At 37.1% G+C, this 72,089-nt stretch overlaps 1 protein-coding gene across 6 annotated transcripts; it reads left to right on the top strand.

Annotated features, from left to right (window-relative positions):
• The first annotated feature begins 33,199 nt into the window (after positions 1-33,199).
• RRAGB (Ras related GTP binding B) lies at positions 33,200-66,069 on the top strand. Of its 6 annotated transcripts, none has more exons than XM_032848962.1 (11): positions 33,200-33,265; positions 34,746-34,779; positions 37,103-37,202; positions 41,528-41,611; positions 43,524-43,590; positions 45,781-46,003; positions 53,712-53,807; positions 55,997-56,119; positions 63,100-63,191; positions 64,231-64,346; positions 65,550-66,069. In XM_032848962.1, exons 2-11 carry the CDS (start codon positions 34,768-34,770, stop codon positions 65,645-65,647), a joined length of 1,011 nt encoding a protein of 336 aa, XP_032704853.1. In that variant the 5' UTR covers positions 33,200-33,265; positions 34,746-34,767; the 3' UTR covers positions 65,648-66,069. The 6 variants fall into 6 exon arrangements, with proteins under 6 accessions (XP_032704853.1, XP_032704852.1, XP_032704849.1 ...); XM_032848961.1 differs by having other exon boundaries at positions 33,202-33,260; XM_032848958.1 differs by lacking the exon at positions 33,200-33,265 and adding an exon at positions 33,286-33,879 and having other exon boundaries at positions 65,768-66,069.
• Positions 66,070-72,089: the final 6,020 nt, after the last annotated feature.

Genomic DNA, 72,089 nt, shown 5'->3' with positions numbered 1-72,089 from the left:
CACTCATCAGCAGGAAATACAAATCAAAAGTACAATGAGATATTACCTTACACCTGTCAGAATGGCTAAAATCAGCAACACAAGAAATAACACGTTTTGGCAAAGATATGGAGTAAGAGGGACACTCTTACACTGTTTTGGGGAATGAAAATTGATACAGCCACCATGGAAAACAACATGGAGTTTCCTTAAAATGTTAAAAAAGTACTGCCTTATGATCAACAATTGCATTGCTAGGTATTTACCTAAATGATACAAATATAGTAATCAAAAGGGATATAACCCTAATGTTTATGGCAACATTATCAATCACTGAATTATGGAAAGAACCAAAATGTAAGTCAATTGATGAATGGTAAAGAAGAAATGGTATATATAATGGGATATTAGCCATAAAAAAACCCTGAAATCTTGCCATTTACAATGATGTAGATGGAGCTAGCGAGTATGATGCTAAGTGAAATGTCACTCAGAGAAAGACAATTACCATATGATTTCACTCATACTTGGGATTTAAGAAACAAAACAAATGAATATTGCCCGGGGTGAAAAAGAGAGGGAAACCAAGAAACAGACTTGTAACTCTAGAGAACAAACTAATGTCATATCTGATAAAGGGTTAGTATTCAAAATATAAAAAGAACTTATGTAATTAAAGAGGCAAAAATAAAATAATCTAGCGTGAAAATGTGCAGACAAAATGAATAAACATTTCTTATTATATGTAATATATATTTAGTCTATATATATTGTTATATATGTTTATCACATGTAATATACAAAAACATTATATATATATCACTTATTCTTTATTCATTCATCAGTTGAAGGAAATTTGGGCTCTATCCATATTTAGACTATTGTGGAACTCTTGTTATAAATATTGGGTTGACTATCCACTTTTAATCACTATTTTTGTATCCTTTGAATAAATACCTAGTAATGCAATTGCTAGGTCATAAGGTAATTCTATTTTTAACTTTTTGAGGAACTTCCATATTGTTTCCAGAGTTGTTGCATTTGTTTGCATACCCACCAACAATATAAGATGGTTCCCCTTTCTCCAGATCTTCACCAACATCTTGTTTCCTGAGTTGTTAATTTTACCCATTCTGACCAGTGTGAAGTACTATTTCATTATGGTTTTGATTTGTATTTCCCTGATGATAAGTGATGCTGAGAATTTTTTCATGTGCCTGTTACCTATTTCTATGTCTTCTTTTGAGAAATGTCTGTTCATGTCTTCTGCCATTTCTTAACTGGATTTTTTTTAATTAAGGGAGTATTGAGTTTGATACATTCTTTATAGATGTTGCATACTAGACCTTTATCCATACATCATTTGCAAATATCTTCTCCTAGTCCCTTGGCTGCCTTTTAGTTTTGTTGGTCATTTCCTTTGCTGTGCAAAAGCTTTTTATCTTCATGAAGTCTGAATAGTTCATTTTTGCTTTTATTTCTCTTGCCTCTGGAGACAGGGCTAGTAAGAAGTTGTTGTGGCTGAGGTCAAAGATTTTGCTGCCTGTCTTCTCCTCTGGGATTTTGATGGATTCCTGCCTCACATTGAGGTCTTTCATCTATTTTAAATTTACTTTTCTGTACAATCTAGGAAAGTGGTTCAGCTTCACTCTTTTGCATGTGGCTGTCCAATTTTCCCCGCATCATTTGTTGAAGAGACTGCCTTTTTTTTTCCATTGGATATTCTTCCCTGCTTAGTCAGATTAGTTGACCATAGATTTGAGGGTCCATTACTTGGTTCTCTATTCTGTTCCATTGACACTTAATGCCTGAGCCACCCAGGCACTTCTGAGGTCTGAAATTTTGAGGCATCCTGCTTTGGTTTTCATTTACAACGTTCCCCTGGCAACTTGGGGTCTTTTCTGGTTCCATACAAATTTTAACATTGTTTGTTCTAGCTCTGTGAAAAATGTTCGTGATACTTTGATAGGGATTGCACTGAATGTGTAGACGCTTTGGGTAGTATAGACGTTTTAACAATATATGTTCTAACATTCCATGAGCATGGAATGTTTTTCCATTTATTTGTGTCTTCCTCAATTTATTTAATAACTGTTTCATAGATCTGTTACCTCTTTGGTTAGGTTTATTCCTAGGTATATTATGATTGTTGGTGTAATTGTAAGTGGGATCAATTCCTTGATTTCCCTTTTTGCTATTTCCTTATTGATGTATAGCAATGTAACAGAGTTATGTGCATTCATTTTATATCCTGCAACTTCCCTGAATTCATTTATCAGTTCTAGTAATTTTTTGGTGGAGTCCTTAGTGTTTTCTATGTAGAATATCATGTGGCCTGCAAAGAGTAAATGTTTGATATCTTCCTGCTAAACTGGATGTCTTTTATTTCTCTTTGTTTTCTGATTGCTGAGGTTAGGACTTCCAGTATTATGTTGAATAGTGCCAACAGTGGATATCCCTGTCATGTTCCTGACCTTAAGGGAAAAGCTCTCAATTTTTCCCCATTGGTGATAATATTAACTGGGAGTCTTTTGTATATGGTCTTTATGATGTTGAGGTATATTCCTTCTATCCATACTTTTTAAGGGTTTTTATTAAGAAAGGGTGTTATATTTTGTCAATAGCTTTTTCTGCATCTATTGATAAGATCATATAGTCATTATCCTTTCATTTTATTAATGTGCTGCATCATGTTGAATGATTTGATGATATTGAACAACCCCTGCAGCCCAGGAATAAATCCCATTTGGTCATGGTGAATAATACTTTTAATGTATTGTTGGAATTCCATTAGGTAGTATCTTGGTGAGAATTTTTGCGTCCATGTTCATCAGGGATATTCGTCTGAAATTTTCCTTTTAGAGGAGTCCATGCTTGGTTTACAATCAAGGTAGTAATGTCCTCATAGAAAGAGCTGGGAACTTTACTTTCCATTTCTATTTTTTTGGAACAGTTTCAGAGAAATAAATATTAGGTTAAGCCCAAGACCTGGACTCTTGTTTGTTCAGAGATATTTTATTACTGATTCAATTTCCTTGCTGGTCATGGGTCTGCTCAGATTTTCTATCTCTTCTTTATTCAGCTTGGGTAGTTTATATGATTCTAGGAATTTAAACATTTCTTCCAGTTTACCTAATTTGTTGGCATATTATTGCTTATAATATTCTCTTACATTTGTTTTTATTTATATGGTGTTGGTTGTGATCTCTCCTCTTCCATTCATGATTTCATTTAAGCCCTTTCTATTTTCTTTTTGATAAGTCTGGCTAGGGGGTTTATCAGTTTTGTTAATTCTTTCAAACAATCAGCTCCTAGTTTTGTAGATCTGTTCTAGTGTTTCTTTAATTTCTACATCATTGACTTCTGCTCTAATCTTCATTATTTATTTTCTCCTGCTCAATTTAGTCGTTATTTGCTGTTCTTTTTCCAGCTCCTTTAGGTGTATGGTTAGGTTGTATATTTAAGACTTTTCTTGCATCTTGAGGAATACCTGTATTGCTATGTACTTCCCTGTTAGGACTGCCTTTGCTGCATCCCAAAAGTTTTGGACCATCATGATTTCATTTTCATTTTCTGTGTATTTTTTTTTCTTAATTTAATTTCTTTTCAGTGTAACAGAATTCATTGTTTATGCACCGCATAATACATGCCCTCCAGAATACCCACCACCAGGCTTCCCCAACCTCCCACCTCCCACCCCTTCAAAAACCTCAGATTGTTTTTCAGAGTCCAAAGTCACTCATGGTTCATCTCCCCCTCCAATTTCCCTCAACTCCCTTCTCCTCTGCATCTCCCCATGTCCTCCGTGTTATTTCTTATGCTCCACAAATAAGTGAAACCATATGATAATTGACTCTCTCTGCTTGAATTATTTCACTGAGAATAATCTCTTCCAGTCCCATCCATGTTGCTACAAAAGTTGGGTATTCATCCTTTCTGATGGAGGCATAATACTCCATAGTGTATATGGACCACATCTTCCTTATCCATTCATGCGTTGAAGGGCATCTTGGTTCTTTCCACAGTTTGGCGACTCTGGCCATTGCTGCTATGAACACTGGGGTACAGATGGCCCTTCTTTTCACTACATCTGTATCTTTGGGGTAAATACCCAGTAGTGCAATTGCAGGGTCATAGGGAAGCTCTATTTGTAATTTCTTAAGGAATCTCCACACTGTTCTCCAAAGAGGCTGCACCAACTTGCATTCCCACCAACAGTGTAAGAGGGTTCCCCTTTCTCCACATCCTCTCCAACACACGTTGTTTCTTGTCTTGCTAATTTTGGCCATTCTAACTGGTGTAAGGTGGTATCTCAATGTCATGAAAAAATGTTCATCATCACTAGCCATCAGGGAGATTCTGTGCATATTCTTAATTTTTCTTTAATTTCCTGGTTGACCCATTCTTTCTTCAGTAGGATGTTCTTTAATCTCTATGTATTGAGGTCTTTCCAGATTTTTTCTTGTGGTTGATTTCAGGTTTCATAGAATTGTGGTATGCAAATATGCATAGTATGAACACAATCTTTTTGTACTTGTTGAAACCCTATTCATGATCCAATATGTGATCCATTCTGAAGAATGTTATGTGTGGACTCAAGAATGTGTATTCTGATGCTTTAGGATAAAATGCTCTGAATATATCTATTATGTCTCAGTTATAGTATTTTTTTACCATGAATTTTTTTATTATTTTTTTATAATTTTTAATTTTTTCAGCATAACAGTATTCATTATTTTTGCACCACACCCAGTGCTCCATGCAATCTGTGCCCTCTACAATACCCACTACCTGGATCCCCCAACCTCCCATCCCCCTCCCCTTCAAAACCCTCAGATTGTTTTTCAGAGTCCATAGTCTTTCATGGTTCACCTCCCCTTCCAATTTCCCTCAACTCCCTTCTCCTCTCCATCTCCCCTTGTCCTCCGTGTTATTTCTTATGCTCCACAAATAAGTGAAACCATATGATAATTGACTCTCTCTGCTTGAATTATTTCACTGAGAATAATCTCTTCCAGTCCCGTCCATGTTGCTACAAAAGTTGGGTATTCATCCTTTCTGATGGAGGCATAATACTCCATAGTGTATATGGACCACGTCTTCCTTATCCATTCATCGATTGAAGGGCATCTTGGTTCTTTCCACAGTTTGGTGACCGTGGCCATTGCTGCTATAAACATTGGGGTACAGATGGCCCTTCTTTTCACTACATCTGTATCTTTGGGGTAAATACCCAGTAGTGCAATAGCAGGTATTTTTTTTTAAATTTCAGCCTGACTAGTTTTTAAGTCTTTTATCTCTGCAGCAAAGGTTTCTTTGGTGTCTTCTATTTTTTTAAGCCCAGATATTAGATTTACTACTGTTGATTTAAATTATTTTTCAGATAGATTGCTTATAACTGTTTTGAGAAAGTCCCTGGCTTTGATTTCTTCTTGATTTTTCTTTTGGGGAGAGTTTCTCTCTCATCATTTTGGTTAAGTTTCTGTCTTTTTTGTGTTTTGAAAGTTTGTTATATTTCCTGCATCTAGAAATAATGCTATATTATTAAAGGGTCATATACTGTCCAGGGCCTGGCATATGCTCTGTGCACTCTGCTGCTACATTTTGGCTCTCTTTCCCACGCTGAAGTGTTCTTCCTTGCTTTCAGTGGGGAGTGTTTGGACTTTTAACTATGTGTGCTTTGGTTTGTTTGTTAAAATAAGTCTGGAAAAAGAGACTAATCACCTCCCCCCCAAAAAAAAAATAGAAAAGGAAAGAGAACAAAAAAAATCATACGGAAAATTAAAAAAAAAAAAAACTTAGTGTGATTGCAAAGAAAAATAAAGGAAAAAAGAAAGGACAAGAAAAGTAAAAAAAAAAAAAAGCTTAATTTAAAAAAAAGAGAGAGAGAATTAAGTGAAAAAACTAACAGAAAACTACAAGCTTGATTCCAAAGCAAGAAAAAAAATAAAGCCTGGTCCTATTTGCACCGGAACTACAAGCAGCATACTGAAGCACTTGATGTTTGCTGTATGCTGCCTACGCTGATCTTCTAGATGAGAAGCCTGCAGCACTGACTTAAAGTCACACCTGCCCCAGTAAATATGCCCTTGTTAGGCACAGGGGTACGAGTTTTTTGTAAGCAACTCCCTACTCTACTGTGGGCCACTGTGCTGCTCTCTGAAGTTCTACTGTGATGTGGCAAAGGGGAAAATGGCATCACTCCACACTCGCATCCCTGGACAGGAGATCTTATACGCCCTGCTGTTCAGGAAGCCCTCACAGAATAGCAAGGGCATCAGCATGACAAGCGCCACAACTCTTCAAAGTTCTTACTTTAGCACATGTCCGGGTTTCAAAATTCCAAATCTTAAAGCATGTGGCTCACTCGGACCTGTTCCCCTTCTCCACAGCAGAGACTTGCCATGCTATTTCTGGTGTCCTTTGTCCCAGAAAAACAGCCCCACACCTGCTTTGTGTGTGGAATCTATGGTTTAGAAAACAACAAGTAGGAACCTTGTTAACCTCTCTCTGCATGTGCCTGTACGCCTGCCAATGAAAGGCTATTTGGGGGCACCTGCAGGGTCTTTTGTCCTTGCAGAGGCAATATACCCTCTTCCAAATGTACTTCAGGTGGGGGAACATTCTCTTCCATTTTGACCCAGGAGATCCCTACACGATGTTGTAGGTTCTCATGTAAGGGCCCTATTTCTCCCCAGGAGTGCGTGTCACAGCTCTGCTTGGGCAAAAGTTCTGGACTTCCAAAACCTCAGATTTTGAGTTCCACGTGGTGTTTGCAAAAAATCTGCGACACTCAGTACCCCTTGCTCCCAATCCATGGTCTGGAGAGGTTTCCTTCTTGTGTGAACCAGCCACCACATTTTCTCAACCTCTCTCTCTTAATTTCCAATTTCTCTCCCCAAAGAAAGGGCTCCCTCCCTTCCATAGTATCACAGTTTTTCTTTCCCCCAATTCATTTTCATGCATCTTGCACCTGTCACACGGTCTCCCTCCAACCATGGAGTTCCTTCTCCCAGTCCTCAGATTGATTTCCTGGTGTTTGACGGACAAGGAAAACCCAGCGTCCCTCAACAACTCTTCCATCTTAAGTCCTCCTTGAGAGAGAAGCATGTTTATGTACTGACATGATTATAAGACGATTCAGTCAATTTGGTCATGAGATATGGTCTCAAGCCCATATTCATAGGACTGCCAAACAGGAACTAAAATTTTTAACAATTCTAAGAGCAAAGACCTAGGCCATCATAGCCCAGCATAATACTGAACCTTATCCAATAAGTAGGAGGCTTTTTTTTTAGTTTAATTAATTTTTTTTCTACTTATCCAAAGGACAAAGAATGATCAGGAATATAACAGCTTATAGGAATTTGAAAAAAAAAATTCTGTACATTCACTAAATAGTAGTAAAAAAATGACTTCTTCTGTGATTCAACATTTTAAATTTCCTCTGTGAGTCAGTATTTTCAAGTATCTAAATAGTGGGAATTATGGATTGGATATCAAGGGCAACTTTGGAAGAAGGATTTAAGGTGACAAAGGAGTAATGGAACTCTAAGTTGGTCTCATCACTCGAATACAACTAGATAGTTACAAAATCATTCTGAACACCCAAGAAATTAGTGGGAGATCTGAGAAAACAAATGCTGCAAGTCTACAAGTAGAAGAGTGATCATCATTTGGAAGGTAGGAGGTGTGGAGATTTGAATCCAATGTGATAGAGTTGAAAATATGGCATAGGGGAAGAAGCCTGCTTAAGGAGGGTACCATAAAGTATTATAAGCAGCAGATTGCAGAATTAAGAACTTTTAGAAGTCTAATACAGTGGGGTACATGCCTGGCTTAAAGGTGTTCAGGCGATGAATCAGGATGGAATCCCAGGTGTTACAGAGTGGTCTGAGGATCCCCAGGTCACAAATCAGGCCTCAATAAGTATTAAAAAAAATAAAGATACTGGAAGAGATTATGCTGAGTGAAATAAGTCAAGCAGAGAGAGTCAATTATCATATGGTTTCACTTATTTGTGGAGAATAACAAATAGCATGGAGGACAAGGGGAGATGGAGAGGAGAAGGGAGTTGAGGGAAATTGGAAGGTGAGGTGAACCATGAGAGACTATGGACTCTGAAAAACAGTTTGAGGGTTTTGAAGGGGCGGGGGGTGGGAGGTTGGGGGAACCAGGTGGTGGGTATTAGAGAGGGCACGGATTGCATGGAGCACTGGGTGTGGTGCAAAAACAATGAATACTGTTACGCTGAAAAGAAATTTTAAAAATGCAAAGATAATACCATGTATATTTTCAGAACACAACACTAGAAAACTTGAAGTCAACTACAAGAAAAGATTTGGAAAGACCTCAAATACATGGAGGTTAAAGATATCCTACTAAAGAATAAATGAGTCATTTTTCCATTGTATATTTTTTCCTGCTTTTTCAAAGATTATTTGACCATAGAGTTGAGGGTTCATATCTGGGCTCTCTACTCTGTTCCACTGATCTATGTGTCTGCTTTTGTGCCAGTACCATGCTGTCTTGGTTCACAGCTTTGTCGTAAAGCTTGAAATCAGGCAACGTAATGCACCCAGTTTTGTTTTTCTTTTTCAACATTTCCTTAGCAATTCGGGATCTCTTCTGGTTCCATACAAATTTTAAGATTATTTGCTCCTGCTCTTTGAAAAATGTCAGTGGAATTTTGATCGGAATGGCATTGAAAGTATAGATGGCTCTAGGCAGTATAGACATTTTAACAATGTTTATTCTTCAATCCATGAGCATGGAATGGTCTTCCATCTTTTTGGGTCTTCTTCAATTACTTTCATGAGTGTTCTGTAGTTCCTTGAGTACAGATCCTTTACCTCTTTGGTTAGGTTTATTCCCAGGTATCTTATTCTTGGTGCTATAGTAAATGGAATGGATTCTCTAATTTCCCTTTCTGTATTTTCATTGTTAGTGTATAAGAAAGCAACTGATTTCTGTACATTGATTTTGTATCCTGCCACATTACTGAATTGCTGTATGAGTTCTAGTAGTTTGGGGGTGGAGTCTTTTGGGTTTTCCATATAAAGAATCATGTCATCTGCAAAGAAAGAGAGTTTTACTTCTTTATTGCCAATTTGGGTACCTTTTATTTCTCTTGGTTGTCTGATTGCTGTTGCTAGGACTTCTAATACTATGTTGAGCAAGAATGGTGAGAGTGGGCATCCTTGTCATGTTCCTGATCTCAAAGGGAAGGCTGTCAGCTTTTCACATTGATAATGATATTTGCTGTGTGTTTTTCATAGCTGGATTTTATGAAGTTCAGGAATGTTCCCTCTATCCCTATTCTCTGAAGAGTTTTAATCAGAAATAGATGCTATATTTTGTCAGATGCTTTTTCTGCATCCATTGAGCGGCCCATGTGCTTCTTCTCTCTTCTCTTATTGATTTGTTCTGTCACAATGATTGATTTTTGAATGTTGAACCACCCCTGCATGCCATGGATACATCCCACTTGTTCATGGTGTATAATCTTTTTAATGTACTGCTGGATAATATTAGCTAGGATCTTGTTGAGAATCTTAGCATGCATATTCATCAGGGATCTTGGTCTGAAATTCTCCTTTTAGGTGGGGTCTTTGCCTGGTTTGTGGATCAGAAAAATGCTGGCTTCATAAAATGAGTCTGGAAGTTTGCCTTATGCTTCAATTTTTGAAACAGCTTCAGAGAATAGGTATTATTTCTTCTTTGAATGTTTGGTAGAATTCCCCCATGGAATCCTTCAGGTCCTGGGCTCTTGTTTTTAGGGAGGATTTTTATCACTGCTTCAATCTCATTACTAGATATTGGTCTATTCAGGTTGTCAATTTCTTCCTGATTCAGTTTTGGAAGTTTATAGTTTTCCATGAATACATCCATTTCATCTAGGTTGCTTAGTTTATTGGCATATAACAGTTGATAATAATTTCTGATGATTGTTTCTATGCCCTTGGTGTTAGTCGTGGTCTCTCCCTTTTCATTCATAATTTTATTAATTTGGGTCCTATCGCTTTTCTTTTGGATTACTTTGGCCTGTGGTTTATTGATCTCATTGATTCTTTCAAAAAACCCAAGAGTGTCATAGAGCAGAAATTTATGAAGACCATTTATAGAAACAAGGACTTCATGGACAGCACAATGTCAATAAAAACATATCTCTCAATAATTTCTCTCAATGTGAATGGCCTAAATGCTCCCATAAAATGGCACAGGGTTGCAGATTGGATAAAACGACAGGACCCATCCATATGTTGTCTACAAGAGACCCATTTCGACCCTAAGGATACATCCAGACTGAAAGTGAAGGGATGGAGAAGCATCTTTCATGCCAATGGGCCTCAAAAGAAGGCTGGGGTAGTTATTCTCATATCAGATAAATTAGATTTTAAACTAAAGACTGTAGTCAGAGATACAGGGGGACACTACATCATTCTTAAAGGGTCTATCCACCTAGAAGATTTAACAATTGTAAATATTTATGCCCCCAATATGGGAGAAGCCAACTACATAAGAAAACTGTTAATCAAGATAAAGAATGACATTGATATGAGTACCTTAATAGTAGGGGATCTTAACCTGCCACTCTCAGTAGCAGACAGATCATCCAAGCAGAAAATCAATAAAGAAACGAGAGCATTGAATGACACATTGGACCAGATGGACCTCATAGATATATACAGAACATTCTACCCCAAAACAACAGAATACTCATTCTTCTCGAGTGCACATGGAACCTTCTCCAGAATAGACCACCTACTGGATCACAAATCAGGGCTCAACCTACCTCAAAAGATTGAGATTATTCCCTGCATATTCTCAGACCACAATGCTTTGAAACTGGAACTCAATCACAAGAAAAAGTTTGGAAAGAATTCAAAGACCTGGAAGCTAAAGACCACCTTGCTTAAGAATGTTTGTATCAACCAGGAAATCAAAGAAGAACTTAAAGAATTACTGGAAACCAATGAGAATGAAGACACTTTGGTCCAATACCTATGGGATACAGCAAAGGCGGTCCTAAGGAGGAAATACATAGCCATCCAAGTCTCCCTCAAAAAAATTGAAAAATCCAGAATACACGAGCTGTCTTTACACCTAACGAACTGGAGAATCAACAACAAATTAAGCCAACCACACACACAAGAAGGGAAATAATCAAGATTAGAGCAGAGATCAATGAGATAGAAACTAGAGATATAGTAGAACGCATCAACAAAACTACTTCTAGAGATTCTATATTGTCACCAATGCTTTCTTGAAGTCTAGCTATTGACTTTAGAATTGTTATCCTGAATTCTGTCTCTAATATCTTGCTTATGTCCATGTCCATTTGTTCTATGGCAGAGGGCATTATCTCTGGTTCTTTTTTTTGCTAGTAGTTCCTCCTTATAGTAGTTCTATTGAGGGATGGTTAAGTGAATGATCAGAATCCAAAATATCAACCATGGCCCAAGCAAGATGAACCCTACCAAAATTCACTGAAGAAAAACAAAGCCAAAATAAAACACAAGGATAAATTTTTTAAAATTAGAAATTTAAAAATAGAGGAATGGTGAAGGGGTTTATAATCTCTCAGTGTGGACAAAACAGGATGTTTGAGTTGTTCCTGGGTGTATTTTGGTGTCTGAGTTAGAGTATACTACATCCCAAATCATAGGAAAAGTAAAACTTGTGTGTGTGTTTGTGTGTGTGTGTGTGTGTATGCAAAACTGAATCGTGAAAAAAGGACTACAGTAAGGCATATATTTATAAAAAATTAGGTGTGAATAAATTCAAGTTAAAGAGATACTATGAAATATAGGTTGTTGTAATTAACATCTATTTGAAATGAGAAGGTAAAAAAAAACCAAAAAGTGTAAGAAACAGAAAAAAACAAAAAAGGCGATTTTTATCTAAAAAATAAACAAATCTTGAGGCCACACCTGGAGCTCAATATGCAATATTACCCTGGTGTTGGGATTTTATGGTCTTATGGTATCCATAGAATTGTCGTCTGGCTGTTCACCCAGCCTGACTTCTTAGGGAGGGGCCTGCCATGTTGTTTCTCAGGTAACTCTGCCTGTGTGGAGTTGCCCTACCCCCTGCCAAGGGGATGGGCACAGTGGAAGCTGGTTTTCTTTGTGGTTTTTGTTCCCTGGGAGCTGTCTGCTCCTCTTTTGAGGATCAGAGCAAAAATGGCCACAGCCAAACCTCTGGCCCAGAGCAGAAAATTCGCAGTCTGCCATTTAATAAACCCTCCAGGACAAACACTTCTGCATGCATTCCCCAAAACTGCAGCCTCCTGTGGCTCCCTCCCTCTTCTATTTATTTTCTGATATCTCCCTGCATATTCATGATTCTGCACATTTTACCTTACAAAAAACAGTTGCTTTTCTGCTTGTAGATCCAGATATATATTCTTACATCTCAGGCTGATTTTGTGGGTGTTCAAAATGGTTTGATAGATATCCAGATAAGTTCATGGGACTAGTTGAAACAGGGTCCCCTACTCATCTGCCCTCTTGCCTTCTCCCTCTACCAGACATTTAAAGAAGAGTTGATAGTTATTCTTCTCATGCTTTTCCATAAAACAGAAGTGAAGGAACACTTCTAAACTCATTCTATGATGTCAGTATTACTTTAATTCCAAAAGCAGACAGATCCCATTAAAAAGGAGAATTACTAGCCAATATTCCTGTTGAACATGGATGCAAAAAATTCTCAGTAAAATACTAGGAAGACTATTTCAACAGTACCATAAAAGAATTATGGACCACGATCAAATAGCATTTATTCCTGGGCTACAGAAGTGGTTCAATATTCAGAAATCAATGAATGTGATATAACACATTAAGAAAAGAAAGAATATGAACCATAATTTTTTAGAAAAAAAATACAGCATTTTTTCTTGGCAAAAAGCCTCAACAGAACACGGATAGATGGAACTTGCCCCAATATCATAAAGGGCATGTAGGAAGGATCCAAAGCTAAAATCATCCTCTCCAGGAAAAAAACTAAGAGTCTTTCCCCTTTGATCAGGAATAATAAAATGATGCCCATTCCCACCATTACCATTTACAATAGTATAGGAATTCTTGCCTGAGCCATCAGAGAGCAAAAAGATGGAAAAGGTATTCAAATTTGTAAGGAAGTAGTCAAACATTCACTATTTGTGCATGACATGGTACTATATATAGAAATCCCAAAGACTCTACCACAAAATTGCAAGAAGTAATACATGAATTCAGCAAATCACAGGACATAAAATCAATGTGCAGAAATTTGTTGCATTTCTATACACCAACAAAGCAGAAGAAAAAGAAATAAAGAAAATGATCCCATTTACAATTGCATCAAAAACAAGAGGATACCTATAAGTAAACCTAACTGAAGAGGCAAAAGATCTGTACTTTGAAAACTATACAACACTTATGAAAGAAATTGAAGAAGACACAAAGAAATGGAAAAGCATTCCATGCTCATGGATTGGAAAAACTAACATCCTGAAAATGTTTATAGTATCCAAAGCAATCTACACATTTAATGTATTTCCTATCAAAATACCAACAGCATTTTTCACAGAACTGGAACAAATAATCCTAAAACTTGTATTGAACCACAAAAGACCCCCAAATAGCAAAAGGAATTCTTAAGAAACAAAAACAAAACTGGAGGTATCATGATTCTGGATTTCAAGCTATATTACAAAGCTGTAGCGATCAAGGCAGTGTGGTACTGGCACAGAGACAGACACATAGTTCAATGGAACAGAATAGAGAACCCAGAAATAGATTCACAGCTGTATGGCCAACTAATCTTCAACAAAGCAAGAAAGAATATCCAATGGAAAACAGACAGTCTCTTCAATAAATGGTGTTGAGAAAACTGGACAGCATTCAAAAGAATTAAACTGCACCACTTTCTTACACCATACACCAAAATAAATTAAAAATGGATAATACCTTTTGTCTGTACTGTCATTTGCAAATATCTTCTCCCATTCCATGGGTTGCCTCTTTGTTTTTTTGACTGTTTCCTTTGCTGTGCAGAAGCTTTTGATCTTGATGAAGCCCCAAAAGTTCATCTTCGCTTTTGTTTCCTTTGGCTTTGGAGACATATCTTGAAAGAAGTTGCTGTGGCTGGTATCGAAGAGGTTACTGCTTATGTTCTCCTCTAGGATTCTGATGGATTCCTGTCTCACGTTGAGGTCTTTTATCCGCATTGAGTTTATCTTTGTGTACAGTGTAAGAGAATGGTCGAGGTTCATTCTTCTGCATATAGCTGTCCAGTTTTCCCAGCACCATTTATTGAAGAGACTGTCTTTTTTCCACTGTATACTTTTTCCTGTTTTGTCGAAGATTATCTGCCCATAGAGTTGAGGGTTCATAGCTGGGCTCTCTATTCTGTTCCACTGGTCTATGTGTCTGTTTTTATGCCAGTACCATGCTGTCTTGGTGATCACGGCTTTGTAGTAAAGCTTGAAATCAGGCAACGTGATGCCCCCAGTTTTATTTTTGTTTTTCAACATTTCCTTAGCGATTCGGGGTCTCTTCTGATTCCATACAAATTTTAGAATTATTTGTTCTAGCTCTTTGAAGAATACCGGTGGAATTTTGATTTGAATGGCATTAAAAGTATAAATTGCTCTAGGCAGTATAGACATTTTAACAATGTTTATTCTTCTGATCCAAGAGCATGGAATGGTCTTCCATCTTTTTGTGTCTTCTTCAATTTCTTTCATGAGTGTTCTGTAGTTCCTCGAGTACAGTTCCTTTACCTCTTTGGTTAGGTTCATTCCCGGGTATCTTGTGGTTCTTGGTGCTATAGTAAATGGAATCGATTCTCTAATTTCCCGTTCTGTATTTTCGTTGTTAGTGTATAAGAAAGCCACTGATTTCTGTACGTTGACTTTGTATCCTGCCACGTTACTGAATTGCTGTATGAGTTCTAGTAGTTTGGGGGTGGAGTCTTTTGGGTTTTCCATGTAAAGAATCATGTCATCTGCAAAGAGAGAGAGTTTGACTTCTTCATTGCCAATTTGGATACCTTTTATTTCTCTTTGTTATCTGATTGCTGATGCTAGGACTTCTAATACTATGTTGAACAAGAGTGGTGAGAGTAGGCATCCAGGATCTATAAAGAACTCCCCAAACTCAACACACACAAAACATATAATCATATCAAAAAATGGGCAGAAGATATGAACAGACACTTCTCCAATGAAGACATACAAATGGCTATCAGACACATGAAAAAATGTTCATCATCACTCGCCATCAGGGAGATTCAAATTAAAACCACATTGAGATATCACCTTACACCAGTTAGAATGGACAAAATTAGCAAGACAGGAAACAACATGTGTTGGAGGGGATGTGGAGAAAGGGGAACCCTCTTCCACTGTTGGTGGGAATGCAAGTTGGTGCAGCCTCTTTGGAGAACAGTGTGGAGATTCCTCAAGAAATTACAAATAGAGCTTCCCTATGACCCTGACATTGCACTACTGTGTATTTACCCCAATGATACAGATGTAGTGAAAAGAAGGGCCATATGTACCCCAATGTTCATAGCAGCAATGGCCACGGCCCCCCAACTGTGGAAAGAACCAAGATGCCCTTCAACGGACGAATGGATAAGGATATATACACTCCATATACACTATGGAGTATTATGCCTCCATCAGAAAGGATGAATACCCAACTTTGTAGCAACATGGACGGGACTGGAAGAGATTATGCTGAGTGAAATAAGTCAAGCAGAGAATGTCAATTATCATATGGTTTCACTTATTTGTGGAGCATAACAAATAGCATGGAGGACAAGGGGGAGATGGAGAGGAGAAGGGAGTTGAGGGAAATTGGAAGGGGAGCTGAAGCATGAGAGACTATGGACTCTGAAAAACAATCTAAGGGTTTTGAAGGGTCAGGGGATGGGAGGTTGTGGGATCCAGGTGGTGGGTATTGTAGAGGGAATGGATTGTATGGAGCACTGGGTGTGGTGCAAAAATAATGAATACTGTTATGCTGAAAAAATTTAAAAATTAAAAAAAAAAGGATAAGACCTAAGTGTAAGACAGAAATCCATCAAAATCCTAGAGGAGAACACAGGCAGCAATCCCTTTGACCTTGGCCTTAGCAACTTCTTACTAAACAGGTCTCCAGGGGCAATGGAAACAAAAGGAAAAATGAAATTAAGTATTCCAATCTATAAAATGGGATGTCTTTCCATTATTTGTGTATACTTTAATTTCTTTCAGCAACATCTTGTAATTTTCAGTATACAAGTCTTTTGCCTTATTAGGTATGTTAACTAAGTAGGAATTGTTTTTTTCTTTTTTGATGGTATTGTAAATGGAACTACCTCTCTTAATTTCCTTTATAGATTGTTTGTCATTGTTGTATAGAAACAAAACTGCTGGGGCACCTGGGTGACTGAGTCAGTTAAGCATCTGCCTTCAGCTCAGGTCATGATCTCAGGGTCCTGGGATCAAGCCCTGTGTTGGGCTCCCCACAGCAGGGAGTCTGCTTGTTCCTCTCCCTGTCCTTCTGCTCTTCCCCTCTACTTGTGGTCTCTCTCTCTTTCCTCTCACCCAAATAAATTAATAAAATTTTTTATTAAAAAAAAGAAGCACAACTGTTTTTTGTTAATTGTGTCAGAAATGTTTATTCATTTATTAGTTCTAACAGTAATTCTGTGTAATCTTTAGGATTTTCTATACATAAAATCATTTTGTTTGTGAACACAGATATATTTAATTCTTCCATTTCAAATTGGATGTCTTCATTTATTTTCCTGCCTAATTGCTGTGGCTAGGGCTTCCTGTATTGTCTTGAAAAGAGTTAGTGAAAATGGATTATCCATGTCTTATTTCTTAGAGGAAAGCCTTTGTTTTTCTTTATTGAGTGTAATACTATCTGTGGGCTTTTCATTTATAACTTTTGTTATGTTGAGTAATTTCCTTCCATTTCTACTTTCGTGAGTATTTTGTCATTAAAGTGTGTTAAATTTTGTTAAATGCTTTTTCTGCATCAACTGAGATTATCATGTTTTTCCCTCCTTCATTATGTTAGTGTGTTGTATTATAATTATGGATTTTCACATCATGAGCTGCATTTCCATTCCAGGGACATATGGTCATGCTGTATAAACTTTTTTTTTTAATATGCTTTTCCATTCTACTTACTGGTATTTTGCTGGAGATATTTGTATCAATATTCATAAGGCATACTGGTCAGTAGTTTTTGTTTCTGGTGGTGTCTATCTAGCTTTGGCAACAAGGTAATGTTGCTCTCACAAAATGAACTTGAAAATGTTATCTCCTTTTTCATTATTTGGAAGAGTTTGGGAATTGGTATAAACTTCCAAGACTGAAACAGGAAGAAATTGACAACCTGAATAGACCAATAACTAGTAATGAGATTGAAGCAGTGATCAAAAACCTCCCAAAAAAACAAAAATCCAGGACCTGATGGAGTCCCTGGGGAATTCTACCAAAAAAATCCAAGAAGAAATAATACCTATTCTCCTGAAGCTGTTTCAGAAAATAGAAACAGGAAACTTTCAGACTCTTTCTATGAAGCCAGCATTACCTTGATCCCCAAACCAGGCAAAGACCCCACCAAAAAGAATTTCAGACCAATATTCCTGATGAATATGGATGCCAAGATTCTCAACAAGATCCTAGCTAACAGGATCCAGCAGTACATTAAAAAGATTATCCACCATGAACAGGTGGGATGTATCCCTGGGATGCAAGGGTGGTTCAACATTCACAAATCAATCAATGTGATAGAACAAATCAATAAGAGAAGAGAGAAGAACCACATGGTCCTCTCAATTGATGCAGAAAAAGCACTTGACAAGATACAGCATCCATTCCTGGTTAAAACTCTTCAGAGTATAGGGATAGAGGGAACATTCCTCAACTTCATAAAATCCAGCTATGAAAAACTCACAGTGAATATCATCCTCAATGGGGAAAAACTGACAACCTCCCCTTTGATATCAGGAACACGACAAGGATTCTCACTCTCAGCACTCTTGTTCAACATAGTATTAGAAGTCCTAGCAACAGCAATCAGACAACAAAGAGAAATAAAAGGTATTCAAATGGGCAAAGAAGTCAAGCTCTCTTCTCAGATGATATGATAATTTATGTGGAAAACCCAAAAGACTCCACCCCCAAACTACTAGAACTCATGCAGCAGTTCAGTAATGTGGCAGGATACAAAATCAATGTACAGAAATCAGTTGCTTTCTTATATACTATGAAACTGTAGAAAGGGAAATTAGAGAATTGATTCCATTTATAATTTTTAAAGTTTTAAATATTTAATAAAACTCTAAAACCCAAGTGGCTTCACTTAGTCCTGGGCTTTTCTTTGTTAGAAGGTTTTTATTAGTGATATTATTGACTTTCTAGTTTTAGGTCTGTTCAGACTTTCTTAATTCTTTATGATACAGTCTTTGAACTTTGTATGCTTCTAGACATTAATCCATTTTATACAGATATTCACTTTCTTAGGGTACAATTGTTTATAGTATGCTTTTAGAATTTTTTTTTTGTAAAATTGGTCATGATGTCTGTTTACTTTTTTTTAATTTTAAAATTGAGTTAACTCTCTTTTTTTAATCAACGTAGCTAGAAGTGTCAATTTTATTGTTCTTTTTTAAAACCTAACTCTTCTTTTCATTTTTTTCTGTATTGTTTTTCTATCTTCTATTTTAATTTTATCTGCTGTGATATTTATTATTTCCTTCCTTCTGCTATCTTTGGACTTTGTTTTATATTTTTTTCTAGTTCTGTAAATGTAAAGCTATGACACTGATTTGAGATACTTATTCTTTGTAATTTAAGTATTTACAGCTATAAATTTTCCTCTTAGCACTGCTTTCAATGCAACTTATTAGTTTCTTTTTAATTCTAGTATAGTTACTATAGTTTTATATTAGTTTTCAGTGTACAGCACAGTGATACAACAATTTCATGTATCACCCAGTGTTCATCATGAAAACTGCACTCCTTAATCCCCATTGACCATTTTAACTATCCCCCTAGCCCCCTCCCCTCTGGGAACCATCAGTTGGTTCTCTATAATTAAGAGTTTGTTCCTCTCCCCCACCCCTTCCTTTGCTCCTTTTTTTGTTTGTTTCTTAAATTCCATATGATTGAAATCATATAATATTTGTCTCTTTTTGACTGAGTAGTTTCACTTTTCTTTATAGTATCCTGCTCCAGCCATGTCATAGCAAATGACAAGATTTCATCATTTCCTATGGCTGAATAATATTCCATTGTGTATATATATACCACATCTTCTGGATCCATTTATCTAACAATGGACACTCGGGTTGCTTTCATAATTTTCATAATTCATAAGTGCATTATTGTAAATAATGTTGCTATAAACAGAAGGATGTATGTATATCTTTGAATTAGCATTTTTGTATTTTGGGGGTAAATACCCACTAGCGTGATTATAGATTGTATGCAGTAGTTCTATGTTTAACTTTTTTGAGGAGACTCAATAGGTTTTCCAGAGTAGCTGCACCAGTTTGCATTCCCACCCACAGTACATGAGGGTTCATTTTTCTCCACACTCTCTTCAACATTTGTTGTTTCCTGTGTTTTTTGTTTTACCCATTCTGACAGATGTGAGGTATAATGTAGTTTTGGTTTGCGATTCTTGATGATGAGTAATGCTGAGTGTGTTTTCATGTATCCGCTGATCATGTGAATGTTTTCCTTGGAGAAATGTCTGTTCATGTCTTCTGCCCAAATTTAACTGGACTATTTGTTTTTTTGGGTGTTGAGTTTTATAACTTCTTTATATATTTTGGATACTAACCCTTTATTGGATATGTCACTTGCAAATATATTCTTCCATTCAGTAGGTTGCCTTTTAGTTTTGTTGATTATTTCCTTCACTGTGCAGAAGTTTTTATTTTGATATAGTCCCAATCATTTATTTTTACTTTTCTTTCCTTTGCCTCAGGAGACACACGAAGAAAAAATTTGCTACAGTTTATGTCAAAATCATTACTGCCTGTGCTCTCTTCTAGGATTTTAATGGTTTCTGGTCTCACATTTAGGTCTTTAATCCATTTTGAATTTATTTTTGTGCATGGCGGAAAAAAATGGCCCAGTTTCATTCTTTTGCATGAAGCTCTCCAGTTTTCACATCACCATTTGTTGAAGAGAATTTTTCTCACTGGATATTCTTTCCTCCTTCTTCAAAGATTAACTGACCATGTAATTCTGGTTTCATTTCTGGTTTTACATTCTGTTCTATTGATCTATGTGTCTCTTTTTGTGCCAGTACCATACTTCTTGCTTTTTGATCGCTACAGCTTTGTAATATTACTTGAAGTATGAAATTGTGATACCTTCAGCTTTGCTTTTCTTTTTGAAAATTGTTTGACAATTTGGGGTCTTTTGTGGTTTCATATACATTTTAGGATATTTTGTTCTAGTTATGTGAAAAATGTGGGTATTTTTATAGGGATTGCATTAAATGTGTAGATTCCTTTGGATAATATAGATATTTTAACTATTTATTCCTTCAATCCATGAGCATAGAATGTCTTTCCATTTTTTTGTATCTTCTTCAATTTCTTTCACCAATATTTTATAGTTTTAAGAGTACAGGTTTTTCACCTCCTTGGTTAAGTTTATTCTAAGTACATTATTATTATATTTGATGCAAATGTAAATGGATTTGTTTCTTAATTTCTCTTGCTGCTGTTTCATGATTAATGTAGAGAAATGGAATGGATTTCCATTTATTGAATTTGTATCCTGCAACCTTGTAAAATTCATGATCAGTTCTAGTTATTTTTTGATGGACTCTTTAGGGTTCTCTCTCTCTCTCTCTATATATATATATAGTCTGAAAATAGTGAACTTTTTACTTCTTCCTTACTAATTGAAATGCCTTGTTGTTTTTTAGTTGTTGTTTTTGTTTTTGATTTTGGTTTTGCTTTTGCTTTTGGTTTGTTTGTTTGTTTTTTGTCTGATGGCTGTGGCTAGGACTTCTGGCACCGTGTTGAATAAAACCGGTGAAAATGGACATCCTGGTCTTAGGATGGTCTTAGAATATTAGGGGAAATATTCTCAGTTTTTCAACATTGACTCTGAAGTTATCTCTGAGTTTTTCATTTATGACCTTTATTCTGTTGAGTTATGCTCCCTCTACACCTACTTTTGATGGTTTCCTGTCTCACATTTAGGTCTTTCATCCTTCTGGATTTATTTTTCTGCATGGTGTAAGAAAGTGGTCCAGTTTCCGTCTTCTGCATGCTGCTTTCCAATTTTCCCAACACCCTTTGTTGAAGAGACTGTCTTTTTTCCATTGAATATTCTTTCCTGCTTTGTCAAAGATTAGTTGACCACATAGTTGTGGGCCAATTTCTGGTTTCTCTATTCAGTTCCATTGATCTATGCATCTGTCTTTGTGCCAATACCATATTGTCTTGATCACAACATCTTCGTAATATAGCTTGAAATCTGAAATTGTGATATCTTCAGTTTTGTTTTTCTTTTTCAAAATTGCTTTGGCTATTCATAGTCTTTTGTAGTTCCATACAAATTTTAGGATTGTTTGTTCTGTGAAAAATGTCAATGATATTTTGATAGGGATTGCCTTAAAATTGTAGAGTGCTTTGGGCAGTATAGACATTTTGACAATGTTTGTTCTTCCAATCCGTGAGCATGGATTGCTTTTGCATTTCTTTGTATCCTCTTTGATTTATTTCATAAGTCTTCTGTAGTTTTCAGGGAATAGAACTTTTACCTGTTTGTTACAATTATTCCTAGGTATCCTGTTGGTTTTGGTGCAATCATAAATGGGATTCCTTGATTTTTTTGATGCTTTGTTATTAGTGTATAGAAATGCAAAATATTTCTTCACATTGATTTTATATCCTGCAACTTTTCTGAACTCATGTATTACTTCTAGGAAGTTGGTGATGTCTTTCAAGTTTTCTACGTAAAGTGTCATGTCATCGCAAATAGTGAAAAATCGACTTCTTTGTCAATTTGGATGCTTTTTCTTTCTTTTTGTTTTCTAATTGCTGGGCTAGGACTTCCAGTACTATGTTAAATACTAATTGTGCGAGTGGACATCCTTGTCCTCTTCCTGACCATAGGGGAAATGATCTCAGTTTTTCCCCATTGATGATGAGATTAGCTATGGGTCTTTCATATATGGCCTTTAGGATATTGAGGTATCTTTCATATATGGCCTTTAGGATATTGAGGTATCTTTCATGTATCCCTACTTTTTGAGGTTTTTTTTTTCAAGAAAGGATGCTATATTTTGTTAAATGTTTTCTTTTTCTGCACCTATTGGAAGGATCATATGGTCCTTATTCTTCTTTTTATCAATGTGGTGTATCACTGATTAATTTGTGAATATTGAACCACTGTTGCAGCCCAGGAATAAATCTCACTTGATTGTGGTGAATAATTATTTTAATGTACTATTGAATTCAATTTGCTAGTATTTTATTGAGAATTTTTACATCCATGTTCAATAGGGATATTAACCTATAATTCCCCTTTTGAGTGGAGTCTTTGTCTGGCTTTGGAATCAAGGCAATGCTGGCTTCATAGAATGAGTTTGGAAGTTCTCCTTCCATTTCTTTTTCTTGGGACAGTTTGAGGGGAACTAGTATTAATTTTTCCTTTAATGTCTGGTAGAATTCCCCTGGTAATCCATTTGCTCCTGGACTGTTGTTTTTTGGAAAATTTTTGAATACTGATACAATTTCTTTGCTGGTTTTTGGTCTGTTCAAATTTTCTATTTCTCCCTGTTTCAGTTTTGGTAGTTTGTAGGTTTCTAGAAACTTGTCAATTTCTTCCAGATTGCCCAATTTGTTGTCATATTATTTTTCATAGCATTCTCTTAGAATTGTTTATATTTCTGTGGTTTTGCTTGTTATCTCTTCTCTTTCATTCATGATTTTATTTAGTTGGTATTTTCTCTTTTCTTTTGGATGAGTCTGGATAGGAATTTACCAGTTTTACTAATTCTTCCAAAGAACCAGCTCTTAGTTTCTTTAATCCATTCTGTTTTCTTTTTTTGTTTCTGTATCATTTATTTCTGGTCAAGTCTTTATTATTTCCCTTCCTCTGCTGGCTGTAGGCTTTATTTGCTGTTCCTTTTCTAGCTCCTTTGTGTGTAAGGTTAGTTTTATTTGGTCCTTTTCTTGATTCTTGAGGTAGTCCTGTATTGTAATAGAATTCCCTCATAGGAGTGCTTTTGCTGCATCCCAAATGTTTTGCGGTGTTGTGTTTTCATTTTCATTTGCTTCTACATATATTTTTATTTCTTCATTAATTTCCTGGTTAACCCATTTATTCTTTAATCCCCACATTTTTTAGCCCTTTCCAATTTTTTTCTTGTAGTTGATATCAAGTTTCATAGTCTTGTGATCTGAAAATATACATGGTATGATCTCAATCTTTTTGTACTTGTTTAGGGCTGATTTGTGACCCAGTACATAATCTATCCTGGAGAATGTTCCATGTGTACTTGAAAAGAATGTTTATTCTGCTGCTTTAGGATGAAATGTTCTGAATATATCTGTTACGTCCATCTGGTCCAGTGTGTCATTGAACGTAATTGTTTCCTTGTTGATTTTCTGCTTAGATGATCTGTCCATTGCTGTAATTGAGGCATTAATGTCCCTACTATCACTGAATTATTATCCATGAGTTTCTTTACATTTATTATTAATTTATTTATATATTTGAGTGCTCCCAAATTAAGGACTTAAATATTTACAATTGTTAGATCTTCTTAATGGATAGTCCCCTTAATTATGATACCATTCCCATCTTCAACTGTTATTACAGTCTTTGGTTTAAAATCCAGTTTGTGAGATATAAGTATGACTACTCCAGTTTTCTTGTGCCATCCTTATCATGTAGATTGTTCTCCATCCCTTCAATTTCAATCTGCAGATTTCTTTAGGTATAAAATGACACTTTGTACCTAGCATGTAAATGGATCTCATTTTTGTTTTTGTTTTTGTTTTTACCCCATTCTGATACCCTGTATCTTCTGATTGGAGCAGTTAGTCTATTTACATTCAAAGTGATTATTGAAAGATATAAATGTAGTGCCATAGTGTTACCTGTGGAACTGGTGTTTCTGGTGATGTTCTCTAGTCCTTTCTGGTTTCTGTTGATTTTGGCCTTTTTTTTTTCCCATTCAAAGAGTCCCCCCTAAAATTTCCTATAGGGCTGGTTTAGTGGTGATAAACTCCTTTAGTTTTTCTTTGTCTGGGAAACTCTTTATCTCTCCTGCTATTCTGAATGAAAGCCTTGCTGGATAAAAAATTCTTGGCTGCACATTTTTCCAATTCAGCATTTTGAATATTTCCTTCCACTCCTTTCTGGCTTGCCAGGTTTTTGTGGAAAGATCTGTTGCAAACCTGATCTGTCTTCTTTTGTAGGTTAAGGACATTTTTCTCCCTTATTGCTTTCAGGGTTCTTTCCTTGCCTGTATATTTTGTGAACTTGACTATGATTTGCCTTGGTGATGGTCGGCTTTTGTTTAATTTAATAGGAGTTGTCTATGCTTCTTAGATTTTGACATCTATATCCTTCCCCAGATTAGGAAGTTTTCAATTATAATTCATTTGAATAAACCTGCCTCCTTTTCCTTCTGTTCATCTTCAGGACTCCTATGATACAAATGTTATTCCATTTTAGTAAGTTGCTGATTTCCCTTAGTCCACTTTCATGGTCCATTACCTTTCTTTTCCTCTTCCTTCTGGTTTCATTATTTTCCATAATTTTATCTTCTATATCACTGATTCACCCCCTCGGTTTCATCCATAATCATTTTTATGTCCTCTACTGGGAACTGCATCTCAAAAATAGCATTTTTTTATTTTGTCTTGACTATATTTTAGTTCTTTTATCTCTGTAGTAAAGGATTCTCTAGTGTCTTCTATGCTTTTCTGAAGCCTAACTAGTAGCCTTATAATCATTCTTTTAAATTCTAGATCAGACATCTTACTTATATCTGTATTGATTAAATCCTTCACTGTGAGTACTATCTCCCATACTTTCTTTTCAGGTGAAGTTCTCCTTCATGTCATTTTGTCCAGAAGAGAAAAGAAGAAAGAAAAAGGAAACAAAAACAAAAACAAAAAACCCAACAACAATAACAACAACAACAAAAACTAGATCTTGGGTGTGTTTTGGTCTGCTTACTTAAATCATCTAGATCCCCAAATAAGAAAGGAAAAAATATATAAAATAAATTAAAATAAAATAATTAAATTAAATTATAAATAAAATATGTATACATAAAGTATATAAAATTAAAATTTTAAAGTTTAAAAAGAATTGAAAAAATAAGGAAATAAATGAAGAAGTTATAATGAAATAAATATAAAAGTACAAAAGATACTAGGCACTATTTTCTCCTCTAGCTGACCACTGCAGCCCTCTATGATCAGTAAACTTCGTGTAGGTGAGTTGTTTGTGCTGGTCTTCCAGGAGAGAGGCCTGTTGAGCTGACATTCAAGTGGAATAGCCCTAGTGGAAATGTGTCTCCAGGGTGCTGGAAGGCAGGGATTAGTGTAAGCAGCTCCAGGTGGCTCTGTTTTGCTCCCTGAAGGCTTTCAGCACTGATGGATGGGATTACTATGGCAGCGCTCAATTCTCTAACCCTGAAGCTGAAAATTCAAGCCTCCCTTCTTCGGATTTTCTCACAGAAGAGCAATCAGTCATTCTAATCTCCCTGGTTTCTGTCAGATCCCTGTGTTTACCCTGCCTGTGTCCAAGCTTCTTTATATCAGGCCTGCAAATGAGTTTCAAAATTCTGAATTTTAGGGACTCCCACTGTGTAGACCCATGCTGTTCCTCTCCGGGAGGGTCTTGCCACACTTCTGCTGTTTGCTGTACCCATTCCAGGTATGCAGTCACATGACCAAGCAGTGGTTCAAGGTTTATAGTAATACAGAGCAGAAAGTCCGCACCTTGACTTGCTGTTCTCAGCTGGCTTTCACACTCCTATGCCTGGGAACAGTGCAGCCCTTAGGTGCCACCCATTCTTCTTGCAACCTAGGGGATCCGCAGACCACAGTGTCATGCTTGGGATTCTGTTATTGCTTTGCCACCTGGCTATGATCTTTCCTTGTTCTTTCTTTTGGAGTGAATTCCCCCATCTTGGCGTTTTTTCTAGGTCTCTGTCTTCTTCTCTGTGTTAGAAAACCTGTTATATTTCCTGCTACTGAGAGTAATGGATTTTTGAAGAAGAGATCTTACATTGTGAAGCACCTGGCACTTCAGGAATTATCTCTGGTGAATGCTGCGTGCACTCTGCTGCTGTGTTCTCGCTGCTCTTTTCCTCAGGTCAGTCCTCTGCAGAATTTCTTCTTGCCTGCAGTGGAGTGTGTTTGGGCCTTGGCCAGAGTGTGGTGAATCTTGACTTAAGTGTGCTCTGGTCACTTGTTGAAAGAGACCTGATGCTATTTCCACTAGAACTAAAGCTTTGCAGAACTCTATAGTCAGTAGACATGGTGTGTGCAGGGTATTTGTGCTGGTCTTCTGGGAGATGTGCTTGCTGCTCTGATTCTCAGGTACACTTGCAGAGATAAGCAACACCTGCAGAGCACTGAGAGGGTATGGCTTGATATAAGTAGTTTAGGCCTCCACTGTGGGTGCTGTGTTGCTTACTGAAGTTAGTTTATGCTGAGGGGCAGGAAGGGAAATTGTGCCAGCCCTCTCCTCTTTCCTGAAGAGGGGAATTCACACACACTGCTGTCTGGGGACTCTCCCTGAAGAGTGAACTATCACACCTCCTATGTCTCAGGCATCCCTCAGATCCCTGCCTTCACCCTGTCTGTGTCTGGGCTGTCTGCCTGCCCAGTGCACCTGTGTTTTATCCTAGGCAGGCTAGGATAACTCAGGCTAGCTGAGTTGTACAACTCCAAACTTCAGGGGCCTGACATTGCGTGGACCTGCGCTGGTCCTCTGGGGGTATTGTCTGTTTGCACTGGGATTGATGCAGGTTTGACCCAGAAGGGCAGTCACACCAAAGGGCAGGGGCGTGGAGTTTGGATAAAAGTGTAGCAAGAAACTGCTGTCCAGGTTAGCTGCCCTCAGCAGGTGTCTCTGCATCTGTGCTAAGGGATGGGGAGGGTAATGGTGCCCACTGGCTCTTTTGTCCCAAGAGAGACAATGCCACTTCTCCCAGATGTGCCCAAGAAGGGGGTACCATCTCTCCCAGTGCACCTCAAGGGAACCTCAGGTCAGCTCTCTGCTCCTGAGCTTTTGCCCTCCTTCTCCACAGGAGCACTGCAGTGTCCTCAGGACTCCACATCAGTCATGCCCATGGACCTCTAAAACTCTAGTCTTTGAGGCTCACTGGTTGTAAATCTTCACAAAAATCAGCCCCTCTCATTTTCCCAGTATGCACTCATTTCCCCACTTTGGGGAAGTGCTTTCCTTGTGTGATCACCTGTGTGCTCCCCCGCCTTCTCTCTTCTCTCCATGACCAGGGGTCCCTTCCATCTGCAAGCATCCATGATCCATTCATCCCCCAAATCATGCCTCCATGCCTCCTAACTTCCATGAGGTGGCCTCTTCTCTCCTCTAGTTGTACTGTTTATTTTATTTTTCAGTCCTTGGAACAATTTCTTGGGTATTCAGAATGATTTAATATTTACGTAGTTGTGGTCAAGTGACCAGGCAAGCCTAGGGGCCTCCTACTACTCCGCTATCTTAGCTGTTATTATTATTTTGAATAAACTGTTATCTCTTAAACAATTAAGAATAAGAAATGTAAATCTTCACTTTTCCTTCTCAAATTTTCTTCCTTTATTTAGATCTGGATTCCTGACCTATATAATTTTCCTTCTTCCTGAAGATCTTTCTTTTTTTAACATTTCTTTCAAAGCAAGTCTATTGGGCACAAATTCCTTCACTTTTTTTTCCTCAAAAGTCTTTATTTCTTCTTCATTTTTGAAGAATAATTTTGTAGAATACTGAGTTTTCGGTTGTTGAGTTTTTTCTTTCGACACTTAAAATATTTCACATCACTATGTTTTTGCTTCCATAGTTTCTGAGAAGATGTGAGATGTAATTCTTATCTTTGCTCCGCTATGGAAATGGTGTTTTTTTTTTTCTGGCTTATCTAAAGATTTTTTTCTTGATATTTCATTTTCTGTTGTTTGAAAATGATATGCTTAGGTGTAGATTTGGCATTTATCCTATTCCACATTCTCTGACCATCCTGAATCTGTGATTTGATGTCTGATATTAAGTTGGAAAAAATATCATTCCTTCAAATATTGTTTCTGTTCCTTTCTCTTTTTCTTCTCCTTCTGGTATTCCCATTATGCATATGTTACCTTTTTGTTGTTATCCCACAGTCCTTACATATATTTCTCTGGATTTTTTTTCAGTCTTTTTAATGTTTGCTTTTCAGTTCTGGAAGTTTTTTTTTTTACATATCCTCAAGGTCAGAGATTTTTTTCCCTTGTTGTGTCCAGTCTACTAATGAGTCCAGCTAACGCATTCTTCATTTCTATTATAGTATTTTTTAATTTCATACATTTCTTTTTTATCATTTCTTAGAATTTCCATCTTTCTGCTCATATCACATACCAGTTATTGCATGTTATCTGCATTTTTCCTTTAGAGTCCTTAACATATTAATCATGGTTTTTCTAACATTTCTGCCATTATCCAGTTATGATCCTTTTTCTGTCTCTTCAATCTGCATTTTTTGCTTTTTTGTATGACTCGTAATTTTTTGTGTAAGGTAGAGATAATGTAGAGGTGAGAGGAACTGTGGCAAATAGGTTTTTATTAGTGTGGTGGTGAGTTTATGTGTGCATTTGAGGCACTATAATCTATAGTCCCATGGTTATTGTCTATCTTTGCTGAACCTGTGTCTCTAGACTGTGATCTTCACCAGTGTTTCTCAAGTTTTTCTTCCTCTGGTTAGGACAGAATGTCTAAAGTGGGCTGGAGTTGGGTATTTCCCTTTCCTCAGGTAGCCTATGCACTGATAAAACCCTAGCAAGTTGGGCTCTAGTAAAATAGTTTCTCCCATGGGCCAGCCTTCTTAAGGAGAACAGAAAGTTCTAGTTTATTTCAAAATGTTTACTTTTCACCTCTCACTTCCAGTAGTAGGAAGATAATTTTCTCTGATATTTACTGTGAAGATCTAGTAAAGTTTCTGGAGGTAAAATTCACAAAAGTGTGGAGACCTCTCAGGGCTGCCCTAGAGTTTTTAACTCTCAGACTTGTCCACATTGAGCCTCCAACAAATTGTCAGTTACAGTTTAGGTTTTTCCACCCTGATAATGTTTCCTACAGATGTTTCCTGGGGGTGGGGAGGTCTGCTCTAGAGAGTTACCATTCTCTGTATCCACTTGTTTTTCCTCTCCAGTTTCAGGGACAGCAGTTTGTCCTGTGACTTCACTTCTCTGATACATCTAACATTTGTTGATTTTTCAGCTTTCTCAGTCTTTTGCTTATTAGTATGGAGTGGAAACTCCTAAGGTCCTTACATGTTGAGAATGGAACCAGAAGTCCCTCCATTAGCATTTCATTCATCAAATCCTTAAGTCTAGCTAACTGGAAGATTACTTCATGATATTTCAAGCAAAGCGGTGGGAATAGAAAAGAAAGAGCTGCCATAAAGTTATAGGAATAAGCTCATGGGCCTCTGGGAAATATCAGTGAGCTGTGGGAACACAGGAAAAAGTGGGGGTGGAGAAAAAGAAGGACAAGAAGTTATGAGGAACAGTTGGGAATTGGAGACCCATGCATGTGGCTGAGTATAAAAGTGACTGGGATGAATTTAGGGAGTATAAGGGAACGTATCACATTGGATCTTAGCAGTTTATTACTTTTTGTTGTTGAGATGGATGGTTGAAAAAAATACAGTGTGGGATCTGGATAAACAGAATGCTAATGTGTTTGTATGTGTGTATATATGTGTGTGAGTATAGTGGAGCTGAGTTGTCAGACAGAAGCGTCTGACATGCAATAGGACCACAAATAGAAATGTTTGTATATCTAGTATCTAATATAGTTTCTGGAACTGAATTCCTGCTCCATAAATATTTGCCAAATGGATGCATGGATAACTCTGCAGAGCTTAATCAACACTTTTTAAAAAGTATGTATAATTAAAAGTTAAAAGTTAATTTTGACCAAAATGTTTTATCTTTTATCTCTGTAAGATTCTTCAATGAAAATGTAAAAATAAGCACTCAGGATGCCTGAGTGCAAATCAGAATCTCAACCTCTAGACCATATAGGAATGCATTGTATCAATAGTCTCACTCAACTTCTTTGGGATGAACACTTAATTTGGTTTATTTTTTCAATATTTTTTCAAATCCCTTCCTTCCACTCGTGTCCTCTGACTCCTTTTTCTCCTCTTTCCTCTTCTCCTTTCTCCTTTCTTCACTTTTCCCTCCCCCCTCTTTTAGAGATTATTTATTTATTTATTATTTGAGAGAGAGAGTCAGAGATTGTGAGACAGAGCACAAGCCAGGAAGAGAGGGAGAAGCAGGCTCCCTGCTAAGTGGGGAGTCCAATGTGGGGTTCAATCCAAGGACCCTGAGATCATGACCTGAGCTGAAGGCAGAAGCTTAACTGACTGAGCCACTCAACCACCCATCCCCCCTCTTTTTCTTCTTCATTCCTTCTCCTCTCTTTCTTCATCTTTTCTTCATGGACTTTGAAGGTAGATAAATGTGATGGTTTGCAGGGGTGGAGAGGGATACTGGCAACAAGGAGACAATGGATTTCTATAATAGTACAGTGTAAGGGAAAAATCTGGATGGTGATGCCTGGTCATAGTGGAGATTGGAGGATATATTTGAAAGCTGCCTTTACATAACATGCACATATTACTTCTATTGAATGCTTTTGGGGGGTGAGATGACTGATGGAGATTATTCCACCCACTCCTAACAACTTTGGAAATGTCACCATAGGAAAAATCATTTAGCAGTCTATTGCAATTATCCAGACCAGATATTATAACAGCTGGAACAAAAATAGCAGAAGAGTAAGGAGGAGGAGATAGGTTGTAGAAAATGGACTAATGGAACAGCAGACCTCTCAGCATAGAACTCTGTCCAAACCCCTGCACCAAGAGACTTGCCATCCCCCTATGATGGCCCCAAATACTCTGTTGACCCCAATGCTCTATTAAAATACCTGATTGAGCAAACTCAACACAGCAAAGATAATATACTGTTTGTTCTAGCCTGATGGTATAAGCCTGACCTACTTTTCTCAGATCATTTACTATAAAGGCTTACAATTGTGAATATGTAGCTCTTAGAACTCAGTAGTCTTTTTCAAGGACTTGAGAGCCATCCCATTGAAATGTAACCATCAGGAAGGATAGGACTTTTGTTCTGAAGTCTCTGTGGGAAGACAGATTTCTAACTTTGATAACCACCAGCTAACAAACAGCTTAATCACATTTATACTCTAACTTTGATAACCACCAGCTAGCAAACAGCTTAATCACATTTATACTGACCAACCTTCTATAATTTTTCACTTCTCTGACTCAAATGAGACCTAGTTCTTTCCCCTCCTTTATTGTCCCTTTGAAAGGCCCAATTTGGGCTCCTGGGTGGCTCAGTTAAGCATCCAACTCTTGATTTCAGCTCAAGTCCTGATCTTGGGTCATGAGATTGAGTCTGGTATGGAGTTCTGTGCTCACCACAGAGTCCGCTTGTCCCTCTCCCTCTGATTCTCCCCCGGCAAGCTACACACACACACTTTCTCTCTCTCCCTGATAAATAAATATGTAATAAAATCTTAAAAAACATAAAAAGCCTAATCACCTCTGCACATATTGGAATGGAATTAAGCTTTCCCCGCTACTGTCAGTAGTTATTGAATAAAGTCTGTTTTCAATGCTTTAACTTAGAATTTGTTTATCACTGTCTGGTATGGAAGGCAATGAATCTGAAGTTACTTCCTGGTTTGGGACTCAGAATCTTTCACCATACAAGAAAAACTAGACCAATGGCTTGTTTGGGCAGAGTTGGTGTGGAGGAGAGAGGAGACTAGAGAGTGATAGGGCTAAGGAAGCTGTGATCAGAATAAAATAAATTTTTCTTGAGGTATGGCAGTTGTGATGAGAAGGGATCATATAGAACAGAAGTTGGGGAAATCTGGAATCAGGTAGCACCCTAGTTCTATCTAGTTTCCCTTCCTACTTTTCTTCCTCCCTCCCTCCCATCATTCTTTCCTTCCTTTCCTTTCTCATTGAGTAAAGTATACATGTGATATACCTATCAATCTGCATAGATGATAGATACAGTACAAAGGGGCTTAAGTTGAAAGCATCAGTCCTCTCACTTCCTATCCCCTTCTTCCTTTCCAGAAGGAGAACTGTTTTAGCCCTTTTATCTGGAGGTCTCTATATCTAAATATAGTATGTAAATACATATCAATAGCCCTTCAGTTATCAAGTGTAGAATTTATTGACTTCCTACTATGGCCTATGAGAATTTATTTCCCTTGCTTCCAGTTTTAAAGAAGTGGGAGAGATGAGTATGTGTCCTAAAATTCCCAGTGAATCCCTTTTCCCAGCAATAATAACTTTTATTGTGTGCTTAGTATTTGGAACACATAGTTGTAATCACTTTGGATGTATTAACTCATTTCATTACAAGCCCGGTTACAGGGGCTAGTAGTAAAAAACAGGAAGACAACGACTTAAAAAAACAAGAAGACAAAAACAATGCTTGGCTTTCCTCACCAAAAAATGTTAAGTTCGGTGAAATAGTTAAAAACAACACGAACAAGAACTACAGCAACACACACACACACACACACACACGGGCTAGTGTTGAAACACACACGGGCTAGTGTTGAAGCACTGAAGTTGAAAATGGCTCCTTTACTTCTGTGTCAGACGGGTCGGACTACGGGGGCCATAAGTGAAGACACACACACGCACACTACCACGGGGGCCATAAGTGAAGACACACACACAAGCATTGAAGCACTGAAATTGAAAACGGCTCCTTTAATTCCGTGTGCCGGACGGGTCGGGCCACGGGACCACGAGCAAAGAGTCTATAGACTCAGAGTTCCCTAACCGGCTCAAAGAAGCGGAGGAACTGGAGCCACGTCACGGGGACTGGTGACACTCTTTCTCTGCGCAGTCTCTATGGTATTCTTCCCAGTCGGCCCGCCCCTCGGGTAACAGCAGTCACGTGACGGGCTCCGGGTTTACGGCAGGTGCCCACGTGATCCTGGCCTGCAGTCTCTGCCTGCGGTGAGGTACCTGGGCTCCTGAAGGGCGGGCGGTTAGGTCGTAACTGCTGTTAAACCGCGGAGGCTCTTGGGCGGCCAGGCTCGGTAACAATAAGCTGACGGAAGCGTTCGCCACTTAGTGCCTACCGCACGGGTCTGCTCTTTTTGCCACCTCCGCCGTCCCCACCTCTTCCCGGGTGAAGTCACCTTTGCGTTTCGAGACTTTGGGGCCTGAGGCCCAAACTCGACACGAACCCTCGCCACCCCCACTTCGCCACTCATCCTTCGTCTTTTCCTTTGCGCCACCAACCACATCATTCAGCTTTTGAGGTGGCCAACTCGGCTGTGCCTTGAGGCCAAGTTTGAGGTGGTTAAGGTAACTGTGGGGAAAACAGCCCCCCCAGTGGACAAAGGCGGAGGCAAGAATAGAGCAGGCCTCGCGGCCACAGGCAATAAAAATAGGCGACTGAGGGTGTGAACAAGGAAAAAGAAAAAAAAGAGAGAAAGAGTACTGCGGTCTAGAAAGAACTGGAAAGGACTTGTTGCACGATGGAAGAATCTGACTCTGAGAGAAAGATGGAGAAAGAGAATCTGGGGCCAAGAATGGATCCTCCCATAGGGGAACCGGAAGGATCGCTTGGGTGGGTGAAGTTTATTATGTCAAACCTGGAAGGTGGTGATGGAGTTCTAGCTAAGAAAATACTGTGAATTAGAACACCCCACCTATGAAAAATTGCTTTGATTTACCAGTAAGGTTGATTGGCATCATGCTTTTGGTGACAGGATAAACTGGCAAGAGGACTGGTTGGTTGTTAACTGGATAGAAACAGTCCTTGGGATGGGCCTGATGTCAATCCCGAGGGTTGTGGGGGGGAGTGGGGCGTGTTCTAATTGAGAAGGCAGTTCTGGGTTGCTTTGAATTTTCATTAAAGGAGATTTAATATCGTGTTGAGGATAAGAAGACTAGGGAGAAGGTTGATATTTCTGGGGCAGAGATCAGTGGCTTAAAAAGTGCTTTTAGTATCTTTTTGTACCTGAATTTGAGATTTGTATTGTATATACTTTGTACCTGTAATGAGTGAAATCTAACTTGGAAGGACAGCTGGCTAAACATATCCAGATTTTGAAAATAACCTAACTTAAAAATAATAAAGGACATTTAAATAAGATAATATTGTTTAATTTATTAAAGCACTTGTATATGTTGCTTTGATGCATTTTTTAAGATGATAAAAAAATTGGATCTTGAATTTTATTAGTCATTTATATTAGTAAGCCAGTCTTCTTACCACCCATCTCCAGAGTATTGTAATTAGGGGTAGGGAGTTTGAACCCAGTTTTATAATTTAGGAAGACAAGGGCCTCTTTAACTGAGTTCCTACACACAGCTGTACTCAGCCGTTGTGCTAAACATGTTCCTTTGCACCTCCACATTTATTTGTATTTTTTAAATTCCAATTTCTAAGGCAATGGATCCTGGAAACTGTCTTTTGGTTTATATCTGCAGGTGGGTGCTACCAAATACAGCCATGAAGAAAAAGGTAAGACATATTAGGTAGATCAAATGCATGAAAATAAAGGTAAGAAGTTATGATTCAGGAAATAGATTTTTGATGTATATGTACCATCTTTCCTGGACCATTGCAGGAATCTTCTATCTGTACTCTTTGACTTTTGTCCTCTTCTTTGCTATCAGATTTAATTTTTCTAATATTTAAATCTAATTGGGTCATTCACATACTTAAGACCGTTTCATAACTCCCCAAAACTCAGAGAATAAAATCCAAATGATTTCATCATATAGAATGCCCTTTAAAAATCTATTCCTGACTAAATTGATCTGCCATACCTGTACCACCCTATTATAGCCATACAGAAGCTATTTTTCTCCAAATTTATAAATTAATTTTCATTTTGTGCAAGCCATGCACAAACACTACACAGGCCTCTTTCCTGCACATTTATGTGGACCCACCTTAAATGTTACGTATATAAGGTCTTTTTATGAGTTTTCCAGGTGGAATTGAGTGTCCTCTTGTGCTCTGCCCCACTTTGGGGTTTAGGCAGAATCAATAAGGACACAGTTGTGGTCTAAATTTCTGAACCTTTGGTACTTTTAGTTTCTTCATTTGTAAGATGGTGATAATATTACCTATCTCATAGGGTCATTATGAAGTTTAAGTGAGTAAATGCATGGTTAGTCTTTCATAAGCAGTTGAAGATTTCTTAAATAAAAAACACAAGAAATACGCCATATTTACCCTTACTTTATCTAACAACTCAGTTATATAACTCAGTTTCCTAAAGCAATGTTCTTGATGAGCCTATCTAAGTTATCTAAAGTTGCTATCAACAAGGATGGCTAAAAATACCAGAAATTTCTACATGACTAAGAATAAAACAAAAAAGAAATTGTAACTACCCTAGACTGTCTTGTTAGTAACATTTTTTTAGTGAAATAAAGTTATGTGGCAAAATAGCTAAGTTAAATTGACCCTGAGTGAAGTATACTTTCATTAACATTCCCTGTATTTGTAATTAGAAAATTTTTAAAAATTTCTTGGGAGTGAAGATACAACCTGTAACACCTTCATTTGAAAAGTAAGGTAATTGGAACTGTAGTCCATAAATGTTAAAGTTTGAGAAAACTCTGAAAAGTCACCTTACACAATTTCCTCCCTGTGCAAGAATCAGTAGCATCTTTGATAGGTGTTTTTTTGTCTTTGTTAGGTGCTGATATTGACATAAAGGCTATTCACCATCATAAGGTCACCTTTTCCTTTAGACAGTTCTCATCATTAAAAGCTTATTTGTCTTCTGTCTTTGTTTAGATAGCTTTTTCATTCTTTCGATGAATATATTTTAAGCATCTGTTATATATTAGGCACTGGAGATACAAAGGGGATTCTCCCTGCCATTCAAGAACTCACAGTCTTGGGAGACACAGACAAAAATAACACAAAGAACAACAACAAACAAACACACACAGCCCAAATAACTTCAGTGCAGTATAGTCTTTACAATACAATAGGAGTGTGATGGGAGGAAAGACGCGAAACACACCTACACCAGCCTAGGTCATTGAGGTCAGGGAAGCTTCTTGGGGAAACGCTTACTGAACCAGGTCTTGAGGGATGGATGAGTGGAGCTTAGATGAAGGAAGAAAAAGGAATGGGAAATAACTGGCAGAGGGTACAGCATAAAACAAAGACATAGAACTGGGCTCCCTGGAATTCTGGGAGCAGTCATAGGGACTATAAGAGGTTTAGTTCAGTTCATCATTCCTAGACTCTAAATGTTCTAGGCCAGGAGGTAAGGGCAGAGGAGTAGATAAGCCAGATCAAGGAAGGTCTTTTATGTAGGCCATGGTACACCTTAAAAAAAAAAAAAGATTCAGAATAATTAATTAATTAAATCATAGAGTAAGTAGAAGAGATGAGATCAAGGGCAGAGGTGGGAAGGTTAACCTTGAGCAGGGGAGAGAACTTTCAGTTATAATGAAATCTCCTGCCAGGTAGTTCAGTGCATAAAGCATTAGATTATGAAAGATCAAGGTTCAATTTCCTCAAGTTGTTATTTCTCTAACATAGTTCTGAATGAATGATAGTGGATAATGCTACCATAATAAATTCATGTTATTTTATCACTAAGAGGATGTGTGACATATGTGCCTGACTCCTGGAATTTTTGGTATCTCTGCATTTACCATTGGTCAGGGAACTAAGTTAGTGACAAGTACCTGCAATAGGTTGTTGATACTGTCAACTTCAGTAAAACATCAAGTACAAGAGAGAAATAGATCCTTTTAGAATTGATTTGTTCTAGATTTCTAAGTTTGTTGTTTTTTTCTTACTTTGTCCTTAGGTGCTGTTAATGGGTAAAAGTGGGTCTGGTAAGACCAGCATGAGGTCTATTATCTTTGCAAATTATATTGCCCGAGACACACGTCGCCTTGGTGCAACAAGTAAGATGTTTTATCTAATTCTGAAATCAGGTGATCTTAAATATTAATAATCTGCATAACACACTTGGTTGCAGTAACTTAGGGTTGCAGAAATTGAGACATTTGTTTTGGAGCAGGTTTTCCTGTTTTTTCGTTCTTTCTCGAAGGGGTACGACCTAATTCTGATTATTACTGCTTGCTGTCTGGGGAGGTTCTTTCTAGGTTGCTTACCAAGTGGGATACCCTTGTCCAACTTGCATTTTTATCCTAGTCTTTATTAAACAAACATAGGGACCCTTTTGTTTGCTTATTTATTTTTTTGTGAGAGGTTGTTTTTAATTTTTTATATAAAGGGAAATTAATTGATAGGTATTAACAAGCATAACAAAATCTCCTAAGATTTTTTTAAAGCTGTAATTAGTCCTAATCTTCATTAAAAGGTCCATTCTGAGTGGGGTGGGCAGGGCTGTGAGGGGAAGGTTAACCTGATGTGTACTCTGCTGCTTCTCTTCCTGGATATACATAGATGTTCTCACTGGAGTTCCAGCTCTGACTTGAGAAATGTTTCATTGCCCTTTATAATTTGAATGTTAAGTCTGGTTTCTTAATATGGCCTAGCCGGGCTACCATGGCTGCCGTTCAGTGGATCTATGCTTCTGGGAGACCTCTTCTGTCTCGAGTGTAATGCCATTTTGTTTTGCAGCATCCAGGCATTTCTGGATTCTGCCGTGGTCCTTGGCCTGTCAGTGATGAAAGCATTGCTCTAACCTGGCTTTGCAAGATTCCTGACCTGAGTTTTTAGCATCTTGAACACTTAGGGACAAGTCACCCACTGCTTTTTTTTTTAAGGTATCTCACTCTGGTTCCAAGAAAAAACAAACATTTTTAAAACAACTTGTGTTCCAGACCCTAGGATATAAAGAAGGAAACCTTATTTTTCTTTATAAAGTGCTTGGAGTTTATATATACACTCTCATAATTGGACCAGCCTTAGTGGTTAGAAAGCTATTTCTTAGAACCCTGAATCTGTTTCTCTTTGTTTCTCTTAGCTGGTATCCTTTCTGTTCCACTGAGTCTCTACAAATATTTGAGTATGATTGATGTCTCAATCTCTCCTAGCCATCCTTGCTTCCCAAATCTTATCTTCCTTAAGTTAAACATGTCCAGTTCTTTCATCTATTCCTCATGCGACATCATCTTGAAACATTTTTAAAGACTTGTTTGAATATATCTACATTTTTCTTAAAGTGCTGTGATTTGAATATAGATGTGATCTGATCAAGGCAGAGAAGGACTATTAGATCTTTTATTTTGGGCCTCACACTGCTGTTAACACAGTCTAGTCCCCTACTCTTATTTTGTGGAGTGGCTTTCATTATACGGAGTCATACTAAAAAAAAAAAATTCCTTCTCACATACATTGTTATTAAAACACATACCATCCTTATGCTTCTTGTGCAGCTAATATTTTGAATCTAAGAATAAATTCTTACTCGATTAAATTATTCAGTTTTGTTTGTTTTAGCACCTATCTTCTTGTATCCAGTATTTGTTAACTGTGAAGTCCAGGACCACTCATTATTTCTCAGGGCTGTAGTTCCCTTATCTATAGAAAAGGGATTATCATATCTGTTTTCTTTTTTAGGTGCTTACTATCTCATCTGATATATTCGCTATTCTTCCTGGCTTTGTGCATTTTGTACATTTGATAAGTATCTCATCTAGTTTTCATCTAAGTTGTTCATCAAAAATTTTGGTCAGGACAGGGTCCTGTAGCCTGTCATGCCTTGAGAGACTTCCTTCTAGAAAGGACCAGTCCAGATTTCTTTATCTTGATTTGGTAAATTTTAATTTTTTTCTATTATCCCAAGTTAAAGATCTGGACCTAATAATCATATGGTTTCAGTAAATTAGAGGAAGCTTCTGTGTATTATATGCTTTTAAATTTGCTTTAGTTTTTATATTAACTTCATTTTGATAGATGATCTAGAACTTGAGCTTATTCACCTAGCAAGCATTAGAGCTGGAATGTCACTCTGTGTTCCTGCTCTCTCCACTGTGCCACAGTCACCATTGGAGGATTTCTTTCTTTGTGTGGTTTAAGTTCTATACGTTTTATTGAAGCAATGGTCAGTTTTCTAGTCAATTAATATTTTTATTTTTAGCTGATCAGCAGAGTTGGTTTACTACCCTTGGTCTAGTGAATAGTCATACAACCCAAATTTCAGAACTGTTCAAGCTACTTGAAATAGTTTTGAAGTAATCTAGCAGCATCATTAAAAATTATGAACAGAATATTGCAGATTATGTGTACACTATACATTTTAGCATCCCATTCATTCAATAAGTGCTTTTATGGACCATCATATGTGCCAGGCACTGTGAATGGGACAAGGCTTTGTCTCAAATGGGACCTTTCTTGATATACTTTGTTAGCATTTACTGTATTTCCGTAAAGGTAATAAAAGTATGCTTTAAAATATTATGTTGGACTTAATGCTTTAATGTATCATTACCTAATTTGTCATTGTTGAAAAAAGGTCTGGGTTCTATTGCTAAACTTACAGACTATTTGAAAATACATATAGTGCATTGATTTTTACTTACTTTTCCTTTTTATGAAGTTGTTGATTTTCTTTAATAGTAGCAAAAGAGTACTTCTAAAATATTATATCACCTTTAATGTTTTAGTGTTTTTCTAGTGTATCATTGCTGAAAAAAGATCCAATTTTATTTTGTTAAACTTAGAGCCTACTGTGTTTTAAAATTTGTGGTAAGGGTACAGCATGGTGATATAATTAATTTATTTGTGGGCTGTTAAAATGTGTTTGTTGGAATAGTAAACTTCTCAATAAAAATAAGATTATAAAATATTTTAGCCACAAACACTGTTGACTGTTCCAAGATTTCCTACCTTCTCAGAATTCTCTGTTCCCTTGGCTTTTATTTAATGCTTTATTACTCTGGTTTTCTTCCTTTATCTTTAAACCATCCCTACCCCCTTTAAAAAATATTTTCTTCTTTCTGCCCCATAAATGTACGTGATTTCCTAATGCTCTGTTCTGGTTCTTTTCAGTTGCTCTTACGACAGCAGGACAGGAAGACTAGGAGAGCCAGAGGGCCACTTAGGAGACTTAAGACTAAAAAGGAAGGTAGAATGTGGGGATTGGGCTATAAACTGCCTTATAAACCAAGTCAGATAGTTTGAACTGAGGGTAGAGGGCAGCCCATAGAGAGTTTTTAAATAGAAAAGTAACAAGATCAGATTTTATTATTTTTAATTTTCAACTTTGATTACAAAAGTAATACTTGTGAAAAATTCAGACATTGCAGAAGAATAGAAAGACTGCTCCTTCCCTTGTTCTCAGGCCTGCTTCCTTGGGACAACCACCATTAGTAGTTTGAGATTGTCCTTTAGGCCCTTTTTTTTCTGGGTATATACAGTCGTATACACAGAAACTTTTTTTTTTTAAAGAATAATGGGGTAAAATCTGCATTTTGAAGAGACTATTATATCTAACATGGAGGATAGATTGGAGGGAGGCAAGGGTAGAAACAGGTTGACAGATTTGGTAACTATTTTAGTAGACCAGGTAAGAGATGATGGGGCCTTAACTTGGGTTAGGGTAGTGGTAGTAGATATAATGAGAAGCAAATACATTTGGGATATACTTAAGAGATAGAGTCAGTAGGACTTGTTGAAAGATTTGGGTGGAATAGTGGAGGAAAGACTGGACTCAAGGATGAAGTTAAGGTTTTGGCTTAGGCAACTGGTTAAATTCACTGAGATGGAGAAGACTGAAAGAAGAATAGATTTTGTAGGAAAAAATGGGGAGATGAGTTGTATTTGGATACACTGAGTTTGGGATACTTATGCATTATTCAAGTGAAAATGTCCAATATATGTTTCAAAAAGGGAGAGAGACATCTGTATTAGAGATAAACACTTAAGTTAAAACAATATGAATAGAGTAGCTTGCCTGAGGGGGAGTAGGTAGCCAAAGGTGAAATCCTGAAGTGCTCCAACATTTAAAGGACAGGAAGAAGAATAGGAAGATACACCAGAAAGGTTATAGGTATGATATCAGAGGCCAAGAGAAGAGAATTTTTTGAGAAGAGAGTAGTCAACAGTGTCATGCTACAGAAAGTAAGACAAGGATTAAAAAGTCCAGTGGATTTGGTAATGGGGCCATTGGTCACTTGCTGAGAACAATTTCTGTGATATGGGAGTAGAAACCAGATTTCTGTCCCATGTGCTTCATATCTAAACAGTTACTGAATCCTGTCACTTCTTTTGTTATTGTCTTTCCCTTTCTCAGTAGCACTTCTTTCCATTTTTTTTTTAGTACTAGACCGTTTACATAGTCTTCAAATTAATAGCAGTTTGAGCACCTACTCTCTCGTAGACTCTGTTGGAAATACAAAGACATGTAAGATATGATTCCTTTTCCAAGGATGGGGAAGTAAGGGGGAGAATGGAAGTAGTTTGAGCACCTACTACGTGCCAGGCACTTTATATATAACTTCTTTAATCCTCACAACAATCCTGTGAGGTCAATAACATCCCTCCCACCTTTTGTAATAGAAAAGGAAACTAATACCCTGAGGTTAAGTGACTTGCCCAAGGTCACACAGAGAGGTACAGCTGGTATTTGAACGAAGAACTGTTTGACTCCAATGCCCGTGGTTTTTTTAGTACCCATGTTCCAATGCTTTGCTGCTTATGGTCTGGGTTATGAGAAGATAAAATTGCACAAAAGTTAGATAGCAGTCAATATAATCAATAGATTCAAGATGGTCATAGAAGCAACATCACTGTGTGATTGATTGTCACAAAAATTGTAAAAATTATGATTGCTAGACTTTAAGAAATTTTTAAGATAAGAACTTTCATTATTTTTCCTTGTGATTTTTGGTGCCTGGCAGAGAGTAGATGCTTAATAAATGTTTGAATGAATTCAGAGGGAGTGATGACAGTAAGTGGGGGTGGCCAGGAAGGGCCTTTAGGGAAGGTGAATTTAAGCTGGGTCTTAATAGATGAATATAACTTTGAAAGAAAGGTGGGGAGGACTTTCTAGGCAGGTGAACAGAGTAGGCAAAGTATAGAGTGGGGAGGGAAGTGTAAGGCAGAGGTCGCAAACAGGCAGTCTGTAAGCTGGATAAGGCCTATAGATATGTTTTGTTTGGCTTCTACAATGTCTTAGAAAAATTGGAATTAGTTACTAATAGGTAAAAGTTTCCATAAAAATCCGGTTTCTCTCTAATATTGAAAAGTGTAAAGATAGGATCATCTTGATCCCACATTCCTGCCTTGACAGATGAGCTAGAGCTGTGTAATTGCCACCCTCTCTATCACCCTCTTGGGTGGATATTCACTCTCCATACATGATCATCTTTGCTTTTGTACATTTACTGGCCTGGCCCATATTAGCAAGTTTGCGACCCCTGATGTAAGGTATGTTGGGGGTTGGGGAGGTAGTGGGATAGGGGAGGACTATAAATAAACCAAATTGGACTAGAACAAAAGTCTTTATTAATGTGACTCAATGGGGAATATAAAGGTAGATTAGAAGCCAAATTTGAAGGAAGGACCTTCAATGCCCCTCTGTAGGCACGGAGGAACCATTGCAAGTTTTTTGAATGGGGAGTGACATGTTCAAAGTAGTGTTAAGAAGATGAATCTGACAATAGCCTGTAAGTGGGTATGGCTTCCTGCTGGGTGGTAATTAGGGAGCAATTGTAGTTGTGTAGGCTTGAGAAATTAAGGGCCTTCCTTATTGTTAGTGGCAGGTTGTAAAACAAGGAGTGAAATCGAGGAATTAGAAAGAAATAGCAATGAATGTCGACAGAGGAATCAACAATGACCATCTTCCCCCAAATGGGACAATAATAGGGTCATTAATTGAAATAGGGAAACCAATAGAGGGAGCAAGTTGGGTTATGTTTTATGCTTGTTTTGTATTTGGTATTTGTTGTTGTTTTTTAAATTTGTTTTGTGGAGGGTGTTGGTGGGTCACTGAAGAGTTATTAAATGGTATATGTCTCTGTCTTACATGTTGAAATTTTAACATTAATATTATAATTGGAGATTGCTTCTGCTCTAACCATAAACTACTAAAAAGTAAAATTACTTACATTGAGAGCCAATTCTGTAGCTCAGAATAGTTTAGGTGCCCACCTTGCCACTAAACCATATTACTAAGCTGAAAATCACCTTCTTGTTGAAGCTTTGAGCATTTCACTCCACTTTGGTCCTTCTGAATTCCATGGGTTAGTTCTTTGCTTATTTTGAATTTTACCTTATGTGCTGCAGTTACTAGCTTTGTCATATTTGTCTTCCAGTTGATGTAGAACATTCTCATGTTCGATTTCTGGGAAACCTGGTATTGAACTTGTGGGACTGTGGTGGGTGAGTACTGTTTGCTTGTTTGTGGCACCAGTGGCAGTAATCATGGCACCCAGTATAATCAGCATGTAAAATACATTACAGTAACTATCATTTGTAATAGATATATTTGATAGAAATTGTTTCATAATTGGCACTTGATTAAATAAAGATCTCTGACTTTTATGTAATTGTGGAAATGCCCTCTCTGTGTGACATATTTAATCAGTACTAACATAGGCTGTGTCTAGGGATCTGTAGTATGGGATAGATTATCCCCCTCTCTTGCAGGAGAAGAAATTGGATTTTTATCTCAGGTGGCATAATACCAGTGCTGAGCTCTTAGCCATCATGCCGTAATACTTTTTCATTCTTTATTATTTCAATCTCCAGGCAGTCTAAGCACTGTAGATCAGCCCTAAGCACATATTCTCCAACTGAGTTACCAACTGTTGGAGAAGTAGGAAATAGTTTTTCCTTTCATGGCTGAGGTACTTCCAGAATATTCCATCGTAAATGCATATTCACTGTGCTTATATGGAGGTATTGCTTCTTACCCTATGGCCATTTGCATCTCCATGTTTCAGCAGCAGTCTGTAGTGCACAGTGGTTAGGAGCCTAGGGTCTGGAGTTAGACTGGGGTTTGGAACACAGCTCTGTTAACTGTGTTACTTTGGGTAGATCATTTAAACTCTCTGAGCCAGTTTCTTCATCTGTATAATAAGGATAATGATGGTACTAAATCATAGGGGTGTTTTGATGATTAAGTAAGATGAGATACAAATGCATAGTAAAGTTCCTCACAAAATAAACAGACATTATTGTTGGCTCAGTGTTTACCAGCTCCTAGCATAGAACCAACCATGGATAGGTGCCCAATGAGTTACTTGTTGAAACAACAATAAAATAGCCAAGTATTCTATAAGAAAATGATTCCCATTATTGCTGGCAGATGGATCACTTAGTGCTCTAGAGCTCTTTCCATACAAATCCTTCATCTTTATCATTCTTCTAATTCTGTAATCTCTTTCAAGAGATTAGTCCAAGTTCCTTGCTTTTAGGCCCTAAAATGTTATCATTAATTTTGCAGATAAGGCAGCTGAGGTACAATGATATTAAGAATCCCCCAAGGTCACATAGCTAATTAATAGCAAAAGTACAAGACTGAAAGCTAGGTACATGTTTTTTTTTCCCCCATGACCGAACTCTACTGTTTTATTTATTTATTTTATTTTATTTTAATTCCAGTACAGTTAATATAGTGTTATATTATATCCAGGGCTCATCATGACAAGTGCACTCCTTAATCCCCATTACCTGTATCACCCATCCCCTCCTCCATTAGTTTGTTCCCAATAGTTAAGGGTCTGTTTCTTGGTTTGTCTCTCTGTATCTCTTTTTTCCCCTTGCTCATTTGTTTTGTTTCTTAAATTCAAATGAAACTACTGTTTTTTGCTGGGTGCTTGGTAATTGAGAACTGGGACGCAGAACACAGCCTAAGGATCAAAGAACAAAACTGCTAAAAAGCTATCTTGGAGTCATTTTCATAGAATTTAGAGTATTTGACTAGTTAGTTATTCATTCAAGAAGTATACACTGAGCACCACCCCTATGGAAGGCTCTTTGCTTAAAGCTGGGAAACAGTGGTGGACAGTAACAGACATGGTCCTTGCCTTCATAGAACTTACACTGTAGGGAAGTGAATTCCATTAATTAAAAACATATACAAACACATGTAATACCAGGCTTGTGGTTAAGTGCTAAAAATAAAACAATGTAATTTTATTAGGGCCTAAGGTGACTGGATTTGCTCAAGACAGGGAGATCAGGAATGGTTTCTGTGAGGAAATATGGATTGAATTGAAATCTAAAGGGACAAGTAGGAGTTAATTAGATGTAGAAATAGGGGAATAGCATGTAAAACAGAGTAAATAGCATGTGTAAATGCTTCTTGGTGGATACATCACAGCCCAGTGGAACTAAGGGAAGGTCATAGTGTATTTGGAACACAAGGAGGGGGCAAAGGGTGGGGCAAAGGGTGGTGCAGGTGTGGCTCATCTAAGAAGTTGAAACTGTACCAATTTACTCTTACTTGCCTATTAATTTGAAGCCTTAAGATTATCTTTCACATTGATTAAGCCAACGAAAAATAAATTGTAAGTAGGAGTGACTAAACTGAGGACTTGGTTATTACCAAATTTTTTTTCCTATTAGACAGGATACCTTCATGGAAAATTATTTTACTAGCCAACGAGATAACATCTTCCGAAATGTGGAAGTTCTGATATATGTGTTTGATGTGGAAAGCCGTGAACTGGAAAAAGACATGCACTATTACCAATCATGCTTAGAAGCCATTCTGCAGAATTCTCCAGATGCGAAAGTTTTTTGCTTGGTACACAAAATGGATCTGGTACAGGAGGATCAACGGGACCTGGTAAGAAGCATAAAGGATGCTGCATGAAATGGTTGACATGCTTTCTAAACTTCTTTTATAGAGAAATAGGTAAATAGTATGATTGTTTTCAGGAAGAATAAATTTCAGCATTAGTGCTCAAAGTTCTGTCAGGTTTTTTAAAACACTCATAAGCAAATTTTCTATGGTAAAGGGAATATAATATCCATTTGGCAAATAATTTTCAGATTTAGGTAAGGAACTTGTCAATGTGATATCATTAAGCAGCCTTTATGTATTTTTTAATTCAAGTAGAATTAACATATAGTGTTATATTTTAGATGTACAATATAATGATTCACTAATTCTATACATTTCTCACTGCTCATCAAGATAAGTGTTCTCTAAATCCCTTTTATCTATTTCATCTATTTCCCCCCCACTCCCCTCTGTTAACCAGGAGTTTGTTCTCTGTATTTAAGCATCTATTTTCTTGTTTGTCTCTCTTTTTTTCTCTGTTTGTTGCTTTGTTTCCTTTCTTCAGTTCCACAAATGAGTGAAGTCATATGGTATATATCTTTCCCCGATTGATTTGCAAATATTAAATCCCCTTTGCATCACAGAAATAAATACCACTTGATCATGGTGAATGATTTTTTTTAAGATCTTATTTGTCAGAGAGAGAGCACAAGTAGGGGGAACAGGCAGAGGGAGAAGCAGGCTCCTCACTGAGCAAGGAGCCCAGTGTGGGACTTGATCCCAGGACCCTGGGATCATGATTCAAGCCAAAGGCACTTAACTGACTGGCCCACCCAGGCATCCCAATGAGTGATTTTTTAAAATGTATTTTTAGATTCAGTTTGTTAATATTCTATTGAGGATTTTTGCACCTCTGTTCATCAGTGATTTTGTCTGTAGTCTTCTTTTCTGTAGTTTATGTGGTTTTGGTATCAGGGTAATGCTGGCCTTATAGAATGAATTTGGAAGCTTTCCTTCCTTGTCTATTTTATTTAATAGTTTGAGAAGAATAGATATTAACTCTTCTTTAAATGTTTGGTAGACTTCACCTGTGAAGCATCTTATCCTGCACTTTTTTGTTGTTGTTGATTTTGGGATTTTAATTGATTACAGATTCAGTTGCATTGCCAGTAATTGGTCTGTTCATATTTTCTATTTCTTCCTGTTTAAGTTTTGAGAGGTTATATATTTCTTGGAATTTATCCATTTCTTCTCGGTTGTCCAGTCTTTGGGCACATAAATTCTCATAATGTCTTATAATCTTTTGTATTTCTGTAGTTCTGGTTGTTATTTCTCCTCTTTTCGTTGGTGATTTTATTTGAGTCCTCTTTATTTTCCTAGTTAAGTCTGGCTAAAAGTTTATCAATTTTTTTGAGCTTTTCGGAAAACTCGCTCCTGGTTTCATTGACCTGTACTGTTGGTTTTTTAGTCTCTATTTCATTTATTTCTGCTCTGATCTTTATTATTTCTTTCTAATTGCCTTTGAGCATTTTTTTCTAGTTCCTTTATTAATTTTTTTTAGATTTTATTTCTTTCTTTCAGTGAGAGTATGAGCAGGGAAAGAAGAGGTAGAGGAAGGAGGGGAAAGAATATCAAGCAGACTCTGTGCTAAGTGCAGAGTCTGACCCGTATCCCAGAGATCACGATCTGAGCTGAAACCAGGATTCGGATGCTCAACCAACTGAACCACTCTGCACCTCTCTAGTTCCTATAGGTGTAAAGTTTGGTTGTTTATTGGAGATTTTTCCTTCTTGAGATAGGCCTTTGTTGCTATTATTATCTTCCCTCTTATAACAGCTTTTCCTGCATTCCAAATATTTTGGATCATTGTGTTTTCATTTATCTTCATGTAGTTTTTGATTTCCTTTTATTTCTTGGTTGATCCATTCATTGTTTAGTACCATGTCATTTAGTCTCCATGTATTTGGGTTCTTTCCAGATTTTTTCTTGGGATTGATTTCTAGTTTTGTACCACTGAGGTCAGAAAACATGCATGATATACTCTCACACTGTTTTGATTTATTGAGACTTGTTTTGTGGCATATCATGATCTATTCTGGAAGATGTTCCATGTGCACTTTAAAAGAGTGTATTCTGCTGTTTGGGGATGGAATGTTCTGAGTGTATCTTAGTTATATCTGATCCAATGTCCACTGTTTTTTGGTGATTTTATGTCTGGATGATCTATCCATTGATGTAAATGGGGGTATTAAAGTTCCCTACTTTTATTACTCTCAATTCTTGTCTTTATGTTTATGTGTTTATGTTTCTTTTGTTTCTCTCTTTTTTTTAAGAGAGAAGCAAGAGCATGGGTAGGTTGGTGGGGGTTGCAGAGGGAGAGGAAGAGAGAGAATCCCAAGCAAGCTCCATGTGGAGCCTGAGCACAGGGCTCAGTATTACAACCCTGAGATCATGACCTGAACTGAAACCAAGAGTTGGAAACTCACCCCACTGAACTATCCAGTTACCCCTGTGTTTATGTTTCTCTATTTAGGTACTCCCATGTTGAATGCATATTTATAATTATTCTATCCTCTTATTGGATTGTTCCCTTTATCATCATGTAGTGTGCTTCGTTGTCTCTTGTTACAGTGTTTATTTTAAAGTCTATTTTGTCTTATATAAACATTGCTATCCCATCTTTGTTTTTGCTTCCATATGCATGGCAAATGTTTTTCCATCCCTTCATGTTCAACCTCCATGTGTCTTTAGGTGTGAAATGAGTCTCTTGTAGGCAGCATATGGATGGGTCTTGGTTTTTATACATGCAGTCACCCTGTGTTTTTTAATTGGAGCATTTAGTCCATTTAAATTCAATGTAATTATTGATAGATATGTACTTACTGTCATTTTGTTATTTATTTCACAGTTCTTGTACTTTCTCTGTGTTGTTTTTTTCTTCTCTTGCTCTCTTCCTTTATGGTTTGATGGCTTTCCTTAATGATATGCTTGGAGTCCTTTCTCCATTTATTTGGTTATCTATTACAGGTTTTTGATTTGTGTTTCTCAGTAAGCTCATATATAACATCTGATGCATATAACAGTCTATATTAAGTTGATGGTCCCTTAAATTTGAGCACATTCTAAAAGTACTAAATTTTTACACCCCTCCAACAATGTTTTATGCATATGATGTCATAATTTGTATCTTTTTATTTTGTGAATCCATAGACTGATTTTTATAGATATAACTGATTTTACTCCTTTTGTGTTTTACCTCCATATTGGTTTTGTAAATGATTAGTCTACTACTTTCATTATGTTTTTATTTACCTATGAAATGTTTTCCTTTCATAATTTTCTTTCTCCTGATTATGGCCTTTCCCCTCAAAGAATTCCCTTTAACTTTTATTGTAAGGCTGGTTTAATGGTGATGAAAGCCTTTAACTTTTGTTTGTCTAGAAAACTCTGTCTTTCCTTCTATTCTAAATAATAGCTTTGCTGGGTAAAGTATTCGTGGTTATAGATTTTTTCCTTGTAGTATTTTGAGTATGTCCTGCCACTGTCTTCTGGTCTGCCAAGTTTCTGGTGAAAATGCAGTGGTAACCTTATGGGATTTCCTTTGTGTCTAACTTTCTTATGCTGTTTTTTAAAATTCTCTCTTTATCACTACTTTTTGCCATTTTAATTTTTATGTTTCTTGGTGTGGACTTCCTCAGGTTGGTTTTTTGGGTGCTTTCTGTGCCTCCAAGATCTCGATATCTATTTCTTTCTCCAGATTAGGGAATTTTTCAGCTGTTATTTCTTCAAATAAATTTTCTGCCTCCTTCTCTCTTCTGGAATCCCTATAATCTAAGTGTTTTTACACTTGATTATATTGCTGAGTTTCCTTAACCTAGTCTTATTTTTTATTTTTTTTGTTTGTTTGCTATTTTGTTTGGTTGCTTTTTATTAACTACTCTGTCTTCCAGCTCTCTGATCCATTCTTCTGCCTCCTCTAATCTGCTGTTGATCACCTCCTGTGTATTTTTAATTTTGGTTATTGAGTTCTTCGTTTCTTATTTGCTTTTCTTTCTCTTTGGTAAGAGTTGCATTGAGATCCTCCACTCTTTTCTGAAATCCTGTATCGTTATGACCATTACTTTGTGTTCTTTATCACACATATCGGTTATCATCATTTCATTTAGCTGTTTTGCTGTTGTTTTGTCCTATTTTTTTTTCCATTTGGATCATATCCCTCTGTCTCCTCATTTTATCTAGTTTTCTGTGTTTGTTTCTGTGTATTAGGAACATTGTTTTTATCTCCTGATGTTGGAATTAAAGGCCTTATGAAGAAAAGCTCCTTTGGTGGCCTGTAGCACATGTCCCCTGTTTAACAGAACCAGGTGCTTCAGGAGTTGCTCCTACGTGGATTGTGTGCACCATGCTCTTCTGTTTGAGCTGTGTTTGCCTTTAGATCAGTATATTACAATGGCCCACTTTGCCTGTTGTGTACACGCTTGGTAGGATTTGGTCTCTGTGCTGTTAGGGGTCAGTCTGAGGCTGCTGTGGACTTAACCATTATTGGATGCTTTCAGCAGTCAGATCAGATGCCTGTTCTCAGCATGTTTGCAGGAGCTACAGTAACACCAAACTGCAGGGTGCTCTCCCTGCCTTGTCCCCTGAGAGGTTTTTGTTGGTGTGTAGGCCCAGGAGTCAGGCCAGTTTCCTGCAGGGGCTACAGAGATACTGTTTGACAGGGTACTTTCTTTTCACTACCAGTTATTAGGTTTGGCTGCTGGGGCTGTGTTTATTGTTATCTTCCCTTTTCCCTGAGACAGGAGTAATTTTGGAGTTATTGCTGGCCCCTGCCAAGGCTCCTTTCAGGATAAGACATGCAAGAGCTGCTTTGGAAGGACTCCTGCTGCATGGAGCAGGTTGGCTAGGATGGATCTGCAGGAGATTGTGGTGGTGAGGTACATAGTGCTAGTAAGGAAAGTAGAGAGTGTTTGTGGTATTTTCTGCAAGTGTCCGGCTATCTACACTGGGGATGCAGAGAGAAATGGTGCCTACCAGTTCTTTTTTTTCTTAGAGAAGTCTCCTAAAGATCCCTTGCCCTCTTTCATGTATTCTGAGATTAGTAAATTAATCTCTTTCATGTGTACCCTAGGCGCTTTTCCACTGCTGTTTCTATATTGTATCTCCGTGGAAATGTTTGATATGCTGGCTCTTTGAGGATGAAGACTTAGTTCCCTATTACCTTCCAACTCTCACAGAGCTGAGCCAGCTGAGTTTAAAGTACATGAAGTTAAGTTCCCTGGTTATAAAACCTGAAAAAATTAAACCCTGCTTGTTTTCAAGCCAAATGTTATAGGGAATCATCTTCCTAGTGCATCTAGTGCACCTAGGTCTGGGGTGCCCTAGTGTGGGGTCTAGTTCTCTCCCTTCTTTATTCTTGTGGTGTCCCTCTCATTTGTGATTAGTCTGTTTGAGAGTTTGGTTCCCCATGTCTCTGCCCCTCCTACCCTTTTCAATGTGTTCTCTCCATGATTAGCTGTAGAAAGTCTGTTTTGCCAGTCTTTGGGTCATATTCTGGGTTGGTGGCACTGATGTGGCTGTTTTATATGTATGTTTGTGGGACAAGATGAGCTTAGTATCCTCCTATTCCACCATCTTCCCCATTTATAGCCTCCTTTATATACCTTTATATTTGCTGCCCCTGTTTTATTGTTCTTCAGAATAGGCAGTTATTGCCCAGGCTAGAAGACCCACCAGGGATGAGATGAAAAAAGATTATAGCTGTCACTGGGTTGACTTAGGAAACATGTATGCACCAATGGAAGTGCAATCACACTGTGTTAAGCTCACTGCCCAGTCCTTTTTAATTGCAATGTGTGGTATCTTTGCCTTCTTTTCTAGCATGGGGATTAGCACACATAAATTTAAACCAAGAAACAAATATAGTCCAGCTTTAGTTTATATGGTATAAAATAGGAGGATTTTCTCTTTCTAAGCTAAAAGAGAAGATCGTCTAAGAATAATGGTAAGAAAAGCAGTTTTAGAATATTTTGATGATATAGAAGAATTCAGTTCCTTTTTGGGTTGGAGCCTAGGAGTCTAAGGATATCCTTTATTTAAATGATTTTTTTGGTAACAGCTGTGGTCAGGAATACTTTTTTTCTATAACTAGTTGCAGTATTGCCTCCAGTGTTTCAGTGTTTGGGCATGTTTTGGTGTTTCTGAGTAAGCTTACAGGCCTTCACAAATGACTTGGCAGGATTCTGTATTTGACTCTGAAAATTACTTTTGAGTATGTAGTCTTTTTTCCTTCTCCCTCTCTTTTTCTCACTAAGTATTAATTCCATTGTAATTCAGCAGAAAATTCTGTATGTAGGTTGGGTTTTCAGATTGTGAGGGCTGTGTTATTATTATTATTGTTGTTGTTTTGTTTTCTGTTCTGTTTCCTTTAAAAATCATTTCATTCCCTGGCCCAATTTGCAATAGAAAAACAACATTTGTTGGATTTTTTAAATTACTTTTCATTATTTGTTAATCAACTTATTGTTTCCTACATGCTTATATGTTATATCCTCAAAAATATATTAATGTTCTTTGTGGGATTCTAAGCTCAATTAATAAACCCCATTTCATTAAAGATTCAAACTTTCAAATCTTGAAGTCAGAGTGGCTAGGGTGCCTCCCTAAATCTCAATTTCAAGATAGATATTTCCCTCTGTATGTATGTGTGTGTTCTCCAGATAAACAGAACCAATAAGAATGTGTGTGTGTGTGTGTGTGTGTGTGTAAAGAGAGGGATTGGCTGATTGATTGATTGATGGATGGATGGATGGATTTTTGAAGAATTGACTTACACAACTATTGAGACTGGCAAGTCCAAATCTGCAGGGCAGGCTAGTAGGCTGGAGATCCAGGAAAGACTAATGTTGTATCGCATATCAGAAGTCAGACTGGAGGCAGAATTCCCCCTTCCTGTGGGATGGCAGTCTTTATCTCTTAAGACCTTCAACTAATTGCATAAAGCCAACCCACATTATGGAGGGGAATGTTCTTTGCTTCGTCTACTGACATAAATATTTATCTCACTTAAAGACACTTCACGGTAAAATCTAAACTGGTATTTGACCAGATGTCTGGGTACTGTGGCCTAGCCACATTGATACATAAAATTGGCTATCACAGTGTGTACATACGCTCACTACAAATCCACCCAGTCATGGAAAATATCTGTAGATACATATTTGTATATATTAGATAGATACTCTTTAATGTGCATTTGGGTGTGTGTACATAAATATGTGTAAGATAGATACTTGTATTTGTGTGGGGGGGTTATGTCTATATAGCCAAATAAAAAGTCCATTCAGAAGTAATATATATGAGTGTATGCATATATTTGTGTGAGAGAAAGATATCTACAAAAGTGAAACTATTTTATTTTACCATATTACTATCTAAAAATGACACAGATTAGGTGACTTGGAATGTTAGATATATTTTATTAACATTCCTCTGTATGGTGAATTTTTTTTTCCCCAACACAGTGCTCTCAGTGAGTACTCGGCAGAAGCAGCAGAGACCTGAAGAATTCTAGTAGCTGTTGTACTTTCAGACCTGACCTGAAATGATTTCTGCCATCCTAGTTCATGAAGTAATGAAAAATTACTTGAAAAATTCCTCTGAGGAAAGAGGAAATGGTCCTGTTTAAAATACACTGAAATAGTTACATCTCAGATTTTGCAGTGAAAGAGAAGACCTGTTATATGCTGATCTATATTTGGACTTTTTAATTCAGATTTTTAAAGAGCGAGAAGAAGATCTGAGGCGTTTGTCTCGCCCATTGGAATGTTCTTGTTTCCGAACATCTATCTGGGATGAAACTCTTTATAAGGTGTGTATGTTTCCCTGAGCTCCCTTATTTTAAGATCATGAGAAAAAGTTAAAAGGGTTTTGTCAAAAGTAAAAGATTTAAATCTCTGTTATACCCATTTAGATGTGTTGAATTTAAAAAAAAAGAAATAATCTACAATAAATTGTTTGAAAACTATCAAACTTAACTTTAAGAGATTTTGGTTTTGATCTTAAGATTGTGTTGCAGTACCTACCAAGTCACACTGAATTAGTCAGTTTTATGATGATTAATTTGATACTGATGCTTGTGACAGTAGAGGTTTCAATTACCATCATCCATTGTGATCTGTTGTGATCTCAATGCTGATTGGAGCTGTATCTAATATTGAGGTACCTCTTAAGGATATAAACTAGTCTGCTTCAGTTTGGATGGCATTAGAATAACAATATTTAGGGAAGAGTTTGGAGAAGGGAGTCTTATAATGAGATACTTTATGCCTAGAATATGGTAGCTTCAACTTTCATGCCAAAATGGGGATTAGCATTCTTCAACCAGGATTGTTTCCATTGCTGGGATGAATACCATACTGCCTGCAGTAGTTGTAGAGGTTACAACAGTAGCTGTGTTATGGACTAAACTGAAATTACCTTATTAGCACATAGGCTCATTATCCTGCTTCCTCTCTTTCTCCTATGAGGTCTAGTGATTTGAAAGACTGGCTTCTTTGGGGTCCTTTCATGGTCAGACCTTTCCTTCAGACTGCTACTAGTATCCACTGAGAAGTCTGACTCTGAGTGGGAAAGCATCCTTCTCTGTCATTGGTAGCTACAGCCTCAGTATCAACTGCATCTGACAAGTATCTACAACCAGAGAAGCACGAAAACCTGATTTGCCAAGGAGAAAAATCAATGGACCTTAAAAATAGCCATTGATTTATTTTTTCAACTAATTCTTTTTTTCCCAATATTATGTTGACCCAGCCTCACTCTAATAACAGATCATTTTGAGATACCTGTCTAGGAAATACTGCTCTAGATTAATTTGGGCCGAATTTCTCTCAAAGCCTTATTCCCATAGAACAGGTAACCGTGAATAAGGATGGACATGACGCACTGATAAGAACCAACTGCGGTGTGAAGGATGGCAATACATAACACGACCAAAGACAATTGGCTAATCACAACACTGCTGTGAGTGACAATGTCTCTGCTGTGGTTAGCTTTGGTGCCTTCTCCAAGGTAAATTCAGCAGTGACATTAACACCGACCTGGGAATTGAAACCTGAACCCCCATGCTTAAGTAATAAAACTAATTGGAACAGAGACATAGCACTACTATCTTCTACATCAATGTTGCATAGAGCTGACTTAAATTTTTATATTGTTTTTTTCTACAAGCACTCATTGCATATCTGCTTGATGTTTTTGGACACACAAATGACTAAGACCAGGTTCCTGCCCTCTAGTAGGGGAGAAAAGAACATTATACAGCTTACTAGACAAATTGGAAGGAATTACTACAATGGAAATGCAAATAAAAGAGCCTTAAGAGAATAGAGGGAGGGTATGGTTAATTCCAACTCCTTACGTTAGTCATACTTCTCTAGATGAAGTCTACTTTAGGGAAGCACACCACTGGACCATTTTTAATTCAATTGGATCAATAACATATAGCTGACAATAAGCCTTTTGAAATGATAATGCTACTAATTTCTCTTATAACTTCTTTTGTACGTTATCCCATTGAGGGGAGGGGACATTTTTCTGTGTGACTCTGATATTTTTACAAAAGTGATTCTTAGATTTATGTTAAATATAACATTATTAAGTTCTGATCTTTAGAGCAGTCTGCATTATTGGACTTAAATATTTGTTGAATGGCTGGATTAGAAACTTTTTATTTGGCCCAGTAAATCAGAGTTTACAATTATTCCTAAGGCAAATGTGGAACTAAATTAATATTTTTTTGAAAATTATCAATGGAAAGAAGTTTTCTAGCATTTTACAAATGTTTGAAACTTTAAAAAATTCCAGCTGAAGGATAAAAATCAAATAGTAGCTTCATCTTCTCATTTTATTTGTGTTATATCATATTTGTTACCAATGTTTGTTTGGGACTCAAATATTACCATATCTTGCTGTCCATATGTTGTAGTGTACTTACTCATTTGCAGAGGTCCAGGACTGGGTACCTGTTAGTAACATTACACTGTACTTCTGTTCTGTTAGGCTTGGTCCAGCATTGTTTATCAGCTGATTCCCAATGTTCAGCAGCTGGAAATGAACCTACGGAATTTTGCTGAAATTATTGAGGCTGATGAAGTGCTTTTGTTTGAAAGAGCTACTTTTCTGGTGAGAAATTTCTATTCTGCCGATATACTTCACACTTAACTTTCTTCTGTCAAGCAACAGAGAACAACACATTGCTATTTTCAGGGAAAACCTTTTCTCCTTTTGTCTTTACATCAGCATGTATAACCTTAATTACAAAATAGTATTGTTAGTAGGTGACCTGAAAGAAGTCCTTTGGTGTGTAGCTCTTTAGTAGTTAGTAAAATTTAGATTTTTACAAGTAGGCCTTACTATAGAGTTTAGATTATTTCTGCTAATACTTTATTTGTTAAAGAATTCCCAATTTCCTATTGACTTTTATTGTGAAATGAGGGGTATTTTCCTTTTGATAAAATTCTCATCCCACTCCTTTCTCCAAAAGACTGATATGAAGACTTTTAACATGGAAGAGGTGTAATGGTCATCTCAGTGACATAACTAAGAATTCAGATGGAGAGGTAGAAGGGGAAAGAGGCACCTTGGTATTTTTATTTTTCTTACATAAATTCAGCTTAACTGAGGAGCCTACTGTGTACATGGCCCTGAGGGGGATGCAATATTGTGTTTATAAGTAAAATTTTAAAGAATAATAACAAACTAATTTGAGATGTCACAAAGTACTGCATAAGTAATTGCTGATCAGTTTAATAAATGTAACTCTAAGAGCAGCTCACAGTAAATAATATGCTTCTAAGCTCTATCAGTGCCTAGTGAATTTTATTGATTGATTGATTGATTAGCTGATTGTCAGGTGATTTTAAAACACATTTCTAAATTTCAAGCTTGGTTCCCTTTCTATAAAATAGAGATAACATATCTTTAAGTTTATTGTATGGGTTAAAATGGGACAATGTAATGTTAAGCCCTAATGCAAAACTTAGCATATAGTCAGTAAACTATTAAATGTTGGTTCCTTCTGCTGTTATTACAGCAGAGGGCAGAGAATGCAGACTGTAATTTTTACTCCTTCCTTTGTGGAAACATTATTTGTAACTGTTGCCATGATTGTGAGTCATACTTCCTTCTAAGTGGTACAGCTGTGGCAAGGAGTCCTAACTAGAGTGTCTTTCTGCCTGAGCCCATTGACAGGGGTCACTTGCTTGCAATTATACTACCCTGTGTCTTATTTTGCTGATAATGTAAAAACCAACAAACAAGTGAGCTATTCTGATCATCTTGGTATGCACAACATGGCAGAATCCTCCTTTCAGCAGGATTCTCTTGCCGTATTCATTACATGTGATCATAGAGGTTAACCTAGTATAAGCTCCCTGTTCCTCAGTAACAGTAACAGGTGGCTTTGGTTTCTCTTGAAGACCAAGATTATTTGTGATGGACCATTTTCACTGAGGGGTTTGAAGTCAAGCAAGGGGAACCTGTTCCACCATTGATCTAGAAATTACCTTTTGAAAGTTTCACATGGTTTCAGTAAATTGCCCTGTGAATTTTCCTCTGGTGAGCAACTCACTTTTGCGTCCTACTAGAAACTTTATATCTGAATATTCAGCCTGTAGGAAATACATGGTTTAATTAAAATCTGAAAGTGTTAGAGGAAGTGTTTTTAGCTAACATGGGTGTCCATAATGAGTAAGTTCATGTATAAATAGTAAATCCTTTGAGGTGGGAAACCTTTAGTTAAAACTTTTATTGTTTTTTATGCTTATTTTACTTAAAATTTTTTAAATGTTTATTTTAATTCCAGTTAATATACATGTTATATTAGTTTCAGGTATAAAATACAGTGATTCAACAATTCCATATATCACACTGCTCATCACCACAAATTGCACTCCTTAATTGCCATCGTCTGTTGAATCCATGCCCCCACCCGTCTGCCCTCTAGTAACCATAAATTTGTTCTCTATGATTGAAAGTATGTTTCTTGATTTGTCACTCTTTCCTGTTTTTTTTCCCCTTTGGTTGTGTGTTTGGTTTCTTAAATTCCACATATGAGTAAAATCATATATTTGTCTTTCTCTAACTGACTTATTTCGCTCAGCATGGTACTCTCCAACTCCATCCACGTCATTGCAAATGGCAAGATTTCATTCTTTTTATGACTAATATTCCATTGTGTATGTGTATGTGACATCTTGTTATCCACTCATCAATTGATGGACACTGGGGCTGGTTCTATATCTTAGCTATTGTAAATACCACTGCTATACATTTAGGGGTGGGTATGTATATCCCTTTAAATTAGTGTTCTTGTATTATTTGGATGAATACCCACAAGTGTGATTCCTCGATCATAAGGTAGTTTTATTTTTAACTTTTTGAGGAACCTCCATACTGCTTTCCAAAGTGGCTGTACCAGTTTGCATTCCCACCAACAGTGCAAGAAAGTTCTTTTTTCTCCACGTTCTCACCAACACCTGTTCTTTCTTTTGTTGTTCATTTTATGCATTTTAACAGGTGTGAGGTGATTTCTCATTGTAGTTTTGACTTATATTTTCCTGATGATGAATGATGTCAAGCATCGTTTCATGTGTCTGTTGCCCATCTCTATGTCTTTGGAGAAATGTTTGTTCATGTCTTCTGCCCATTTCTTAAGTGGATTATTCATTTTTTCGGGTGTTGAGTTATATAAGTTCTTTATATTTAGGGGGTATTAATCCTTTATCAGATATGTCATTTGCAGATATCTTCTCCAATTCCATAGGTTGCTTTTTAGTTTTGTTTCCATTGTTGTGCAGAAGCTTTTAATTTTGACATAGTTCCAGTAGTTGATTTTACTTTTGTTTCCCTTGTTTTAGGAGACCTATCTAGCAACAGGATTATGTGACCAATGTCAAGGAAGTTACTGCTTGTGTTCTCTTCTAGGATTTTTATGGTTATAGGTCTCACATACAGGTCTTTCATCATTTTGTGTATGGTGTACAAAAGTGGTTCAGTGTCATTCTTTTACATGTTGCTGTCCAGTTTTCCCAACATCATTTGTTGAAGAGACTGTCTTTTCCCATTATGTTTTTTCCTCCTTTGTCAAAGATTAACTGACCATATAATTGTAGATGTATTCCTGGATTTTCTATTCTGTTCTATTGCTCTCTGTTTTTGTGCCATTACCATACTGTTTTGATCACCACAGCTTTATTATATAACTTGAAGTCCAAAATTGTCATACCTCCAGCATTGCTTTTCTTTTTCAAGATTGCTTTGTCTATTCGGCGTCTTTTATGGTTCCATGCAAATATTAAAATTGTTTCTTGTAGTTCTTTGAAAAAGTCTATTGGTATATTAATAGAGGTTTCATTAAATATGTAGATTGCTCTGGGTATTATGAACATTTTAACAATATTTGCTTTTCCAATCCATGAACATGCAGTGTTTTTCCATTTCTTTGTGTCCTTTTCAATTTCTTTTATCAGTGTTTCATTATTTTCAGAGTACAGGTCTTTCATCTCTGGTTAGGTCTATTCCTAGGTATCTTCATATTTTTGTTGCAATTGTAAGTGGTGTTGCTTTTGTAATTTCTCTTTCTGCTGCTTCATTATTGGTATATACATGGGCAAAAGAATTCTGTACATTGATTTTGTATCCTGCGACTGTAATGAATTTATCAGTTCTAGCAGTTTTTTGATAGTCTTTCAGGTTTTCTGTATATAGTATCATGTGCCCTGCCAGTAATCAATTGTTTACGTCTTCCTTACCAATTTGGATAATTTTTTTTTCTTTTTGCTGTATGATTGCTATGTTAGGACTTCCATTGCTATGTTGAATAAAACTGGTGTGAGTGGACATCCTTGTCTTATTTCTGACTTTAGAGAGAAAGCTCTCAGTTTTTCTGTATTAAGGATGATGTTAACTGTGGGTATTTCATGTATGGCCTTTATTATTTTGAGGTATGTTCTTCCCTTTGCTTGTGTGTTTTGTTTTTTAATTCCTTTTAAGAGGAAACCTTTTTTGTTGAGGATTTTTATAATGAATGGATGTTGTACTTTGTCAGATGCTTTGTTTGCATCTATTGAAATGATCATATAGTTCTTACCCTTTCTCTTACTGATGTGATGTGTCATGTTGACTGATTTGCAAATATTGAACTACTTTTGTAAACCAGGAATAAATCCCATTTGATCATGGTGAATGATTTTTTTAATGTATTTTTGAGTTTTGTTTGCTTGTATTTTATTGGTAGTTTTTACATCTATGTTCATCAGGGATATTGACCTGTAGTTCTCTTTTTTATTGGTATCTCTGTATGGTTTTGGTATCCGGGTAATACTGGCCTCCTAGAATGAATTTGGAAGTTTTACTTCCTTTTCTATTTTTTTGAAAACTGTGAGAATAGGCATTAACTCTTCTTTAAATGTTTAGTGGAATTCACCTGTGAAGCCACCTGGCCCTAAGCTTTTGTTATTGGGAGATTTTTTTTATTTCTGATTCTATTTCTTTGCTGGTTATCAGTCTGTTCAAGGTTTCTATTTCTTCCTGTTTCAGTGTTGGTAGTTTATATGTTCCTAGGAATTTATCCATTTCTTCTAGGTTGTCTAATTTGTTGGCATATAGTTTTAAATAATACTCTCTTATGATGTTTGTATGGTTGGTTGTTATTTCCCCTCTCTCATTTATGATTTTATTTATTTTGGTCCTTTCTCTTTTTTTCTTGATAAGTCCAGCTTAGAGGTTTATCAATTTTATTAACTTTTTTCAAAGAACAGCTTCTGGTTTCATTCATCTGTTCTATTGTTTTTTAAATTTCTTTATCATTTATTTCTGCTCTAATTTTTATTATCTCTTTCCTTCTGCTGGTTTAGGTTTTGTTCATTGTTCTTTTTCTACCTCCTTTAGGTATATGGTTAGCTTGATTATTTGAGATTTATCTTGTTGAGGTAGTCTTGTAATGCTATAAACTTCCCTCTTAGAAATGGTTTTGCTGCATCCCAGAGGTTTTGGACCATTGTGTTTTCATTCTCATTTGTTTCCATGTACTTTTTAAATTCCTTCTTTGATTTCTTGGTTGAACCATTCATTGTTTAGTAGTGTGTTATTTAACCTCCATGTATTTGTGGTCTTTCCCATTTTTTTTTTGTTGTGGTTGACTTCTGACTTCATAGCATTTTGGCCAGAAAATACGCATGGTGTGACTTCAATAATCTTGAATTTATTGAGGTTTATTTTATGGGCTAGTATGTGATCTTTTCTAGAGATTGTTCTGTGTGTACTCAAGAAGAATGTGTATTTTGTTTTGGGATGAAATGTTCTGAATATATCTATTAAATCCATCTGTTCCATTATGTCTTTGAAAGTCATTGTTTCCTGGGGCACCTGGGTGGCTCAGTGGGTTGAGCCTCTGCCTTTGGCTCAGGTCATGATCTCGGGGTCCTGGGATCGAGTCCTGCATTGGGCTATCTGCTCTGCAGGGAGCCTGGTTCCTCCTCTCTCACTCTGCTTGCCTCTCTGCCCACTTGTGATCTCTGTCAAATAAATAAAATCTTAAAAAAAAAAGAAAGTCATTGTTTCCTTGTCGATTTTCTGTTTGATCTGTCCATTGATGTAACTGTAATGTAAAGTCCCCTACTCTTATTGTATTATTATTGATTAGTTCCTTTATGTTTGTTATTAACTGGTTTATATTTTGGGGTGCTCCTAGCTTGGGAGTCATGTAACTAGTTAACATGCCAAAGTCTTGTTCATTATAGGAATTAACCACGCAAATTACTCCACTGAGTAAGAACAGCCATGTACCACCATGCACAGAACTGGAAAAGACCTTTCACTGTCAATCCTGTCCATGTCCAGGCTGGGTGAGGTTTCCAGTGTTGAATCAAATTAAGCCACAGGCTCCTGGAAGGGTGGTGCCCTTTCCTCATTTCCTTTAAATTGCAGCTTTGTAACCTCTGGGACCTAAGCTACCTCACAGGTCTTGGTTATTATGCTGCTGCATCGTCAATCAGCATCATTTGTGGTCGGAACTACAACAGTATCTGATCATCTTTGAACCTCTGACATTCATTCGTTTATATACATCTGTACATATATAGATATAAGTATAGATATAGATGTATATATCTTATGTTCAGTTAGCCACTGTATAGTATATCATTAGTTTTTGATGTAGTGTTCAATGATTCATTATTTGTGTATAACATCCAGTGCTCATAACAACACTTGCCCTCCTTAATACCCATTACCCTGTTACCCCATCCCCCCGACCCTCCTCCCCTCTGAAACCCTCAGTTGTTTCCCAGTTATTTTGTCTCTCCTGGTTTGTCTTCCTTTCTGATTTCTCCCCTTTCAGATTTCCCTCCCTTCCCCTATGGTCCTCTGTGCTATTGCTTATGTTCCACATATGAATGAACCTCCAACATTCTTAATTAATGAAAACATTCTTGGCAAATGTTTTCACTCTGGTCTATGTCCATCCAAGAATTAGACCTGTAGCAGTGCAATATTAATACCCCTGTCTATTCCTTTTAATCATGCCCTCAATTCTGAAAACCAACAAAATGGAACCAGTCTTATCCATTATTACTAGCTGCCTATCCAGGCAACTATGGAAAAAATCTCGCTTATACTTTATGGTCCTGCTTTGATCCCTCTGTTTCAAAGTAAATACTTCAGGCCCATGGGACACTCAGGAGTGTGGAGAGGGTGCTGATAAGAAAGAGGTAGGGACAGATGGGGGCTTTCTTCACTGCATACTTAAGATTTTTAAATGTAATACCAAAAGCCACTATAAGTTACAGCTTTCATTAAAATTAATACATTAGGTAATATTTAATGATTAAAAGTAAGGAAGAATAGCACTGAACCAAAATAAATAATACTTTAATTCTCTAATAAAATTATAATGAAACACTACTGTTTGGGTTATCTATAGGGATATTTAAATTGTACAGAACATTGGCATAATATGGGAAAGAAGAGACAGTAAGCCAGGTGCCAAGTCTACCTTGAAAATCAGGATGACCAGGAGACTGGCAGAGGTCTGCCTTGAGGAGTAAGTAGCACAGGGTGATATGACTACATTGCATATTTAAAGGCATTGCTCTTTTTCATAGGTGATTTCTCACTATCAGTGTAAAGAGCAGCGTGATGTGCACAGATTTGAGAAAATCAGCAACATTATTAAGCAGTTTAAGCTGAGCTGTAGGTAAGCTATTTTGTGTGATTTATTTATGTCTAGAAAGAAATTATTGTCATTTTTGAGAGGTTCAAATAACTATAGTAGACTGTACTTCTGTATTCAGAAAAGAAAGCTAAACTTTAAGGGAACCTGCAATTCACTGAGGTAAAAGTCACTGTCCTTTAATGCAAACTCAACTGATAGAGAAAAAGCATTGAAGAATAAGCAGAATACCCTTTTGAGATACTTAATCCTATTCAGGAAGAAATAAACAGAAAATGTCCAAGAAAGTTTTGAAAAAGAAGAAAGAATTTATCCTACCAAGTAAGATTTACTATAAAACTATAGTAATTAAAATAAGTAATGATTCAAGAATAGTATAGAATAGATTCTAGAAATGCCTGATCATGTTGTCTCACCTTTGATAAAATACAGTTTGAATCATAGCATTGTGAATATAGGAAGAAAGAATGATGGAACAGTGTAATTTAGTAAAGATTTAATCAGCAAATTTCTTATCCTGGTAAACCTTTGATGCCCAGAAAAAGAACGGGTCTAAGTACAGGTATAAGTTTACTCTTTTTATGCCTTAGCACTCTCTGAGACTTAATGGTGTGTTTATGCCTACATTTTTAAGAAGAAATAGCAAGTGACATACAAATATAATTACCTTGTTTTTGAAGAAATGGGAGCATTTCTTGAATTGCAATATAACTAACATTCAAAAATATAGTTATTAATCACAGTGATAGGAAAGTTTCAACTTAAGCTTCTTAAATATTAGAGAAATCTTTTGTGACATGATATTTTAACATGGATCTGGGTCTAAGCCCATTTTACAGTCAATATCAGGTCCTAATCCACTTTATGTCTAAGTTACTTTCCAGAACATACTAAATGCAGCATTAGAGTTTCCTTGGAAAACAAAGTGGGGTTAGTGATTAACTATCTTAATGAAGTGGGGAATCGAGGTATAATGCTATGAAATTTCTAACATAAAAGGTAAAAATGTTTTATATTGATATTATTTTATATTCTTTACCTCTTTTTCTCATTTTTCCTATAGCAAACTAGCTGCTTCTTTTCAGAGCATGGAAGTCAGGAACTCTAACTTTGCTGCTTTCATTGACATCTTTACATCCAACACTTATGTGATGGTCGTGATGTCTGATCCATCCATTCGTAAGTTTAAACTTAAATGACATAGACATAGGCTTAAAGCCACATTCCTTTTTTTTAAGATTTTATTTATTTGACAGAGAGAGAGAGAAATCAGAAGTAGGCAGAGAGGCAGGCAGGGGGGGCAGTGGTGGTGGGGAAGCAGGCCCCTTGCTGAGCAGAGAGCCTGATGCGGTCCTCGATCCCAGGACCCTGAGATCATGACCTGCACCGAAGGCAGAAGCTTAACCTACTGAGCCACCCAGGCACCCTTAAAGCCACATTCTTTAAACTAATTGACCTAGAAGTAGTACTTTATTAGATAATTAAAAAAAATTTTGTAGTGGGGATGGTTGCAAAGCAGTATGAATATACTTAATGCCACTGACCTGTATATCTTGAAATGGTTAAAATGGTAATTTTTGTTAGTATATTTACCACAATGAAAAAGCTATTTCAATATTAGTAGTAAATAGTTTTTTGTCTCATAGACTTAAAAATAATTTAGACTCTAGGATATTTTGTTTTTTCTTCATGGTATTTCAAAAATCTAGTAATTAAATCAAGGGATTTTAAAGAAAAGAGAATCCAAATGTATAATTTATGCTTCATATAGTAAACATTTTTTAAAAGACTAATCAATCTAAGTTCTGAACTACTAAATATTGAACGATTTTGTCATTGTATATCCTTAAGTACTATAGTCCCATATCTGTGTTATTGGCATACAGGGAGGTATTTGGTACTTCCATGCCATAGTAGCCATATCCATCATAACCACTGAAATAAAGGCTCTAGCAGTATTTTTTTTTAATTTAAGTTCAATTAGCCAAGGTATATCATTAGTTATTGATATAATGTTCAATTATTCATAAGTTGAGTATTTCTAGGATTTTCTCAGAAGTTTAAATTATCTCTGATCCACTTGCTTTTCCTACTTTAGGTTAATATTAAAATACAACATAAGATAATGGGTTTTATTCTAAAAGTAAACCAAAAGATTTTGAAATTTCATTTTGGAAATGTAGTATTTAGTATATAAACAAATCATCTACTTATTCAGAAAAATTAAGTCATGGTTAACTTGAGACTTCCTATTCCTGTATGTTCTCTGTGACATACATTGAAAGATTTGGCTCTCTTTTTTCTATTTGTTTTTATTAGTCAGACATTGCTTTGGCTGCCTGTACTTATTTTGTTGGCTGTCTCCTCCATCCTTACCCTCAGCTTCTGCAGCTACTCTGATCAACATCCGCAATGCCAGAAAACACTTTGAAAAGCTGGAAAGGGTGGATGGACCAAAGCAGTGTCTTCTCATGCGCTAAACATTGCCAAATGTTGTTTCAAAAAACTTAGAAATACTGTTTCTTAATCTTAAGGTATTCATATATGTAGGCTCTGAACTGTGATGCTTACCACTTCTGTATTTCTTTCTTACTCTCTAGTCTTAATGTTTAACCTTGAATGCTGTTTACTAAAATAGCCAGTAAGAAGTTAGAAGATGAGCTGTTCATGGACTTGATGTGACATAAAATTATGTGATATGTAAGTGTTCTGATAACAAGATTCTAATAGTGTGTGTTCTGATAAACTGGTTCTAATAGTTGTGTATGCCAAAGCCTTTCCCAACATCATCTTGTTTTCCTTATCTGATAATAATCTGTAGGTTTGGAATATTACTGTTTTCTCAGCATGCATTAAAAATATTACTTAACTTCAACTATAAATAAACATTTGCGGTTAGGGATTTCAGTGTCTGTTTTTCTTTTCCTTGTTTCTTCAAATTTTCCCTAAGAAAGAGCAAATGAATATCACAGTTATCCTACGGGGAGGGGATCTGCTGGTTGGGAAATATTACAGAATAAAGTGGGATAGGAAGGATGGAGGTAGATTGTAGATTATATTTAGATATAATGTGATAAGAAATAGGAAACCATTAAAGGCTTTTGAGGAGGGAAATTATATGAAAGGAATTTTGAAAGAAAGTTAACCTAGATTGTATGGGCTGACTGGTGGCATTTGGGGAAGATTTGGCAGTAATGTACACCTGAGGTGTGTTGAAAAGTCTCTTCCAGGATGCAGCTGGAGAAGGAATGAATAAAAAGTTGAGGGAAAAGAGGATTCATGAGATGTAAAACTTCCTTCTCTGTAGTCCAGAAATGGTTAATTTTATATATTTCATTACACCTAATGGGACATGCCTTCATTATGCTAGTCAAGTAGTATTAAAATATTTTTCAAGAAGTTCTGTTTTAGGAGAAGCACAGAAGATGGCGGAGGAGTAGGGGACCTTGTTTCAGCTGGTCCCCTGAAATTAGCTGGATATTTACCAAACCATTTTGAACGCCCATGAAATCAGCCTGAGATGTAAGAATATATATTCGGATCTCTACAAGCAGAAAATCTCCAGTGGTCATGAGGTATGAAGGGCAGAGCCGTAATTCAGTAGACAGATGTTGGAAGATAATCAGAAGGGGGAGGGAGTCACCATAAGCTGGTGGTGGGAAGGTGATATAACCCCAGAGGACAAAAACATCCAGCTCTGGAGACCAGGCACAGAATCGCAGAGTGGTAGCGGGGAAAGGACTTTAGTACAGCCCCAGAGAGGATCCAGGAGCTGTGGGTGGGTGCGTGCATGTGAACTAAGGGCAACTCAAAGTTTTACAAGCACAAAGGCCAGAGACGTGCCCAGCCCTGGGATTGACCTCTGGGAGAATTGCTGTGGGGTGCACCACGAGGGAGGCTGTGGTTTTTAGCAGCATAGACAGAAATGGAGACTGTGTGTCCTGGAAGGCTCAGTGAAGAGAGGACTATGATTTTTCTGCTCTGGGTCAGAGGTTTGGGTGTAGTCATTTCACCTCTGACTCTTGGGAGAGATGGGAGAGACATGGGAAGCTGCCAGAGAACAAAAGGTCAAAAAACTGGTTTCCACTGAGCCCACCCTGCTCTGAGAGGAGGCAGGCCAACTCTGCCCAAGCAGGGTTGCATGACTAACAGGGTGGCAGGCCCCTCCCCCAGAAGACAGGCTGGAAGAACAAGAGAATGGCAACCCTAAGGTCCTTATAAAATGGTGTGTCGTGCTTTGGTCATGGTTAATACTTTGGACTCTACGTTTCCTCAACCACCCCTCAATAGAATGACTAAGAGGAGGAACTCCCAACAAAGAAAAGAATCAGAGACTGTGGTCTCTACCACAGACTTAATGGGTATGGATATAAGCAAGATATCAGAGATAGATTTCAGGATACCAATTATGAAGTCGATATCTAGGCTTGAGAAAAATATTAGCGACTGTATAGAATCTCTGAGGACATAAATGAGATCTGATCTGGCCAAACTTAAAAATGGTATGAATGAGGTGGACTCTAAACTGGATACCCTGACAGCGAGGGTAAAGGAGATAGAAGAATGAATTAGTGAGCTAGAACATACGATCATAGAAAAGAAGGAAACCAAGAAGGCCTGTAAAAAAGGTTTAAAGCACAAGAGATCAGACTCAGATATATTAATGACACCATGAAACATTCTAAAGCCAGAATTATTGGGTTCCCTGATGGGGTAGAGGGAGAGAGCAGAAGATATATTAGAGCAAATCGTAGTTGAGAACTTCCCTAATCTGACAAAGGAAACAAGCATTCATGTCCAGGAGGCAGAGATCAGTGAGAACAGATCCCAAGATCAATGAGAACAGACCAGCACCCTGACATATAATAGTACAACTCCCAAATCTTAGAACCAAGGCAGCAGTCCTGAAAGCAGGTAGGGGTACGAGATTTCTTACCTATGGAAGGATGAACATCAGAATAACATCAGACCTGTCCACAGAGACCTGGCTAGCCAGAATGGGCTGGCAAGATGTATTCAGGGTACTAAATGAGAAGAACATGCAGCCAAGGATACTTTATCTACCAAGGCTGTCATTCAGAATGGATGGAGAGACAAGGAGTTTAAAGGACAGGCAGAAATTGAAAGAATATGTGACAAGCCAAACCTGCAAGAAATATTAAAGGGGTCTATAAAAGAAGAAAGGCCCCCAGAGTAATATAGACCAGACATGTACAGAGACAATCTGTAAAAACTGGGACTTCACAGGCAACATGATGGCACTAAAATCATATCTTTTAATTATAACTCTCAATGTGAACAGCCTAAATGCTCCCAAGAAACAGCACACGGTTGCAGATTGGATAAATATGTAACCCATCCATATGCTATTTACAAGATACTCATTTTAAACCTAAAGTTACATCCAGACTGAAAGTGAGGGGATGGAGAGCAATTTTTCATGCCAATGGAACTCAAAACTGGGTAACAATTCTCATCAGATAGGTTAGATTTTAATCTAAAGACTGTAGTAAGAGATACAGAGGGACAGTATCATACTTAAAGGGTCTATCCAACAAGAAGATCTAACAGTGTAAATATTTATGCCCCCAACATGGGAGCAGCCAACTATGTAAGCCAACTATTAGCCAAAATAAAAACTCATATTGATAGTAATACTTTAATAGTAGGGGACCTCAACACTCCATTCTCAGTAAAAGATCATCTAAGCAGAAAATTGCAAAGAAATAAGAGCTTTGAATGACATACTGGACCAAATGGACTTCAGAGATATATAGAACATTCCACCCTAAAACAACACAGTACTCATTCATCCTGAACACACATGGAACTTTGTCCAGAATAGACCACACACTGAGTCACAAATCAGGTCTCAACTGATACCAAAAGATTGAGATGATTCCCTGCATATTTTCAAACCACAATACTTTGAAACTGGAACTCAATCACAAAAAATTTGGAAGAATTCAAACACTTGGAAGCTAAAGAACATCTTACTCAGGAATGTTTGGGTCAACTAAGAAATCCAACAAGAAATTAAACAATTCATGCAAACCAGTGAGAGTGATAAGAGATCGATTGGTCCAAAACCTATGGGATACTGCAAAGGTGGGCCTAAGGAGGATATACATACCCACCCAAGTGTCTCTCAAAAAAAGTAAAAAGAATACCAAATGCACAAGCTAACCTTACACCTAAATGAACTGGAGAAAGAACAGCAAATAAAACCTAAACCAAGCAGGAGAAGCCAAATAATAAAGATTAGAGCAGAGATCAATGAAATAGAAAGTACAAAAATAGTAGAGCACATGAATGAAACTAGAAGCTGTTCTTTTTTTTGTTTTGTTTTTATTTCATTTCAGTGTTCCAGAATTCATTGTTTATGCACCACACCCACTGCTCCATGCAATACGTGCCCTCCATAATACCCACACCAGGCTCACCCAACCCCCCCACCCCCTTTCCCTCCAAAGCCCTCAGTTTGTTTTTCAGAGTCCACAGTCTCCTGTGGTTTGTGTCCCTTCTCAAATTTCCTCCAACTCACTTCTCTCCATCTCTTCATGTCCTCCAAGTTACGTGTTACGCTCCACAAGTAAGTGAAACCATATAATAATTCACTCTTTATGTTTGACTTATTTCACTTACCATAATCTCTTCCACTCCCATCCATGTTGATACAAAAGTTGTATATTCATCCTTTCTGATGGAAGCATAATACTCCATAGTATATATGGACCATATCTTCTATATCCATTCCTCTGTTGAAGGGCATCTTGGTTTTTTCCACAGTTTAGCGACTGTGGTCATTGCTGCTATGAACATTGGGGTACAGATGGCCCTTCTTTTCACTACATCTGTATCTTTGGGGTAAATACCCAGTAGTGCAATTGCAGGGTCATAGGGTCACTCTATTTTTAACTTCTTAAGGAATCTCCACTCTGTTTTCCAAAGTGGCTGCACCAACTTGGATTCCCAACAACAGTGTAAGAGGGTTCCCTTTTCTCCACATCCTCTCCAACACATGTTGTTTCCTGTCTTGTTAATTTTGGCCATTCTAACTGGTGTAAGCTGGTATCTCAATGTAGTTTTGATTTGAATCTCCCTGATGGCTAATGATGATGAACTTTTTTCATGTGTCTGTTAGCCATTTGTGTGTCTTCATTGGAGAAGTGTCTATTCATGTCTTCTGCCCAATTTTTGACGTGATTATCTGTTTTGTGTGTGTTGAGTTTGAGGAGTTCTTTATAGATCCTGGATATCAGCCCTTTGTGTGTATTGTCATTTGCAAATATCTTCTCCCATTCCGTGGGTTGTCTCTTTGTTTTGTTGACTGTTTCCTTTGCTGTGCAGAAGCTTGATCTTGATGAAGTCCCAAAAATTTATTTTCGCTTTTGTTTCCTTTGCCTTTGGAGACATATCTTGAAAGAAATAGCTGTAGCCGATGTCAAAGAGGTTACTGCGTATGTTCTACTCTAGGATTCTGATGGATTCCTGCCTCATGTTGAGGTCTTTTGTTCATTTCGAGATTATCTTTGTGTATGGTGTAAGAATGATCGAATTTCATTCTTCTACACGTAGCTGTCCAATTTACCCAGCACCATTTATTGAAGAGACTTTTTTCTGCTGTATATTTTTTTCTGCTTGTCGAAGATTATTTGACCATAGATTTGAGGGTCCATATGTGGGCTCCCTCCTCTCTTCCACTGGTCTATGTTTGTTTTTTTTTTTTTTTTCTGACAGTACTGTGCTATCTTGGTGATCACAGTTTTGTAGTAAAGCTTGAAATCAGGCAATGTGATGCCCCCAGTTTTCTTTTCCTTTTCAACATTTCCTTAGCAATACAGGGCCTCTTCTGGTTCCATACAAATTTTAGGATCATTTGTTCCAGCTCTTTGAAAAATGCCGATGGAATTTTGATCAGGATGGCATTGAAAGTATGGATTGCTTTAGGCAGTATAGACATTTTAACAACGTTTATTCTTCCAATCCATGAGCATGGAATGCTTTTCCATCTTTTTGTGTGTTCTTCAATTTCTTTCATGAGTGTTTTATAGTTCCCTGACTACAGATCCTTTACCTTTTTAGTTAGGTTTATTCCCAGGTATCTTACAGTTCTTAGTGCTATGGTAAATGGAATCAATTCTCTAATTTTCCTTTCTACTGTTTCATTGTTAGTGTATTAGAAAGCAACTGATTTCTGTGCATAGATTTCGTATCCTGCCACATTACTGAATTGCTGTGTGAATTCTAGTATTTTGGGGGTGGAGTCTTTTGGGTTTTCCATATAAAGTTATCATGTCATCTGTGAAGAGAGAGAGTTTGACATCTTTTGCCAATTTGAATACCTTTTATTTCTTTATGTTGTCTGATTACTGTTGCTGGGACTTCTAATACTATGTTGAACAAGGTGAGAGTGGGCATCCTTGCCATGTTCCTAATATCTAAGGGAATGCTGTCAGCTTTTCCCCATTGAGAATGATATTTACTGTGGGTTTTTCATAGCTAGGTTTTATGAAGTTGAGAAATGTTCCCTCTATCCCTATCTTGAAGCGTTTTAATCAGAAACAGTTGCTGTATCTTGTCAAATGTTTTTACTGCATCAGTTGAGAGGACCATGTGGTTCTTCCTTCTTCTCTTATTGATTCGTTCTATCACAGTGATTTGTGAATGTTGAAATACCCATGAATCCCATGGATACATCCTACCTGGTCATGGTGGATAATCTTTTTAATGTACTGTTGGATCCTATTAACTAGGATCTTGTTGATAATCTTGGCATCCACATTCATCTGGGATATTGGTCTGAAATTCTCCTTTTTGGTGGGATCTTTGCCTGGTTTGGGGATCAGGGTAATTCTGGCTTCATAGAAAGAGTCTGGAAGTTTTCCTTCTGTTTCTATATTTTGAAACAGCTTCAGGAGA

The sequence above is a fragment of the Lontra canadensis genome, unplaced genomic scaffold, assembly GCF_010015895.1.
Source record: "Lontra canadensis isolate GAN:19392208 unplaced genomic scaffold, GSC_riverotter_1.0 scaffold216, whole genome shotgun sequence".
NCBI lineage: Eukaryota > Metazoa > Chordata > Mammalia > Carnivora > Mustelidae > Lontra > Lontra canadensis.
This window is presented reverse-complemented; position numbering and strand designations above follow the sequence as displayed.

Bases quoted from the DNA above. Each gene is read 5' to 3' on its own strand.
- RRAGB (XM_032848957.1), top strand. From the start codon at position 33,788: ATGGAAGAATCTGACTCTGAGAGAAAGATGGAGAAAGAGAATCTGGGG. The intron at 34,780-37,102 runs GTAAGACATATT...CTTTGTCCTTAG, and splicing joins ATACAGCCATGAAGAAAAAG to GTGCTGTTAATGGGTAAAAG. The intron at 37,203-41,527 runs GTAAGATGTTTT...TTTTTTTTTTAG, and splicing joins ACGTCGCCTTGGTGCAACAA to TACTAGACCGTTTACATAGT.